Genomic DNA, 72,089 nt, shown 5'->3' with positions numbered 1-72,089 from the left:
ATATAATTTTAACATTTCATTACATTTGTCACACTTTTAATTTACTTTGTCTGTATATAAAGTTATGTTACATTGTACATATTTATCCCGTTTATTGTATATTCAACAAATTCCCTCTTGTATATATTCATTTTACTTTCCGCAATTTTTCATTCTTAGCTTCTTATTTATGTTCGTAGCTTCTTATTTTGAAAGTTTCCAATAAGCATTTGGTTTTCTTAATGCCACGGTTCTTTCTAAAGGTGGAGTTTTTTGTGAACCGGGTGGCTCTTCCCAATGATGGATGGCGTGACAACCTTCTTAAGGGTTTGAGTCCGTTTTTCTTTTTGTTTTTAGTAGTTAGTAGTTAAGGGTGCCTCAAGCAAAGCTTCACTTGGGCCTAGCACATTTTCCTTTGATCTTATGGTCAAAAACAAATTGTTGTGTGTAGGATGGTGAAAGTCATGACGTTGAGACTCTTGTGTTGACCGATAATCATCAAGTGATTTTTCGGGACCATTGTGTGCTCAAATCTTATCTAAGGTCGTTGTGGGCCCCCGACTCTATGTCTTTAGCGATCCCATAGCTTGTGTGGTGAGTAATTGCATTGCAAGTCCAAGTCCTGAGCCATTGGTCTAGAACTTGCCCTGAATGTTTGTTGAGGCGAAATTCTAAGTGAATTTTTACTTGAGACATGATTATGGGCTCTCCTTGGTCCAAATGATAGCTTGAACACTTCCATAGCCTACCAATGATAAGATACCTAGTCAACCCTTTTGAGCCTTAAACCTTTTTCCTTCAAGACCCATAATACAAGCCTATACCCACTCTAAAAGATACCCTCTCTTAGCACCCGATCTTTCCTTTAGCACATGGTAAAAGTATAAGTTTGGGGGGAGAGACGAGGATTGTAACAAAGTGGTAAAAAAGGGCACAAAAAATGAAGAAAAGGAAAGGTAATGAAAAAGAAAGAAAAGCAAAAGGACAAAAAGAATGTTCAATGTGAAAAAGAATAAAAAGGGATTCAAGAAAAGCAATGAATGAAAGGTGTGAAAAGTTGAAAAAGGAGAAAAGGCTTGAAATGTATAAGAAAGAGTGACAGTGTGTGTCCTAACCACTTAGAAAGAAGTAAAATGACTCAAAGAGTCAAGTGAATGTGTGCCAAATGAAGCAAAAGAAGTGCTTAAGGGAAGATGGAACCTACTTAGACCAAACATTTCCTACCCTGAACCAAAAGCCTTCACAATGTCTCCACAAAAGCCTTATATGATCTTGAGTTGAATGAAGCTTACATTAGTGGTGACTTATATAAGGGGCAAGCATATGGTACTTAGAGCCGGACTTGTGACTTTTTCTTGAGAGAGATGAGTAAACTTCCAATGACCTCAATTTTAGTGCCACTATTCTAAAGGTGAGGTTTGCTTAGGGAGAGTTGAGGATGTGTGAGTTTGGGTTCCACAATGACCAAAGTAATAGAAAGAGTTCTTTGATGTGTTGAGTCAACTCTTGATGCTCTTGTGTTGCACTTAATCCATGGTGTTTCAAAGAGTAAATGTTGTTAATGATTCATTTGCATTGAGGGCAATTGTTAGTCCCAATTGATGCTAGATGAGGTCACTTTAGGACAGATGAAATTTTCTTAGATGTTCTCTTAAGGGGCGGGTATTATCTTGTTTGCTTGAGGACAAACAAAAGCTCAAGTTTGGGGGAGTTGATAACTAGGGATTTTGATACATTTTATACTCCTTCTTGCTTAAGTTTTGATTAGAAATGTGTACAAAATAGTCCCAAAGGCTCACAAGTTGTGCTTGATTGCAGGTTTGATCAACAAAGTGACACGATGTCAAATATCAGCTCAAAAGGAGTGAAACTTGCACAAGTATCAAGACAAGACAAAGCTCAGGCAAAACAAGGCCAGTGCGGCCGCACACCATTCTATGCGGTCCACACAAGTGAGGTTCAGAGAGCATGTTATTCAGGCAAAAAGGCAATGCGGCCGCACTAGGTTTTGTGCGGTCCGCACTGAGATCAATGCAGCCGCACTCAATTTAGTGCGGTCCGCAGAAAGAAGAATCAGAGAAGTGCCAGTTGGGAGTTTCAAGCCAATGCGGTCCGCGCTACATTTCATGCGGACCACACTAGAGGCCACCGCGGCCGCACTCCATTCTATGCGGTCCGCATTGCCCGAGTTCAGAGAGTTGGATTCTCAAAGTCAGAGCCCTAGTGCGGCTGCACTCCATTTTGTGAGGTCCGTACTAACCCCGCAGGGGTATTTTTGTCCAAATTTTTTAGCTTAGTATAAATAGCTTTTTTTCCCATTTTTAGGGTATTAGATAGTTTTAGAAAAGAGCTGCGCTCGTGGGTTCGATACTTTTAGCTAATTTGGGCAATTTTATCTACATTTCAACATTGAATCTTATTGTTTATCTTAGTAATTAGTTAATATGAGTTGTTCTTCATCTATTTCTTGCTTTTCTTCTTTAATTATGAGTAACTAGACCCATAAGCTAGGGTTGTGGCTCAACCCTAGTGTGAGTAATTGATGGGTCTTGTATTTTAAGGTTAGATTGACCATGGGTGTTTGATATTTGGGCCAATTTCATATTTAATAGCTAAATTAGTGGTTGCAAACACTAGTTTGTGTTTAGTTGACTTGAGCTCTTCTTGAGAAAGAGAGCCCAAGTCTCCGAAATTGGTTCAACAAGGAATTAGGGCGTACTCAATAGATTGAAAGACCCAATTAAAGGGTTAAACCTCGAGAGAATAATACCCGACTTGAACCTTGATTTCTTGTGCAAATTTGCATACCCAATTGGTATTGAGAAAGTCAATTCGGGAAAAATCACTCGAACCACCGAGAGGTGTAAAGTGGGTAAAATCGTGCAACAGTTATATCATACTCCCCAAACATGTCAATAATGCCTTAGACTCCAGTATGCATCAATTGACCACCTAGGCGAAAGTCACTACCCTAGTGCCTTTTAAACCATTTGAACAACCCATTTTAGTTTAACTCTTAGTTTAATATAGTTTTATTTACCTGTGTAGTTTGATAAAAGTAGAAGTAAAACAAAAACCCCAAAAATGTATAGAAGTGTAATTTGGAACACATACGCAACTAGATACCCGACTCCAAATTCTAGCTCTTTGTGAAAATCCATCCCGACCTGGCAAACTTCAGAGAGTACCACTTTTACCATCGCTAGTGCGGACCGCACAAAAGCAACCACGGTCGCACTGGCAATCTTCAGAGACTGTTCAACTCTTTTTTCAAACTATTTTGCACTGCAGCAACTCAATCCCTGCAACATCTCACAATCAGTTAGCTCAAAAATCAAACCTACACTACCAAGAAAACACAGAAAATGACAAAAAGAAAAAGACATGGGTTGCCTCCCAAGCAGCGCCTGATTTAATGTCGCGGCACGATGCATGTTACCAGTACATCATTTTAGATGGAGAAGTGCCACCACGTGGCTATCATCAAATTTCCCAAGATAATTCTTGACCCGATGTCCATTGACTCTGAATACTTCACCATTCTTGTTCCTTAGATCAAGAGCACCAAATAGGGTCACGAACACAACTTCAAACGGCCCACTCTACTTTGACTTGAGCTTACCCGGAAACAGATGTAACCGGGAATTGAACTAGAGAACCATATCTCCAACCTTGAACTCCTTGCCCCGATCATATTTGTCGTGAAGGTACTTCATTTTGTCCTTGTACAAGGACGACCTGGAGTAGGCATGGAATCTAAACTCATCAAACTCATTAAGTTGTTCAACCCGCAGATTTGCTGCAACATCCCATTCTAAGTTCAACTTCCTCAAAGCCCACATAGCATTGTGCTCTAATTCCACCAGAAGATGACAAGCTTTCCCAAACACTAACTGGTACAGTGACATACCAATCAGAGTTTTGTAAGCCGTCCGATAAGTCCAAAGAGCATCATCCAACTTTTTCGACCAATCGGTCCTATTAGCATTGACAGTTTTAGATAAGATACTCTTAATTGATCTGTTGGAGACTTTGACTTGGCCAATAGCTTGAGGATTATAGGGGGTCGAAACCTTATGATTGACACTGTACTTAGAAAGCAACGTGTCGAAAGCCTTGTTGCAAAAGTGAGACCCCCCATCACTAATAATAGCACGAGGAGTGCCAAACCTTGTGAAGATACTCTTTCTCAAAAATGCCACAACACTCCGGGCTTCATTATTGGGCAAAGCCACGGCTTCAACCCATTTTGAGACATAGTCCACTGCCACGAGAATGTAAGTGTTCCCACAAGAGCTCACAAAAGGACCCATGAAATCGATGCCCCAAACATCAAAGATATCCACTTCAAGAATTGTATTGAGGGGCATCTCATCCCTTTTAGAAATTCCGCCGGCTCTTTGGCACTCATCACATCTCTTCACCAAATCACTCGCATCTTTAAACAAGGTAGGCCAGTAAAATCCGCAACTAAGCACTTTAGAAGTCGTTCTCACCCCGCCATGTTGGCCACCATAGGGAGAGGAATAGCAAGCCTCCAAAATACCCAATTGTTCCTCCTCCAGGACACATCGCCGAATCACACCATCCATGTAAATCTTGAACAAGTATGGCTCATCCCAATAGAAATCCAAACTATCCCACTTGAGCTTCTTCCTTTGGTTAGAAGAGAGCTCACACGGGATTATTCCGGTCACAAGGTAATTGGCAACATCGGCAAACCATGGCATATTCTTCATTGACACCGCAAGGAGTTGTTCGTCGGAAAATGAATCATTGATCTCAAGGCCGTCACAAGGCCTCCCATCCTCCTCCAAATGGGACAAGTGGTCCGCCACTTGATTCTCACTACCCTTCCGGTCAATAATTTCTAGATCAAACTCTTGAAGAAGTAACACCCATCTCATCAATCTCGCCTTGGAGTCTTTCTTGGTCATCAAATACCTAAGGGCGGCGTGATCGGTGTGCACTATAACTTTGGCCCCCATAAGGTAAGGTCAAAACTTTTCCATAGCAAACACAATAGCTAACAATTCTTTCTCGGTGACTGTATAGTTTCTTTGAGCCTCATTCATGATCTTGCTTGCGTAGTACACCGGAAGAAACATCTTGTTGATTCTTTGGCCCAAAACAGCCCCAACCGCAACGTCACTAGCATCACACATGAGCTCAAAGGGAAAGCTCCAATTTGGTGTTGTAATGTTGGGGGTAGAAGTCAACTTGAGAATAAGAAGCTCGAATGCGTGCATACAACTCTCATCGAACAAGAACTTCGCATCTTTCTCTAGCAACTTGCACAACGGATGTACCACTTTAGAAAAATGTTTTATGAACCTCTGGTAGAAACCCGCGTGCCCAAGGAAACTCCTCACCCCTTTGACAGAAATGGGGGGAGGGAGCCTCAAAATAACCTCAATCTTGGCCTTGTCAACTTCAATTCCTTGCTTCGAGATTTTGTAACCCAATACTATACCTTCTTCTACCATAAAATGGCACTTTTCCCAATTGAGAACAAGGTTGGTGTCTTCACATCGGGCCAACACTCTATCCAAGTTTACCAAGAACTCCTCAAAAGAATCCCCAACCACACTGAAATCATCCATGAAGACCTCCAAGATATCCTCCACCATGTTGGTGAAAATAGCCATCATGCAACGTTGGAAGGTCACCGGAGCATTACACAATCCAAATGGCATTCTAGAGAAAGCGAATGTGCCATAAGGACATGTAAATGTGGTCTTCTCTTGGTCCTCCGGAGCAATTAGAATTTGATTGTACCCCGAGTAACCATCCAGGAAACAATAGAAAGCCCAGCCCGCAAGACGATCAAGCATTTGGTCAAGGAATGGCAATGGGAAATGATCTTTTTCTAGTCACCTTTTTCAGCTTCCGGTAATCCATACAAACTCTCCACCAGTTGACCGTTCTAGTGGGGATGAGCTCATTGTTGTCATTGGTCACCACGGTCATACCACCCTTTTTTGGCAGACATTGCATCGGAGAAGTCCATGAACTGTCAAAAATAGGATAAACTACCCCAACATCTAACCACTTGATAACCTCTTTCTTTACCACCTCTTGCATCGCCTTATTTAGTCTTCTTTGATGCTCCAAGGAAGGCTTTGCATCCTCCTCCAAGATGATTTTGTGCATGCAAAATATAGGGCTTATTCCCCGAATATCAGCTAGAGTCCATCCGATTTCCCTTTTCCGCTTTTGAAGAACCGCCAATGTGGCCTCAACCTACATGTTAGTAAGGCAAGAAGAAAGAATAACAGGTAAAGTAGAATTTGAACCCAATAATTCATACATGAGGTGTGGAGGAAGTGGCATCAATTCCAACACCGGTGGCTCCTCAATCAATGGCTTTGTTGGTGGAGTTTTGCGGTTTTCAAGATCCAAAGATAGCCTCCTAGGCTCATATGAATATGAACCCATACCATGCAATGCATTCACGCACTCCACTCTACTAGCATCATCATTGACATCCATATTAAGAAGCACGGGCTCAAGGGGATCTTCAACATGGATCATGGAACTTGTGTCATCCACTATCACAGCTGTGACAATGTCTACAAATGAACACACTTCTGTGCTATTAGGTTGTCTCATTGATTTTCAAACATGGAATACCACCTTCTCATCCCCCACTCGGAAAGTCAACTCACCCGCTTCAACATCAACCAATGCCTTCCCCGTAGCTAGGAATGGTCTACCAAGAATAATTGTCACTTCAAAGTCCACCTCACAATCTAATATGACAACGTCGGCTGGCAATATAAACTTATCGACCTAGACAAGTACATCATCGATTATGCCCAAAGGTCGCTTCATCGAATGATCCTCCATTTGAAGTCTCATTGAGTTAGGTTGAGGTTGTCCAATTTCCAAAGTCTTAAAGACCGAGTACGACATCAAATTTATGCTAGCCCCCAAGTCACAAAGGGCCTTGGAAAAATCCGCACTTCCGATAGTACAAGGTATAGTAAAAGCTCCGGGGTCCTCAAGCTTGGGTGCCATTGAATTCACTATGGCACTAACTTGATGAGTCATTTTAATTGTTTCACACTCTATGGACCTCTTCTTTGTTACCAAATCTTTCATAAACTTAGCGTACCCCGGCATTTGCTCAAGCGCCTCTACTAAAGGCACATTGATTGTGAGGCTCTTCATCATGTCAATGAACTTTTGAACTGATTGTCACTCTTTTCCTTTGCTAACCGTTGAGGATAAGGTGTAGGTGGCAGGATAGATATTACCAGTGCGTTGTTGTGAGGTTGTTTGATCCCCTCTACATCCTCGTCATTGAAAGACAAGGTTTCCTCTGGTAAATTGTCTCGGGTACGCTTCTCCCTTGTGGCTGTCACTTTGGTGCATTTAAATATCGGGCCTTGGGGAATATCGACCCCACCAACAATCATATGACTCACGTGTTGCGGTTCCTCCTATTCGTTTTTCCTGTTTGCATCCCTGTCTCTGAAGTGATTTTTAGCTCGATCACTCAGGAACTCTCGAAGGTGACCCTCGTTGAATAAATGAGCTACCTCCTCCCTTAACTATCTGCAGTCTTCAGTTTTGTGACCATGGGTTCCATGATGAAACAACCCGACCGGTCGTTTTGAGCTTTTGTACTTTGATCGCCAGTTCTCGGGTATGACTTGCCCCGTATGATGTATTATGACTGATGTAAATCGTTGATTTTGGTTTTCACGGAAATCGGTATGAATTCGAAAGAACAGTCTTAGTTGAAACCTTTGAATTTGAAAGGTTTGACCAAGAGTTGACTTATTTGTATATGAGCTCGGATCGGAATTTTTATGATTTGGTTAGCTTTGTTGGGTGATTTATGACTTAGGAGTGTGATCGAAATTGGTTTTGGAGGTCCGGAGTAGAAATAGGGTAAAGGTAGTTTTATCTTGATCCTCCGGAGCAATAAGAATTTTGGTTGTAGCCAGAATACACATCAAGGAAACAATAGAAAGCACGACCGGAAAATCTATCAAGCATTTGATCTAGGAAAGGAAGTGGAAAAATATCCTTCCTTGTGACTTTGTTTAGCTTACGATAGTCCATACACACTCTCCACCTGGTCACCGTTCTTGTAGAAATCAACTTATTCTTGTCATTGGTGACCACCGTCATTTCCCCTTGGGGACACATTGAACCAGAGAAGTCCACGAACTATCGGAAATAGGGTAGACCACCCCGGCATCCAACCATTGATGATCTCCTTTTTGACAACCTCTTTCATGGCTTCATTGAGTCTTCTTTGATATTCAATAGATGGTTTGACACCTTCCTCCAAATTAATCTTGTGCATGCAAAATACGGGGGTTATCCCTCGAATATCTGCCAATGTCCATCCAATAGCCTTCTTTCTCTTTTAGAGCACCGCCAATGTAGAGTCTACATGCACGTTAGTCAAACAAGAGGAAAGAATAAACGGTAAAATAGAAGAAGGTCTAAGAAATTCATACCGAAGATGTGGAGGCAATGGCTTCAGGTCCAAGATAGGAGGCTCTTCAATTGAAGGCTTTGTAGGCGGAGTTGTCATATTTTCAAGATCCAAGGATAATTTGCGGGATTCATAAGTGTACGACCCTATTCCTTGCAAAGAGTTCAGACATTCCATGAAGCCATCCATCTCGTCATCATCAAAGTTGAGCAAGATGGCCTCCAACGTATCATCAATATTTATCACAACACTTGTTTCATCCACAATCACATCGGTCACCAAGTCCACGAAAGAGCACACCTCATTTCTATTGGGTTGCCTCATGGACTTACACACATGGAAAACTACTTTTTCATCACCAACCCGGAAGATAAGTTCTCCGACTTTCACATCAACAAGAGCATTCCCCGTAGCAAGGAAAGGTCTACCAAGAATAATCGGCACCTCATAGTCAACCTCACAATCAAGACTGACAAAATCCGTCGAGAGAATGAATGTATCAACATGAACCAAAACATCCTCAATCACTCCCAAGGGTCTCTTTATAGTTCGATCGGCCATTTGTAATCTCATAGATGTGGTTCTTGGTTGCCCAATTCCAAAGTTTTGAAAACCGAATAGGGCATCAAATTGATACTTGCCCTAAGATCACAAAGGGCCTTTGCAAACTCGACACATCCAATTGTACAAGGAATCGCGAAAGCACCGGGATCTTCCAACTTGGGAGCAAGCCAACTTTAGGTTTTCAATCTCTGAGTTTAGATTTTTAGACATTGGGCCTCTATTCCCTAGTCACCATTTTGCCAACGTTATGGCTCCAATCTCTGAGTTGAGATTTTAGACATAGGACCTCCATTCCCTAGTCACCTTATTGCCATCTTTAGGGCTCTAATCCCTGAGTTGAGATTTTTAGACATATATCCTTCATTCCCCTAGTCGCCTTTTTGCCAACATTAGGGCTCAGATCCCTAAGTTGAGATTTTTAGACTAGGGACTTCATTCCCTAGTCGCCATTTTGCAAACATAATGGCACCAATCCCTAAGTTTAGATTTTAGACATAGGCCATCCATTCCCTAGTCTCCTTTTTGCCAACTTTAGGGCTCCAATCCCTGAGTTAGGATTATTAGACATAGAGCCTCCATTCCCTAGTTGCCTTTTAACCAACATTAGGGCTCAGATCCCTAAGTTGAGATTTTTAGACATAGGGCCTCCATACCCTAGTCGCCCTTTGCCAATATTAGGGCTCCAATGCTAGAGTTGAGATTTTGGACATAGGGCCTCCATTCCCTAGTCTCCTTTTTACCAACATTAGGGCTCTAATCCTTGAGTTGATATTTATAGACATAGAGCCTCCATTCCCTAGTCACCTTTTTGCCAACATTAGGGCTCAGATCCCTAAGTTGAGATTTTTAGACATAGGGCCTCCATTCCCTAGTCGCCTTTTTGCCAACATTATGACTCCAATCCCTGAGTTGAGATTTTAGACATAGGGCATCCATTCCATAGTCGCCTTTTTGCCAGCTTTAGGGCTTCAATCCATGAGTTGAGATTTTTAGACATAGAGTCTCCATTCCCTAGTCCCCTTTTTGCCAACATTAGCGCTCAAATCCCTAAGTTTATCTTTTTAGACATAGGGCCTCCATTCCCTAGCCGCCTTTTGCCCACATTAGGGCTCCAATGCCAGCGTTGAGATTTTGGACATAGGGCCTCCATTCCCAAGTCGCCTTTTGCCAACATTAGGGCTTCAATCCCAGAGTTGAGATTTTCGACATAGGGCCTCCATTCCCTAGTCGCTTTTTTGCCAACATTAGGGATTCAATCCTTGAGTTGAGATTTTTAGACATAGAGCCTCCATTCCCTAGTCGCCTTTTTGCCAACATTACGGCTCAAATCCCTAAGTTGAGATTTTAGACATAGGGCCTTCATTCCCTAGTCGCCTTTTGCCAACATTAGGGCTCCAATCCGTGAGTTGAGATTTCGGACATAGGGCCTACATTCCCTAGTCGCCTTTTGCCAATATTAGGGCTCCAATCCCTAAGTTGATATTTAAAACATAGGGCCTCCATTCCCTGGTCGCCTCTTTGCCAATATTACGGCTCCAATCCCTAAGTTGAGATTTTAGACATAGGGCCTCCATTCCCTAGTCACCTTTTGCCAACATTAAGGCTCCAATCCCTGAGTTGAGATTTTAGACATAGGGCCTCCATTCCCTAGTCGCATTTTGTCAACATTAGGGCTCCAATCCCTCAGTTGAGATTTTAGACATAGGGCCTCCATTTCCCAGTCGCCGTTTTGCTAATATTACGGCTCCAATCCCGGAGTTGAGATTTTAGACATAGGGCCTCCATTCCCTAGTCGCCATTTTGCCAACATTACGGCTCCAATCCCTAAGTTGAGATTTTAGATATAGGGCCTCCATTCCCTAGTTGCCCTTTTGCCAACATTAGGGATCCAATCCTTGAGTTGATATTTTTAGACATAGAGCCTCCATTCCCTAGTCGCCTTTTTGCCAACATTAGGGCTCAGATCCCTAAGTTGAGATTTTTAGACATAGGGCCTCCATTTCCTAGTCGCCGTTTTGCCAAGATTATGACTCCAATCCCTGAGTTGAGATTTTAGACATAGGGCATCCATTCCCTAGTCGCCTTTTTGCCAACTTTAGGGCTTCAATCCCTGAGTTGAGATTTTTAGACATAGAGCCTCCATTCCCTAGTCCCCTTTTTTCCAACATTAGGGCTCAGATCCCTAAGTTTATCGTTTTAGACATAAGGCCTCCATTCCCTAGTCACCTTTTTGCGAACATTATGGTTGCAATCCCTGAGTTGAGATTTTAGATATAGGGCCTCCATTCCCTAGTCGCCTTTTTGCCAACTTTAGGGCTTCAATCCCTGAGTTGAGATTTTTAAACATAGAGCCTCCATTCCCTAGTCGCCTTTTGCCAACATCATGGCTCCAATCCCTGAGCTTAGAGACATAGGGCCACCTTTCCATAGTCGCCTTTTGCCAATATTAGGGCTCCAATCCCTGAGTTGAGTTTATAGACATAGGTCCTCCATTCCCAAGTCACCGTTTTGCCAACATTATGGCTCCAATCCCTGAGATGAGATTTTAGACATAAGGTCTCCATTCCATAGTTGCCTTTTTGCCAACTTTAGGGCTCCAATCACTGAGTTGAGATTTTTAGACATAGATCCTCCATTCTGTTGTCGCCTTTTTGCCAACATTAGGGGTCATATCCCTAAGTTGAGATTTTTATACAAAGGGCCTCCATTCCCTAGTCGCCTTTTTGCCAACATTATGGCTCCGATCCCTGAGTTGAGATTTTAGACATAGGGCCTCCATTCCCTAGTCGCCTTTTTGCCAACCATAGGGCTCCAATCCCTGAGTTTAGATTTTTAGACATAGGGCCTCCATTCCCTAGTCACCTTTTGCCAACATTAGGACTCCAATAACTGAGTTGAGATTTTGGACATAGGGCTTCCATTCCCTAGTCGCCTTTTGCCAACATTAGGGCTCCAATCCCTGAGTTGAGATTTTAGACATAGGGCCTCCATTCCCTAGTCGCCTTTTTCCCAATATTACGGCTCCAATCCCTGAGTTTAGATTTTAGACATAGGGCCTCCATTCCCTAGCCGCCTTTTGCCAACATTAGGGCTCCAATCCATCAGTTGAGATTTTAGACATAGGGCCTCTATTCCCTATTCTCCTTTTGCCAACATTACGACTCCAATCCCTGAGTTTAGATTTAAGACATAGGGCCTCCATTCTCTAGTTGCCCTTTTGCCAACTTTAGGGCTTGAATCCCTGAGTTGAGATTTTTAGACATAGGGCCTCCATTCCCTAGTCGCCTTTTGCCAACATTGGGGCTCCAATCTCTGAGTTGAGAATTTAAACATAAGGCCTCCATTCCCTAGTCGCCTTTTGCCAACTTTAGGTTTCCAATCTTTGAGTTTAGATTCTTAGACATTGGGCCTCTATTCCCTAGTCGCCATTTTGCCAACGTTATGGCTCCAATCCCTGAGTTTAGATTTTAGACATAGGACCTCCATTCCCTAGTCACCTTATTGCCATCTTTAGGGCTCCAATCCCTGAGTTGAGACTTTTAGACATAGAGCATTCATTCCCTAGTCGCCTTTTTGCCAACATTCGGTCTCAAATCCCTAAGTTGAGATTTTTAGACTAGGGCCACCATTCCCTAGTCGCCATTTTGCAAACATAATGGAACCAATCCCTAAGTTTAGATTTTAGACATAGGTCATCCATTCCCTAGTCTCCTTTTTGCCAACTTTAGGGATCCAATCCCTGAGTTAGGATTATTAGACATAGAGCCTCCATTCCCTAGTCGCCTTTTTACCAACATTAGGGCTCAGATCCCTAAGTTGAGATTTTTAGACATAGGGCCTCCATACCCTAGTCGCCCTTTGCCAACATTAGGGCTCCAATGCTAGAGTTGTGATTTTGGACATAGGGCCTCCATTCCCTAGTCACCTTTTGCCAACATTAGGGCTACAATCCCTGAGTTGAGATTTCAGACATAGGGCCTCCATTCCCTAGTCGTCTTTTTGCCAACATTACGGCTCCAATCCCTAAGTTGAGATTTTAGACATAGGGCCTCCATTCCCTAGTCGCCTTTTGACAACATTAAGGCTCCAATCCCTGAGTTGAGATTTTAGACATAAGGCCTCCATTCTATAACACCCCGTAATTTGAATCGGTTATGGATGCATTAAATGAGTATTAGCGTGATGGTAATTGAGTGGTTATTATAATAAGTGTACGAGGCATATTATAGGTGATTTGGGGTCTAAGTAGAGGCTTAAGTCCAAGCCAAGTTGAAAATTTTCATTATAGCTGAAAATTTGCAAATGAGTATGCACAAGACCTCACTTTGGGCGATCATATCTACCTGGATTTTATGATTTGTGTGATTAATAACCTATCAAGTTAAAGACATTTGAGTCTAGTTTCCAACTCAATAAATCGTTCGTCATTTGGAGGTGTATTCAGAAAGTTATGACCATTTTACTGCGCAGGTGTCACTAGCGCGAACAAGAGCGCGAAGTCGCGCGTTTTTGCTGAGCATTCTGCCTCCAGCGCGCGAACAGGCGCGCGAGCTCGCACGTCTGGAAGGTTTTAAATATCTTAAAGACCGGAAATAAGAGAAATTGAGTCATTTATCAAGCTTAGGGCTTCCTCTACACCCCAAATCGACCAAGGCATTCAATTGCACACCTAAGGTGAGTTTTTAAGTGTGTTGTCATGGTGATTTAACTTCTTAATCACTAGTTACAACATAATTTTGATTGGGTTTCATAGGATTTCTTCAAAATCTCAAGAACACCCCAAAAGTTGTCTTTCAAGATTTGGTCTACAAGAGGTAATCCTACACCCTTAGACTTACATATATGGTGTTATTATGGAATTATGAGTATGAATCAAGTATTACAACTTATGGTATGGTGATTGGAAGTCATAAATTCCCAATTTAAATGCATGACCATGGTAGGGATTTAAAGGTGATTATTTGATAGGATTTGTTGGTTGGGTGTGAATGGATGGTCATACATATGTTGTTGGAAGTTATAAATTTGTTAGGAATGATGGTGGAATGAATTGTTGGTTAATGGTGATAGTTGGATGAACCAACACTATAGTTATGAGGTGTAAATATCTATGCCTACAAGGTGTTTGATAATATGCCTAAATGGCATAAGTTATAAAATTTATTACTAAATTGGGTTCCATTGGATGTTGTTGTTGTAGATTGAAGGTTCTTAGTAGTGTGGATCATTGTAGTATCAATAAGGAGCAAATTAAGGAATGTAAGGCTAACTCTTTACGTTTGGGAATATCTATGATTCTCCCTACGTCCCATTCATCGTGAACATTACTAGTTTCCTCATAAAGTAATTATGCCTTGGTTCCATGAATAGAAGTATAACTTATATTCTCTAGATGACATAGTTTCATAATCATTCGATATTCTATGAGTTTCAGTTATGACAAATCAACTTATTATGAATACTCATCTCAGTTTAATCCTATTCACTATACCAGTATCATGTAAGTCGGTATGGCTCATTATTTCAGTATCACATATTACAGTATAATTCTCAGTTCCTGATTTAAATTCCTGAATGTTGAACACCTGCATTTGGGCCTGAGGCTGCAGTTTATGCTTTATGCATTTTGGACCTGAGGTCGTAGTTATGTATACGTATACTTGGGCCCGAGGCCGCAGTTGTGCACATATATATATATACATATTGGGCCTAAGGCCGCAGTTTTAATATTCAGTTAAATAGGTCGTTCATCATTTAGAAGAGGGAGTATTCCCATCCTTACTTCCTTGTTCAGTTATCAGTTTATCAACTAGCAGTTCAGTTTCAGTTTCAGTGTTGACAGTTCTTTTGTTCAGCTATTTTACATACCAGTACAATTCAAATGTACTGACGCCCTTTTTTTCTCGGGGCATGCATCTCGCGATGCAGGTAATGATTTTCAGGTTGATGATACTGCTTGCTAGGACATCTCGTATCAGCTATTGGTGAGCCCCAGTCTTTCGGGGCCTTGTCTCTCTTTTGTTTTAGCCATTATAGTATTTTAGTTAATAAGGTATACCAGGGACCTTGTTCCGGTAAACAGTTAGCATTTTCAGTATTCTTAGAGCCTTCGCAGACTATAACCCAGTCAGTGAGATATTAGAAGGTTTTCATGTGTTAGCCTTGTCGGCTACTTGTTTATGCTTGCAGACCTTTCAGTATTTTCCGCATCTATGATATTTCTGTCACGACCCAAACTGGAGGGCCATGACTAGCACCCGACCATACTTATCGAGCACCAACGAACATTTCATTTACCCTTCATTATTATCTTTTAGGGCTGACGAGATCAATATAAATGGTAGACCTGGATCTTGGACAACCAGCAATAAAATATGACGGCATGAACATACATAGCAGGGGATGACCAGACAATCAAGAAACTACATATAAGGTATGAGCTACCACGCTACTATGAAAGACTATACAACAAAAACTAGCCGATAAGGCATACCAAACTATACATGAGTGGACACCTGTCTATGAGCCTCTAAAGGAACATAAGTGCTGCAACATAGCCGGAACAGGGCCCCGACATACCCATAATGTCTATAACAAAAATGCATACCAAGACCAAGGCAAGTCCGGAGAAGGGATCTCGCCAATCACCGCTGAACTGGACAGCCTACTGTGGTGGGGGAGCTGCACCTGCCTGTCTATCAGGACCTGCAGCATGACATGCAGCGTCCACAAATAAAAGGACGTCAGTACGAATAAAGTACTGAGTATGTAAGGCAGGGAACCATAAATACGATCAGTAATGTAAGCAAGGATAGAGAATATACAACCTGTAACATTTTAGTACCTCTGAGGGCTACTTACATGAAATGCATGATACATATGTATAAATACATAAACCCTTAAAACATTCGCCTCTGTGGGCATCATCATCATCATATCGTACCCGGCCATAATAGGCTCGGTAAAAAAACGTACCCGGCCATCATAAGGCTCGGTAGAATCGTACCCGGCCACGTGGAGCTCAGTAAAACCCAACTGATCAGTGGTTGCACAATAGGTGCCGTACCCGGCCAACTATAGCGTGGCTCGGTAGAGTAAAATAGATACATATATATAATGCATGCTCGACTCATGGAATCACATTCTAAACCTTTCGGAGTGACATAAGGTCGGTATCCTCAGTACACATTATTAGGACTAACTCTTCACTATGAACCTTATAAGAATCAAGAAGCACCAACAACATTGATAACATAAGAATAAGAGAAGCAACATTAACATCAATCGTTCCATAAGAGGGAAAACAATGTAAGTACTGCTAGCTTCTAAGAGTAGAGTATCTTGGAAGCTCGTTCATTACATTATGTACAATCGGAGTCGTGCAAAAGAAGGAAAGGGATAGCCTCACATACCTTGTATATACTTCCCCAATCTCAAGCTATGCAATTGTCAAAACTCCTTAGTCTACAATAAGAGAAACAATACTATCGTTATCATTTAAGCGTCATAACTATTATGTATCGACCACAGCCTATTTTACGATGAAACGGATAGCACCTCCCCTATATATATGACCTCACACCATTCAAAACAGTCACCAAACAGCCCAAACAACATCAATAATAAACATATTGAGCCTCCCAAAATAGTCCACACACAGCCTAATCACTCCATACATACGACGACCACCGTAGTCGTGTCAAATAACCTGGAAATGTTACGAATAACTATCAGCCCATAACACTACATATATATGGTGTTTCTACACACCCTTCCTCCTCCAAAACTCCACAAAACAGTAGTAAAATACGCAGCCCAACAGCAACGCAAAACAGTCCACAAAACAATAACATTACTTCCAAGCCTTTCGGTATATATTTCACAAGTTCTAGCTTCAATGACTTAGCCGCAACTTGGATAATCTTAAATACATATAGAGTAAGAGGTTCCTTACCTTTATACAGAAATAACAACTCCAATTTGACCTTAAATTTCCATGAAATATCCCTCCAATGCTGCCACAACAACAAAAAACGAAACTAGCGATCAATTAGTGTTTTTCGGCACTAGAATCACTTTAGAAGGCTTGAAATCACCTAGGATTGATATTAAGAACATGAGGGAGTATTTACAGAACATAAAACCTTTAAAACAACCTCCCACACGAGCTGGAACGACACAAAAATGAGCAACAACAAGAAGAACAAGAGACTTACTAGCGCCACGGAATTCCCGACACTTGATTTGTGTTGTTTGCCCCTTTTTGGGTCTTGAATCTTGAGAGAACCTTGAGAGGATGTTCCTAGGGTTCTAAGGTCTGAAAATAGTGAGAAGAAATGACTTAAAACAGGTTGGAGGCATCCTATATAGGTCCAAATATCTTAAACCGCCTTAGTGGGCCCAATAGAGAGGTGCTTGGCGCAGTCTCGCGAAAACACGAGTATATCTCTACTCCGAGATCGTATCGATGAACAGTTTAATGTGTTGGAAACTAGACTAATAGATATTTAATTTTGTTGGTAGATCACCCCGTAATTCCTTGTAAATTAGGAGAAAAAGTTAGAAACATTTGACCTAATGTTTAAATAAAATTATGAACCTAAGTTGCGACAACTTTTGTCGACTTTTGTTTCATAACTCGTTTGACTTCAAGACTTATGATCCGGATATTATATGATTAAAATACCTTAATAAATGAACTCTTGAGTATATTAAGCACCGCTAGATTACTTGAAAATACAAGTTACAACATCCTTGATTCATTTAACTTCTAATACTTGTTAATCACCCTTATACACTCTTGTATCACTTAAGACCAATAGGATTGACTTCTTATCATCTCAAAGATAATTCCTTCTTGGATTGAACTAACACATGTGGATATGGGTTGTAACAATTTCAGTCAGACTCTTTAGTAGATTATCATGTTTTACATTTACCTCTAGCTCATAGTTATACCACATGTTGATCCAGCCATGCAGTTGGTTCGCTCAGTCACATGCAGTTAGGCACCGAATGCCATGTTACGCCCAGACCATGGTTCGGGGCGTGACAAAGCTTGGTATCAGAGCCCCATGTTCAAGAGTCCTAGGAAGCCTACGAAGTCGTGTCTAGTGGGGTCTCTTTTATGTGTGTGTGCGCGCCACACATGTAAGTAGTTGACCACCAAGACATCTAGGATTGTTACAATTCTTTCATACTCTAGATTGTGCAGTTAGAGCTTTGCTTTCAGGAATCTTTCTAACCCGTGCGAATTGCATATTTCAGAAAAAATGCCTGCAAAAAGAAAGTACACCAGGAGGGCCTCAGCTACTAGCCAGGGGACCACAACTAATACTACTCAGGAGGAGGACACTCCAGCCCAGGGGGTTGCATCGGGCTCAGTGCCCAGTTCTTCAGAAATGGATATTAGGGGAGCTATCCAGTTGCTCACCCAGGTTGTTGCTAATCAGGCTCAAAGGCAGGGAACAAGTGAGGTTCATGAGACGGGTAGTTCCAGGTCTAGGGAATTCCTCAACATGAAACCTCATGTCTTTACAGGGTCTAAAAAGGATGAGGATCTGCAAAACTTCATTGATGAGGTTCAGAAGATATTTCGAGTGATGCATGCTACAGACACTGAGGCAACAGAGCTGGCTGCGTACCAGCTAAAGGATGTTGCCAACATGTGGTATGAAATATGGGAAGAGTCCCGGGGGGAGGATGCAGATCCTGCGACTTGGAAAGATTTTGCAGATGCGTTCCTCAAGCACTTTCTACCCATTGAGGTCTTGGAAGCTAAGGCTTGGAGTTTGAGAGACTTAGACAAAATGATATGAGTGTGAATGAGTACTACCTCAAGTTCGTCTCTCTGGCCAAGTATGCTCCGGAAATGGTACATGATATGAGGGCCAGAGTTAGGCGGTTTGTGTTGGGGCTTTAAGATTATTTGTTTGCTGATGCTAATATAGCTGCTCAGAATAATGACATGACCATCACTAAGATAGTTTCCTTTGTTCAAGGGAACGAATACAGGTTGAAGGAAGAAGAGCGGCTACTGAGAGAGAAGGAGAGGGAATTCAGTAAGAGAGCTAAGTCTGCAGGAAATTTCAACCATGGGGGATCTCAAGCAAGAGGCAATCTCCAGTTTTTCAAGAAATCAAAATCAGGACCTGCTCCATCTTCAGCTAGTGCACCGGTTCCGAGGATGAAGTTTAACAAGAAAGATCAGAATTTTAGAACAGCAGACTCGCAGTCACAGGCTATTGTAGGCTACAGAGTCCCTGGTTACCCTATTTGCAACACATGTGGTAAGAGGCACCCGGGGTTGTGTCGTTTGGGCAAAAATGGTTGCTTTGGGTGCGGTCAGCAGGGCCACTTCTTGAGGGATTGTCCATCAGAAAAACAGAACAATGGAGGCAACGCAGCTTAGTCCACTAATTCAGCAGCCCATCATAACTCTCAGGCCCAACAAGGGTGCGGTGCAACAAAGTCTAATAATGCAGGCGGTGGTCAAAACTGCTTGTATGCACTGGCAGACCATCGGGATACAGAGGCTCGTGGAGATGTTGTCACAGGTATGCTAACAATATTCACTTTTGATGCCTATGCTCTTATAGATCCGGGAACCACCCTATCTCATGTAACCCCATATATTGCAAAGAAATTTGGGATAGAACCAGAAAAGTTGTGTGAACCCTTTGAAGTGTCCACTATAGTTGGAGAATCAGTTATAGCAAGGTATATCTATAAGGGATGTCCAGTTAAAGTGCATCATCGTCTTACTGTAGTAGACTTAGTAGAATTGGAGACGTTAGACTTTGATGTGATCATGGGCATGGATTGGTTAGAGTCATGTTATGCCAAAGTGGGTTGTAGAACCAAAATAGTAAGTTTTGAATTTCCCGGTGAACCAGTCTTAGAATGGAAGGGTGATGCAGTAGCACCTAGGGGTAGGTTTATTTCCTATCTTAAAGCTAGAAAGATGATCTCCAAGGGATATATCTATCACCTGGTTCGAGTTAAGGATGCAGATGCTCAGATCCCCACTCTCCAGTCGGTACCAATTGTAAATGAGTTTCCAGAAGTGTTTCCCGAAGATCTCCCTGGAATTCCTCCCGATAGAGAGATTGACTTTGGAATTGATCTACTTCCAGGCACTAAGCCAATATCTATTCCGCCTTACAGAATGGCTCCAGCAGAGTTGAAAGAGTTAAAAGTCCAGTTGAAAGACCTTCTAGATAAGGGATTTATAAGGCCAAGTGTCTCACCTTGGGGCACACCGGTCTTGTTTGTCCGAAAGAAGGATGGGTCATTGCGCATGTGCATTGACTATTGTCAAATGAATAAAGTCACCATCAAGATCAAGTACCCTCTTCCCAGAATAGATGATTTATTTGATCAACTTCAGGGTGCCCAGTGTTATTCCAAGATTGACCTCAGATCGGGATACCATCAGTTGAAGGTTAAGGAAGTTGATATTCCCAAAATAGCTTTTAGGACTCGATATGGGCATTTTGAATTTTTGGTAATGTCATTCGGTTTAACGAATGCACCAGCAACTTTCATGGACCTTATGAATAAGGTCTTCAAGCCTTATCTTGATTTGTTTGTTATCGTGTTTATTGATGACATCTTGATTTATTCCCCGTAGCGAGACTGACCATGCCAGACATCTCAGATTGTGTTGCAGACACTGCAGGATCACAAGCTATATGCCAAATTTTCTAAGTGTGAATTCTGGTTAAAATCAGTAGCGTTTTTGGGCCATATCATCTCAGGGGAAGGCGTGAGGGTGGACTCTCAGAAAATAGAGGCAGTGAAGAATTGGCCTAGACCCACCTCAGTATCCGATAAAAGAAGTTTCTTGGGCCTAAGCAGAATATTATAGACGTTTCGTAGAGGGATTTTCTTCTATCTCGTCCCCTTTGACTAGATTAACTCAGAAGAAAGTCATGTTTCAATGGTCGGAAATGTGCGAGAAAAGTTTTGAGGAGTTAAAGAAGAGATTGACTTCAGCTCCAGTGCTGACACTACCAGAAGGAACCAAAGGGTTCGTTGTCTATTGTGATGCTTCAGGGGTTGGTCTTGGGTGTGTATTAATGTAGCACGGTAAAGTCATAGCCTACGCGTCGAGATAGCTCAAGGCTCACGAGAAGAATTATCCGACTCATGACCTTGAATTAGCAGCTGTGGTGTTCGCGTTTAAGATCCGGCGCCATTATTTGTATGGGGTAAATGTTGACTTTTTTACAGATCACAAGAGTCTCCAATATATCTTCAAGGAAAGAGAGTTAAATCTACGTTAGAGAAGGTGGCTCGAATTACTTAAGGATTACGATGTTGATATCCTCTATCATCCGGGGAAAACATAGACATAGGGTCTGCATTCCCTAGTCGCCTTTTGCCCACATTAGGGCTCCAATGCCAGCGTTGAGATTTTGGACATAGGGCCTCCATTCCCAAGTCGCCTTTTGCCAACATTAGAGCTTCAATCCTTGAGTTGAGATTTTTGACATAGGGCCTCCATTCCCTAGTCGCCTTTTTGCCAACATTATGGCTGCAATCCCTGAGTTGAGATTTTAGTCATAGGGCCTCCATTCCCTAGTCACCTTTTTGCTAACATTATGGCTCCAATCCTTGAGTTGAGATTTTTAGACATAGAGACTCCATTCCCTAGTTGCGATTTTGCCAACATTAGGGCTCAGAACCCTAAGTTGATATTTTTAGACATAGGGCCTCCATTTCCTAGACGCCGTTTTGCTAACAATAGGGCTCCAATCCCTAAGTTGAGATTTTAGACATAAGGCCTCCATTCCCTTGTCACCTTTTGCTAACTTTAGGGCTCCAATCCCTGAGTTGAGATTTTTATACATAGGGCCTCCATTCCCATGTCACCGTTTGCCAACATTAGGGCTCCAATACTTGAGTTGAAATTTTAGACATAGGGCCTCCATTCCATAGTCACCGTTTTTCCAACATAATGGCTCCAATCCCTGAGTTGAGATTTTTAGACATAGAGCCTCCATTCCCTAGTCTCCTTTTTGCCAACATTAGGGCTCAGATCCCTAAGTTGAGATTTTTAGAAATAGGGCCTCCATTCCCTAGACGCCGTTTTGCCAACATTATGGCTCAAATGCCAGAGTTAAGATTTCGGACATAGGGTCTCCATTCCCTAGTCGCCTTTTTGCCAACTTTAGGGATTCAATCCTTGAGTTGAGATTTTTGACATAGAGCCTCCATTCCCTAGTCACCTTTTTGCCAACATTACGGCTCAGATCCATAAGTTGAGATTTTTGACATAGGACCTCCATTCTCTAGTCACCTTTTGCCAACATTTGTGCTCCAATCCCTGAGTTGAGATTTCGGACATAGGGCCTACATTCCCTAGTCGCCTTTTGCCAATATTAGGGCTCCAATCCCTGAGTTGAGATTTTAGACATAGGGCCTCCATTCCCTAGTCGCCTTTTTGCCAACATTACGACTCCAATCCCTAAGTTTAGATTTTAGACATAGGGCCTCCATTCCCTAGTCGCCTTTTGCCTACATTAAGGCTCTAATCCCTGAGTTGAGATTTTAGACATAGGGTATCCATTCCCTAGTCGCATTTTGTCAACATTAGGGCTCCAATCCCTGAGTTGAGATTTTAGACATAGGGCCTCCAATTCCTAGTTGCCGTTTTGCTAATATTACGGCTCCAATCCTTGATTTGAGATTTTAGACATAAGGCCTCAATTCCCTATTTGTCGTTTTGCCAACATTACGGCTGCAATCCCTGAGTTGAGATTTTAGATATAGGGCCTCTATTCCCTAGTCGCCTTTTTGCCAACATTAGGGCTCCAATCCTTGATTGAGATTTTTAGACATAGAGCTTCCATTCTCTAGTTGCCTTTTTGTCAACATTAGGGCTTAGATCCCTAAGTTGAGATTTTTAGACATAGGGCCTCCATTCCCTAGTCGCCGTTTTGCCAACATTATGACTCCAATCCCTGAGTTGAGATTTTAGACATAGGGCATTCATTCCCTAGTCGCCTTTTTGCCAATTTTTGGGCTTCAATCCCTGAGTTGAGATTTTTAGACATAGAGCCTCCATTCCCTAGTCGCCTTTTTGCCAATATTAGGGCTCAGATCCCAAAGTTGATCTTTTTAGACATAGGTTCTCCATTCCCTAGTCTTCTTTTCCCCACATTAGGGCTCCAATGCCAACGTTGATATTTTGGACATAGGGCCTCCATTCCCAAGTCGCCTTTTTGCCAACATTATGGCGGCAATCCCTAAGTTGAGATTTTAGACATAGGGCCTCCATTCCCTAGTCGCCTTTTTGCCAATTTTAGGGCTTCAATCCCTGAGTTGAAATTTTTAACCATAAAGCCTCCATTCCCTAGTCGCCTTTTGCCAACATTAGGGCTCCAATCCCTGTGTTGAGATTTTAGACATAGGGCCTCCATTTCCAAGTCGCCTTTTTGCAAACATTACTGCTCCAATCCCTGAGTTGAGATTTTAGACATCTTCATTCCCTTGTCGCCTTTTGCCAACTTTAGGGCTCCAATCCCTGAGTTGAGATTTTAAGACATAGGGCCTCCATTCCCTAGTCGCCTTTTGCCAACATTAGGGCTCCAATGCTTGAGTTGAAATTTTAGACATAGGGCCTCCATTCCCTAGTCACCGTTTTGCCAACATAATGGCTCCAATCCCCGAGTTAAGATTTTAGACATAAGGTCTCCATTCCCTAGTCGGCTTTTTGCTAACATTATTGCTCCAATCCCTGAGTTGAGAATTTTATACATTGAGCCTCCATTCTCTAGTCTCCTTTTTGCCAACATTAGGGCTCAGATCCTAAAGTTGAGATTTTTAGAAATAGGGCCTCCATTCCCTAGTCGCCTTTTGCCAACATTAGGGCTCCAATGCCAGATAGGAGATTTTGGACATAGGGCCTCCATTTCCTAGTCGCCTTTTGCCATTATTAGGGCGCCAATCCCTGAGTTGAGATTTTAGATATAGGACCTCCAGTCCCTAGTCGCCTTTTTGCCAACATTACGGCTCCAATCCCTATGTTGAGATTTTAGACATAGGGCCTCCATTCCCTAGTTGCCTTTTGCCAACAATAAGGCTCCAATCCCTGAGTTGAGATTTTAGACATAGGGCCTGCATTCCCTAGTCGCATTTTGTTAACATTAGGGCTCCAATCCCTGAGTTGAGATTTTAGACATTGGGCCTCCATTTCCTAGTCGCCTTTTTGCTAACATTACGGCTCCAATCCCTGAGTTGAAATTTTAGACATAGGACCTCCATTCCCTAGTCGCCGTTTTGCCAACATTACGGCTCCAATCCTTGAGTTGATATATTAGATATAGGGCCTCGATTCCCTAGTCGGCTTTTTGCCAACATTAGGGATCTAATCCTTGAGTTGAGATTTTTAGACATAGAGCCTCCATTCCCTAGTCGCCTCTTTGCCAACATTATTGCTCAGATCCCTAAGTTGAGATTTTTAGACATAGGGCCTCCATTCCCTAGTCACCGTTTTGCCAACATTATGACTTCAATCCCTGAATTGAGATTTTAGACATAGGGCCTCCATTACCTAGTCGTCTTTTTTCCAACCTTAGGGCTTCAATCTCTGAGTTGAGATTTTTAGACATAGAGTCTCCATTCCCTAGTCGTCTTTTTGCCAACATTAGGGCTCAGATCCCTAAGTTGATCTTTTTAGACATTGGGCCACCTTTCCCTAGTCGCCTTTTGCCCACATTAGGGCTCCAATGCCAGCGTTGAGATTTTGGACATAGGGCCCCCATTCACAAGTCGCCTTTTGCCAACATTAGGGTTTCAAACCCTGAGTTGAGATTTTTGACATAGGGCCTCCATTCCCTAGTCTCCTTTTTCCCAACATTACGGCTGCAATCCCTGAGTTGAGATTTTAGACATAGGGCATCCATTCCCTAGTCGCCTTTTTGCCAACTTTAGGGCTTCAATCCTTGAGCTGAGATTTTTAGACATTGAGCCTCCCTTCCCTAGTCGCCTTTTGCAGACATTATGGATGCAATCCCTGAGTTGAGATTTTAGACATAGGGCCTCCATTCCCTAGTCGCCTTTTTGCCAACTTTAGGGATTCAATCCCTGAGTTGAGATTTTTAGACATAGGGCCTCCATTCCCTAGTCGCCTTTTGCTAACATTAGGGCTCCAATGCTTGAGTTGAAATTTTAGACATAGGGTCTCCATTCCCTAGTCGCCTTTTTGCTAACATTATTGCTCCAATCCCTGAGTTGAGATTTTTATACATAGAGCCTCCATTCTCTAGTCTCCTTTTTGCCAACATTAGGGCTCAGATCCCAAAGTTGAGATTTTTAGAAATAGGGCCTCCATTCCCTAGTCGCCTTTTGCCAACATTAGGGCTCCAATGCCAGAGTTGAGATTTTGGACATAGGGCCTCCATTTCCTAGTCGCCTTTTGCCATTATTAGGGCGCCAATCCCTGAGTTGAGATTTTAGATATAGGACCGCCATTCCCTAGTCGCCTTTTTGCCAACATTACGGCTCCAATCCCTATGTTGAGATTTTAGACATAGGGCCTCCATTCCCTAGTTGCCTTTTGCCAACATTAAGGCTCCAATCCCTGAGTTGAGATTTTAGACATAGGGCCTCCATTTCCTAGTCGCCTTTTTGCTAACATTACGGCTCCAATCCCTGAGTTGCGATTTTAGACATAGGACCTCCATTCCCTAGTCGCCGTTTTGCCAACATTACGGCTCCAATCCCTGAGTTGAGATTTTAGATATAGGGCCTCGATTCCCTAGTCGCCTTTTTGCCAACATTATGACTCTAATCCTTGAGTTGAGATTTTTAGACATAGAGCCTCCATTCCATAGTCGCCTCTTTGCCAACATTTGTGCTCAGATCCCTAAGTTGAGATTTTTAGACATAGGGCCTCCATTCCCTAGTCACTGTTTTGCCAACATTATGACTCCAATCCCTGAGTTGAGATTTTAGACATAGGGCCTCCATTACCTAGTCGTCCTTTTTCCAACTTTAGGGCTTCAATCCCTGAGTTGAGATTTTTAGACATAGAGCCTCCATTCCCTAGTCGCTTTTTGCCAACATTACGGCACAAATCCCTAAGTTGATCTTTTAAACATTGGGCCACCATTCCCTAGTCGCCTTTTGCCCACATTAGGGCTCCAATGTCAGCGTTGAGATTTTGGACATAGGGCCTCCATTTCCAAGTCGCCTTTTGCCAACATTAGGGCTTCAATCCCTGAGTTCAGATTTTTGACATAGGGCCTCCATTCCCTAGTCGCCTTTTTCCCAACTTTACGGCTGCAATCCCTGAGTTGAGATTTTAGACATAGGGCCTCCATTACCTAGTCTCCTTTTTGCCAACTTTAGGGTTTCAATATCTGAGTTGAGATTTTTAAACATAGGGCATCCATTCCCTATTCGCCTTTTTCCCAACATTACGGTTGCAATCCCTGAGTTGAGATTTTAGATATAGGGCCTCTATTCCCTAGTCGCCTTTTTGCCAACATTATGGCTCCAATCCTTGATTGAGATTTTTAGACATAGAGCCTCCATTCTCTACTTGCCTTTTTGCCAACATTAGGGCTTAGATCCCTAAGTTGAGATTTTTAGACATAGGGCCTCCATTCCCTAGCCGTCGTTTTGCCAACATTATGACTACTATCCCTGAGTTGAGATTTTAGACATAGGGCATCCATTCCCTAGTCGCCTTTTTGCCAACTTTAGGGCTCCAATCCCTGAGTTGAGATTTTAGACATAGGGCCTCCATTCCCTAGTCGCCTTTTGCCAACATTAGGGCTCCAATGCCAGAGTTGAGATTTTGGACATAGGGCCTCCATTTCCTAGTCGCCTTTTGCCATTATTAGGGCGCCAATCCCTGAGTTGAGATTTTAGATATAGGACCGCCATTCCCTAGTCGCCTTTTTGCCAACATTACGGCTCCAATCCCTATGTTGAGATTTTAGACATAGGGCCTCCATTCCCTAGTTGCCTTTTGCCAACATTAAGGCTCCAATCCCTGAGTTGAGATTTTAGACATAGGGCCTCCATTTCCTAGTCGCCTTTTTGCTAACATTACGGCTCCAATCCCTGAGTTGCGATTTTAGACATAGGACCTCCATTCCCTAGTCGCCGTTTTGCCAACATTACGGCTCCAATCCCTGAGTTGAGATTTTAGATATAGGGCCTCGATTCCCTAGTCGCCTTTTTGCCAACATTATGACTCTAATCCTTGAGTTGAGATTTTTAGACATAGAGCCTCCATTCCATAGTCGCCTCTTTGCCAACATTTGTGCTCAGATCCCTAAGTTGAGATTTTTAGACATAGGGCCTCCATTCCCTAGTCACTGTTTTGCCAACATTATGACTCCAATCCCTGAGTTGAGATTTTAGACATAGGGCCTCCATTACCTAGTCGTCCTTTTTCCAACTTTAGGGCTTCAATCCCTGAGTTGAGATTTTTAGACATAGAGCCTCCATTCCCTAGTCGCTTTTTGCCAACATTACGGCACAAATCCCTAAGTTGATCTTTTAAACATTGGGCCACCATTCCCTAGTCGCCTTTTGCCCACATTAGGGCTCCAATGTCAGCGTTGAGATTTTGGACATAGGGCCTCCATTTCCAAGTCGCCTTTTGCCAACATTAGGGCTTCAATCCCTGAGTTCAGATTTTTGACATAGGGCCTCCATTCCCTAGTCGCCTTTTTCCCAACTTTACGGCTGCAATCCCTGAGTTGAGATTTTAGACATAGGGCCTCCATTACCTAGTCTCCTTTTTGCCAACTTTAGGGTTTCAATATCTGAGTTGAGATTTTTAAACATAGGGCATCCATTCCCTATTCGCCTTTTTCCCAACATTACGGTTGCAATCCCTGAGTTGAGATTTTAGATATAGGGCCTCTATTCCCTAGTCGCCTTTTTGCCAACATTATGGCTCCAATCCTTGATTGAGATTTTTAGACATAGAGCCTCCATTCTCTACTTGCCTTTTTGCCAACATTAGGGCTTAAATCCCTAAGTTGAGATTTTTAGACATAGGGCCTCCATTCCCTAGCCGTCGTTTTGCCAACATTATGACTACTATCCCTGAGTTGAGATTTTAGACATAGGGCATCCATTCCCTAGTCGCCTTTTTGCCAACTTTAGGGCTCCAATCCCTGAGTTGAGATTTTTAGACATAGAGCCTCCATTCCCTAGTCTCCTTTTTGCCAACATTAGGGCTCAGATCCCTAAGTTGAAATTTTTAGAAATAGGGCCTCCATTCCCAAGACGCTGTTTTGCCAACATAATGGCTCAAATGCCAGAGTTGAGAGTTCAGACATAGGGCCTCCATTCCCTAGTCGCCTTTTTGCCAACTTTAGGGATTCAAACCTTGATTTGAGATTTTTAGACATAGAGCCTCCATTCCCTAGTCACCATTTTGCCAACATTACGGCTAAGATCCCTAAGTTGAGATTTTTGACTTAGGGCCACCATTCCCTAGTCACCTTTTGCCAACATTAGGGCTCCAATCCCTGAGTTGAGATTTCGGACATATGGCCTCCATTCCCTAGTCGCCTTTTGCCAATATTAGAGCTCCAATCCCTGAGTTGAGATTTTAGACATATGGCCTCCATTCCCTAGTCGCCTTTTTGCCAACATTACGGCTCCAATCCCTGAGTTGAGATTTTAGATATAGGGCCTCCATTCCCTAGTCACCTTTTTGCCAATATTAGGGCTCCAATCCTTGATTGAGATTTTTAGACATAGAGCCTCCATTCTGTAGTCGCCTTTTTGCCAACATTAGGGCTCTGATCCCTAAGTTGAGATTTTTAAGCATAGGGCCTCCATTCCCTAGTCGCCGTTTTGCCAACATTATGACTCCAATCCCTGAGTTGAGATTTTTGACATAGGGCATCCATTCCCTAGTCGCCTTTTTGCCAACTTTAGGGCTTCAATCTCTGAGTTGAGATTTTAAGACATAGAGACTCCATTACCTTGTCGCCTTTTTGCCAACATTAGGGCTCAGATCCCTAAGTTAATCTTTTTAGTCATAAGGTCTCCATTCCCTAGTCGCCTTTTGCCCACATTAGGGCTCCAATGCCAGCGTTGAGATTTTGGACATAGGGCCTCCATTCCCAAGTCGCCTTTTGCCAACATTAGGGCTTCAATCCTTGAGTTGAGATTTTTAACATAGGGCCTCCATTCCCTAGTCGCCTTTTTGCCAATATTATGGCTGCAATCCCTGAGTTGAGATTTTAGACATAGGGCCTCCATTCCCTAGTCGCCTGTTTGCCAACTTTACGGCTTCAATCCCTGAGTTGAGATTTTTAAACATAGAGCCTCCATTCCCTAGTCACCGTCTTGCCAACATAATGGCTCCAATCCCTAAGTTGAGATTTTAGACTTAGGGTCTCTATTCCCTAGTCGCCTTTTGCTAACATTATATCTCCAATCCCTGAGTTGAGATTTTTAGATATAGAGCCTCCATTCCCTAGTCTCCTTTTTGCCAACATTAGGGCTCAGATCCCAAAGTTGAGATTTTTAGAAATAGGGCCTCCATTTCCTAGTCGCATTTTGCCAACATTAGGCTCCAATGCTAGAGTTGAGATTTTGGATATAGGGCCTCCATTTCCTAGTCGCCTTTTGCCATTATTAGGGCGCCAATCCCTGAGTTGAGATTTTAGATATAGGACCTCCATTCCCTAGTCGCCTTTTTTCCAACATTACGGCTCCAATCCCTATGTTGAGATTTTAGACATAGGGCCTCCATTCCCTAGTCGCCTTTTGCCAACATTAAGGCTCCAATCCTTGAGTTGAGATTTTAGACATAGGGCCTCCATTTCCTAGTCGTCTTTTTGCTAACATTACGGCTCCAATCCCTGAGTTGAGATTTTAGACATAGGATCTCCATTCCCTAGTCGCCGTTTTGCCAATATTACCGCTCCAATCCCTGAGTTGAGATTTTAGATATAGGGCCTCGATTCCCTAGTCGCCTTTTTGCCAACATTAGGTCTCCAATCCTTGAGTTGAGATTTTTAGACATAGAGCCTCCATTCCCTAGTCGCCTCTTTGCCAACATTAGTACTCAGATCCCTAAGTTGAGATTTTTAGACATAGGGCCTCCATTCCCTAGTCGCCGTTTTGCCAACATTATGTCTCCAATCCCTGAGTTGATATTTTAGACATAGGGCCTCCATTACCTAGTCGTCTTTTTTCCAACTTTAGGGCTTCAATCCCTGAGTTGAGATTTTTAGACATAGAGACTCCATTCCCTAGTCCCCTTTTTGCCAACATTAGGGCTCAGATCCCTAAGTTGATCTTTTTAGACATTGGGCCACCATTCCCTAGTCGCCTTTTGCCCACATTAGGGCTCCAATGTCAGCGTTGAGATTTTGGACATAGGGCCTCCATTCCCAAGTCGCCTTTTGCCAACATTAGGAATCTAATACCTGAGCTGAGATTTTAGACATATGGCCTCCATTCCCTAGTCGCCTTTTGCCAACGTTAGGGCTCCATTCCCTGAGCTGAGATTTTAGACATAAGGCCTCCATTCCCTAGTCGCCTTTTGCCAACTTTAGGGATCCAATCCCTGAGTTGAGATTTTTAGACATAGGGCCACCATTCTCTAGTCGCCTTTTTGCCTACATTAGGGCTCCAATCCCTAAGCTGAGATTTTTAGAAATATGGCCTCCATTCCCTAGTCGCCTTTTGCCAACATTAGGGCTCTAATGCTTGAGTTGAAATTTTAGACATCGGGCCTTCATTCCCTAGTCACCGTTTTGCCAACATAATGGCTCCAATCCCTGAATAGAGATTTTAGACATAGGGTCTCCATTCCCTAGTCGCCTTTTTGCCAACATTAGGGATCCAATCCTTGAGTTGAGATTTTTAGACATAGAGCCTCTATTCTATAATCGCCTTTTTGCCAACATTTGGGCTCCAATCCCTAAGTTGAGATTTTTAGACATAGAGCCTCTATTCTATAATCGCCTTTTTGCCAACATTAGGGCTCCAATCCCTGAGTTGAGATTTTAGACATAGGTCCTCCATTCCCTAGTCGCCTTTTGCCAATATTAGGGCTCCAATCCCTGAGTTGTGATTTTAGACATAAGGCCTCCATTCCCTAGTCACCGTTTTGCCAACATAATGGCTCCAATCCCTGAGTTGAGATTTTAGACATAGGGCCTCAATTCCCAAGTCACCTTTTTGCCAACTTTACGGCTTCAATCCTTGAGTTGAGATTTTTAGACATAAAGACTCCATTCCCTAGTCGCCTTTTTTCCAACAGTAGGGCTCAGATCCCTATGTTTAGCTTTTTATACATTGGGCCTCCATTCCCTAGTCGCCTTTTGCCCACATTAGGGCTCCAATGCCAGCGTTGAGATTTTGGACATAGGGCCTCCATTCCCTAGTCGCCTTTTGCCAACTTTAGGACTCTAATCCCTGAGCTGAGATTTTAGACATATGCCCTCCATTCCCTAGTCGCCTTTAGACATAAGGCCTCGATTCCGTAGTGTCCTTTTGCCAATTTTAGGGCTCCAATCCCTGAGTTGAGATTTTTAGACGTAGGGCCACCATTCTCTAGTCGCCTTTTTGCCTACATTAGGGCTCCAATCCCTAAGCTGAGATTTTTAGAAATATGGCCTCCATTCCCTAGTCGCCTTTTGCCAACATTAGGGCTCTAATGCTTGAGTTGAAATTTTAGACATCGGGCCTTCATTCCCTAGTCACCGTTTTGCCAACATAATGGCTCCAATCCGTGAATAGAGATTTTAGACATAATGTCTCCATTCCCTAGTCGCCTTTTTGCCAACATTAGGGATCCAATCCTTGAGTTGAGATTTTTAGACATAGAGCCTCTATTCTATAATCGCCTTTTTGCCAACATTTAGGCTCCAATCCCTAAGTTGAGATTTTTAGACATAGGGCCTCCATTCCCTAGTCGCCTTTTGCCAACATTAGGGCTCCAATCCCTAAGTTGAGATTTTAGACATAGGGCCTCCATTCCCTAGTCGCCTTTTGCCAATATTAGGGCTCCAATCCCTGAGTTGTGATTTTAGACATCGGGCCTCCATTCCCTAGTCACCGTTTTGCCAACATAATGGCTCCAATCCCTGAGTTGAGATTTTAGACATAGGGCCTCTATTCCCTAGTCGCCTTTTTGCTAACATTATGGCTCCAATCCTTGAGTTGAGCTTTTTAGACATAGAGACTCCATTCCCTAGTTGCGATTTTGCCAACATTAGGGCTCAGAACCCTAAGTTGATATTTTTAGACATAGGGCCTCCATTTCCTAGACGCCGTTTTGCAAACATTATGGCTCCAATGCTAGAGTTTAGATTTTGGACATAGGGCCTCCATTCCCTAGTCGCCTTTTGGCCAACTTTAGAGATTCAATGCTTGAGTTGAGATTTGTAGACATAGAGCCCCCATTCCCTATTCGCCTTTTTTCCAACATTACGGCTCAGATCCCTAAGTTGAGATTTTAGACATAGGGCCTCCATTCCCTAATCACCTTTTTCCAACATTATGGCTCCAATCCCTGAGTTGAGATTTTTAGACATAGAGACACAATTCCCTAGTCGCCTTTTTGCCAACATTAGGGCTCAGAACCCTAAGTTGATATTTTTAGACATAGGGCCTCCATTTCCTAGACGCCGTTTTGCCAACATTATGGCTCCAATGCCAGAGTTGAGATTTCGGACATAGGGCCTCTATTCCCTAGTAGCCTTTTTGCCAACTTTAGGGATTCAATCCTTGAGTTGAGATTTTTAGACATAGAGCCTCCATTCCCTAGTCGCCTTTTTGCCAACATTACGGCTCAGATCCCTAAGTTGAGATTTTAGACATAGGGCCTCCATTCCCTAGTCGCCTTTTTGCCATCATTACGGCTCCAATCCCTAAGTTGAGATTTTAGACATAGGGCCTCCATTCCCTAGTCGCATTTAGTCAACATTATGGCTCCAATCCCTAAGTTGAGATTTTAGACATATGGCCTCTATTTCCTAGTCGCCGTTTTGCTAATATTACGGCTCCAATCCCTTAGTTGAGATTTTAGACATAGGGCCTCCATTCCCTAGTCGTCGTTTTGCCAACATTACGGTTCCAATCCTTGAGTTGAGATTTTAGATATAGGGCCTCCATTCCCTAGTCGCCTTTTTGCCAACATTAGGGCTCCAATCCTTGAGTTGAGATTTTTAGACATATAGCCTCCATTCCCTAGTCGCCTTTTTGCCAACATTAGGGCTTAGATCCCTAAGTTGAGATTTTTAGACATAGGGACTCCATTTCCTAGTCGCCGTTTTTCCAACATTATGACTCCAATCCCCTAGTTGAGATTTTAAACATAGGGCATCCATTCCCTAGTCACCTTTTTGCCAACTTTAGGGTTTCAATCCCTGAGTTGAGATTTTTAGACATAAAGCCTCCATTCCCTAGTCTCCTATTTGCCAACATTAAGGATCAGATCCCTAAGTTGATCTTTTTAGACATAGGGCCTCCATTCCCTAGTTGCCTTTTGCCCATATTAAGGCTCCAATGCCAGCGTTGAGATTTTGGACATAGGGCCTTCATTCCCAAGTCGCCTTTTGCCAACATTAGTGCTTCAATCCCTGAGTTGAGATTTTTGACATAGGACGTCCATTCCCTAGTCGCCTTTTTGCCAACTTTAGGGCTTCCATCATTGAGTTGATATTTTTAAACATAGAGCCTCCATTCCCTAGTCGCCTTTTGCCAACATTAGGGCTCCAATCCCTGTGTTGAGATTTTAGACATAGGGCCTCCATTTCCTAGTCGCCTTTTTGCTAACATTACGGCTCTAATCCCTGAGTTGAGATTTTAGACATAGGGCCTTCATTCCCTAGTCGACGTTTTGCCAACATTACGGCTCCAATCCCTTAGTTAAGATTTTAGATATAGGACCTCCATTCCCTAGTTGCCTTTTTGCCAACATTAGGGATCCAATCCTTGAGTTGAGATTTTTATACATAGAGCCTCCATTCCCTAGTCGCCTTTTGCCAACATTAGGTGTCAGATCCCTAAGTTGAGATGTTTATACATAGGGCATCCATTCCATATTCGTCATTTTTCCAACATTATGGCTCCAATCCCTGAGTTGAGATTTTAGACATAGGGCCTCCATTCCCTAGTCGCCTTTTTGCCAACCTTAGTGCTCCAATCCCTGAGTTGAGATATTTAGACATAGGGCCTCCATTTCCTAGTCGTCTTTTGCCAACATTGGGGCTCAGATCCCTAAGTTGATCTTTTTAGACATAGGGCCTCCATTCACTAGTCGCCTTTTTCCCACATTAGGGCTCCAATGCCAGCTTTGAGATTTTGGACATAGGGCCTCCGTTCCTAAGTCGCCTTTTGCCAACATTAGGGCTTCAATCCCTGAGTTGAGATTTTTGACATAGGGCCTCCATTCCCTAGTCACCTTTTTCCCAACATTACGGCTGCAATCCCTGAGTTGAGATTTTAGACATAGGGCCTACATTCCCTAGTCGCCCTTTTGCCAACTTTAGGGCTTCAATCCCTCAGTTGAGAGTTTTAAACATAGGGCCTCCATTCCCAAGTCGCCTTTAGCCAACATTAGGGCTTTAATCCCTGAGTTGAGATTTTTGACATAGGGCCTCCATTCCCAAGTTGCCGTTTTGCCAACATTACGGCTGTAATTGTTGAGTTGAGATATTAGACATAGGGCCTTCATTCCCTAGGTGCCTTTTGGCCAACTTTAGGGCTCAGATCCCTAAGTTGATCTTTTAAGACATTGGGCCACCATTCCCTAGTCGCCTTTTGCCCACATTAGGTCTCCAATGTCAGCGTTGAGATTTTGGACATAGGGCCTCCATTCCCAAGTCGCCTTTTGCCAACATTGGGGCTTCAATCCCTGAGTTGAGATTTTTGACATAGAGCTTCCATTCCATAATCGCCTTTTTGCCAACTTTAGGGCTCAGATCCCTAAGTTGAGCTTTTTAGACATAGGGCCTCTATTCCCTAATCGCCTTTTTCCAACTTTAGGGCTTCAATCTCTGAGTTGAGATTTTTAAACATAGGGCATCCATTCCCAAGTCACCTTTTGCCAACATTAGGGCTTCAATCCCTGAGTTGAGATTTTTGACATAGGGCCTCCATTCCCAAGTCGTCATTTTGCCAACATTACGGCTGCAACCCCTGAGTTGAGATATTAGACATAGGGCCTCCATTCCCTAGTCGCCTTTGGCCAACTTTAGGGCTTCAATCCTTGAGTTGAGATTTTTCTACATACAGCCTCCAATTACTAGTCGCCTTTTTGCCAACATTAGGGCTCAGATCCCTAAATGGAGATTTTTAGGCATAGGGCCTCCATTCCCTAGTCGCCGTTTTGCCAACATTATGGCTCCAATCCTTGAGTTATGATATTAGACATAGGGCCTCCATTCCCTAGTCGCCTTTTTGCCAACGTAACGGCTCCAATCCCTGAGTTGAGATTTTAGACATAGGGCCTCCATTCCCTAGTCACCTTTTGCCAACATTAAGGCTCCAATCCCTGAGTTGAGATTTTAGACATAGGGCCTCCATTCCCTAGTCGCATTTTCCCAATATTAGGGCTCCAATCCCTCAGTTGAGATTTTAGACATAGGGCCTCCATTTCCTAGTGGCCTTTTTGCCAACATTACGGCTCCAATCCCTGATTTGATATTTTAGACATAGGGCCTCCATTCCCTAGTCGCCTTTTGCCAACATTAAGGCTCCAATCCCTGAGTTGAGATTTTAGACATAGGGTCTCCATTCGCTAGTCGCATTTTGCAAACATTAGGGCTCCAATCCCTGAGTTGAGATTTTAGACATAGGGCCTTCATTTCCTAGTCGCCTTTTTGCTAAAATTACGGCTCCAATCCCTGAGTTGAATTTTAGACATGTGGCCTACATTCCCTAGTCGCCGTTTTGCCAACATTACGGCTCCAATCCCTGAGTTGATATTTTATACATAGGGCCTCCATTCCCTAGCCGCCTTTTTGCCAACATTAGGGCTCCAATCCTTGAGTTGAAATTTTTAGACATAGAGCCTCCATTCCCTGATCGCCTTTTTTCCAACATTAGGGCTCAGATCCCTAAGTTGAGATTTTTAGACATAAGGCCTCCATTCCCTAGTCACCGTTTTGCCAACATTATGACTCCAATCCCTGATTTGAGATTTTAGATATAGAGCCTCTATTCCCAAGTCGCCTTTTTGCCAACTTTACGGTTTCAATCCTTGAGTTGAGATTTTTAGACATAAAGACTTCATTCCCTAGTCGGCTTTTTTCCAACAGTAGGGCTCAGATCCCTAAGTTGAGCTTTTTATACATTGGGCCTCCATTCCCTAGTCGCCTTTTGCCCACATTAAGGTTCCAATGCCAGCGTTGAGATTTTGGAAAGAGGGTTTCCATTCCCTAGTCGCCTTTTGCCAACTTTAGGACTCTAATCCCTGAGCTGAGATTTTAGACATATGGCCTCCATTCCCTAGTCACCTTTTTCCAACGTTAGGGCTCCAATCCCTGAGCTGAGATTTTAGACATAAGGCCTCCATTCCCTAGTCACGTTTTGCCAACTTTAGGGCTCCAATCCCTGAGTTGATATTTTTAGACATAGGGCCACCATTCTCTAGTCGCCTTTTTTCCTACATTAGGGCTTCAATCCCTAAGCTGAGATTTTTAGAAATATGGCCTCCATTCCCTAGTCGCTAATTGCCAACATTAGGGCTCTAATGCTTGAGTTGAAATTTTAGACATCGGGCCTTCATTCCCTAGTCACCGTTTTGCCAACATAATGGCTCCAATCCCTGAATAGAGATTTTAGACATAGGGTCTCCATTCCCTAGTCGCCTTTTTGCCAACATTAGGGATCCAATCCTTGAGTTGAGATTTTTAGACATAGAGCCTCTATTCTATAATCGCCTTTTTGCCAACTTTAGGGCTCAGATCCCTAAGTTGAGCTTTTTAGACATATGACCTCTATTCCCTAATCGCCTTTTTCCAACATTAGGGCTCCAATGCCAGCGTTGATATTTTGGAAAGAGGGCCTCCATTCCCTAGTCGCCTTTTGCCAACATTAGGGCTCCAATCCCTGGGATCAGATTTTGGACATAAGGCCTCCATTCCCTAGTCGCCTTTTCCCAAAATTAGGGCTCCAATCCCTGAGTTGTGATTTTAGACCTAAGGCCTCCATTCCCTAGTCGCCTTTTGCCAACTTTAGGGCTCCAATCCCTGAGTTGAGATTTTTAGACATATGACCTCCATTCCCTAGTCGCCTTTTTGCCAACATTAGGATTCCAATCCCTGAGTTGAGATTTTAGACATAGGGCCTCCATTCCCTAGTCGCCTTTTGCCAATATTAGGGCTCCAATCCCTGAGTTGTGATTTTAGACCTAAGGCCTCCATTCCCTAGTCGCCTTTTGCCAACTTTAGGGCTCCAATCCCTGAGTTGAGATTTTTAGACATATGACCTCCATTCCCTAGTCGCCTTTTTGCCAACATTAGGATTCCAATCCCTGAGTTGAGATTTTAGACATAGGGCCTCCATTCCCTAGTCGCCTTTTGCCAATATTAGGGCTCCAATCCCTGAGTTGTGATCCTGAGTTGTGATTTTAGACATAGGGCCTCCATTCCCTAGTCACCGTTTTGCCAACATAATAGCTCCAATCCCTGAGTTGAGATTTTAGACATAGGGCCTCTATTCCCTAGTCGCCTTTTTGCTAACATTATGGCTCCAATCCCTGAGTTGAGATTTTTAGAAATAGAGACTCCATTCCCTAGTTACCTTTTTGCCAACATTAGGGCTCAGAACCCTAAGTTGATATTTTTAGACATAGGGCCTCCATTTCCTAGACGCCGTTTTGCCAACATTATGGATCCAATGCTATAGTTTAGATTTCGGACATAGGGTCTCCATTCCCTAGTCGCCTTTTGGCCAACTTTAGGGATTCAATCCTTGAGTTGAGATTTTTAGACATAGAGCCCCCATTCCCTAGTCTCCTTTTTCCAACATTACGGCTCAGATACTTAAGTTGAGATTTTAGACATAGGGCCTCCATTCCCTAGTCACCTTTTGCCAACATAAGGGCTACAATCCCAGAGTTGAGATTTCAGACATATGGCCTCCATTCCCTAGTCGCCTTTTGCCAATATTAGGGCTCCAATCCCTGAGTTGAGATTTTAGACATAGGGCCTCCATTCCCTAGTCGCTTTTTTGCCATAAATACGGCTCCAATCCCTAAGTTGAGATTTTAGACATAGGGCGTCCATTCCCTAGTCGCATTTTGTCAACATTAGGGCTCCAATCCCTGAGTTGAGATTTTAGACATAGGGCCTCTATTTCCTAGTCGCCGTTTTGCTAATATTACGGCTCCAATCCCTGAGTTGTGATTTTAGACATAGGGCCTCCATTCCCTAGTCGTCGTTTTGCCAACATTACGGTTCCAATCCTTGAGTTGAGATTTTAGATATAGGGCCTCCATTCCCTAGTCGCCTTTTTGCCAACATTAGGGCTCCAATCCTTGAGTTGAGATTTTTAGACATATAGCCTCCATTCCCTAGTCGCCTTTTTGCCAACATTAGGGCTTAGTTCCCTAAGTTGAGATTTTTAGACATAGGGCCTCCATTTCCTAGTCGCCGTTTTTCAACATTATGACTCCAATCCCTGAGTTGAGATTTTAAACATAGGGCATCCATTCCCTAGTCACCTTTTTGCCAACTTTAGGGTTTCAATCCCTGAGTTGAGATTTTTAGACATAAAGCCTCCATTCCCTAGTCGCCTATTTGCCAACATTAAGGATCAGATCCCTAAGTTGATCTTTTTAAACATAGGGCCTCCATTCCCTAGTTGCCTTTTGCCCACATTAAGGCTCCAATGCCAGCGTTGAGATTTGTGACATAGGGCCTTCATTCCCAAGTCGCCTTTTGCCAACATTAGTGCTTCAATCCCTGAGTTGAGATTTTTGACATAGGACGTCCATTCCCTAGTCGCCTTTTTGCCAACTTTAGGGCTTCAATCCTTGAGTTGAGATTTTTAAACATAGAGCCTCCATTCCCTAGTCGCCTTTTGCCAACATTAGGGCTCCAATCCCTGTGTTGAGATTTTAGACATTGGGCATCCATTTCCTAGTCGCCTTTTTACTAACATTACGGCTCCAATCCCTGAGTTGAGATTTTAGACATAGGGCCTTCATTCCCTAGTCGACGTTTTGCCAACATTACGGCTCCAATCCCTTAGTTGAGATTTTAGATATAGGACCTCCATTCTCTAGTTGCCTTTTTGCCAACATTAGGGATCCAATCCTTGAGTTGAGATTTTTAGACATAGAGACTCCATTCCCTAGTCACCTTTTGCCAACATTAGGGGTCAGATCCCTAAGTTGAGATTTTTATACATAGGGCATCCACTCCATATTCGTCATTTTTCCAACATTATGGCTCCAATCCCTGAGTTGAGATTTTAGACATAGGGCCTCCATTCCCTAGTCGCCTTTTTGCCAACCTTAGTGCTACAATCCCTGAGTTGAGATTTTTAGACATAGGGCCTCCATTTCCTAGTCGTCTTTTGCCAACATTGGGGCTCAGATCCCTAAGTTGATCTTTTTAGACATAGGGCCTCCATTCACTAGTCGCCTTTTGCTCACATTAGGGCTGCAATGCCAGCTTTGAGATTTTGGACATAGGGCCTCCATTCCTAAGTCGCCTTTTGCCAACATTAGGGCTTCAATCCCTGAGTTGAGATTTTTGACATAGGGCCTCCATTCCCTAGTCACCTATTTCCCAACATTACGGCTGCTGTGAGCACGTGATTTTTGTTTTCGCGACAATCACTCCAAAAAGAAACGAAAATAATAGCAATTGATCTTGTTGTACAACTTCTGGATTTTTACGTGGCATTTTGTTAATTATCTATGATTTTTGCCTATTTTTATTGAAACAAAACATAAAAAATGTGTGTCATGTTAGTTTGAACCGTAATCCGGTCATTAAACGGAAAATCATAAAATATGCATTTTGTTGTCCTGATTGTTGCTTTGGTTGATTTTACTTACTTTAAATATTTTAATATGCGTGTAATAATTACATTAAGTGTTCATTAATGGTGTTTAATTTTATTTAATGAGGCTTTGTGTTTAAGAAAAATTAGAAATAAAAAAGAAAGGGTGCAATTTGTTTTAAACAAATTTGGGCTGATTCCCCATTTCAAAATCTGAGGCCCAAACGAGCAGCCCAAGCCACCAGTCCAAACAGCCCATCTCCAGGCCACAAAAACGACGTAGTTTGACACCAAAACTACGTCGTTTCAATGCCAACCCATCTCGACCATCAAACCAAACTGATCCAACGGTCCAGATCTCTCACCCATAATCCCATTACCCGACCCGTTACCTGAACCAACCCTGACCCTTGCTAAGCCAAACGACATTGTTTCGTTTAAGCCTTCAGATCCAAGCCGTTGATCCTGATTGTTCCAACGGCTGAGATCAATCCACCAATTCCATATATAAACTTTCCTATCATACCGTGCCCCCCTATCCAAGACCCCCTCCTTCGTCCTCATCCCCTTTCCCCACGAAACCCTAGCCGCCCCCTTTCCCTTCACCATTAATCCCGGCGGCATGGACGCCGGTGACTCCCACCTTAACACCATAGGACCGCCTCACCACCCTGAACATGGATCTGTTAACCGCTTAGTTCGAATCATCCCCCAGGTTCTCGAATCTTCATTTGAAGATTCGAGCAAAACTCGAGCCACACCGATCTACCCCAGCTTCACACCAGACAGTCCCCGAACCTCCCTCGTGACCAAACCATGCTTGGTTTGGTCCGAATCTAACCATGGAAACCCAAATCCCAAATCTACCATCTATGAACCCCAGAAACCCCAGGCCTGGTCTGTGTCCGTTTGAGCTAAAGTGATTAGGGTCAAATGGACCTTAATCGAAGTGTTCTCAGCTGAGAACACTTCGATTAAAGTCCGTTCAACCCTAAGAAGGGTCTGTTCAAACACGAGCTGATTTTTCTGATTTTTCTTTCAAAGATTTTAAGGTAAGTTTGTTTTCTCTTCTTTAGTTCAGTTCGTGTGTTTGTTAAAGGTCTGTTCGTATGGCCAAACGTCTTGTTTAATTTGTGTTTTGAATTTTACCAACTGTTTTTGCACACCTTGCCTGGACCTCTGTATTTGGTCAAATGTTTCCTCATTCACCGATAATGTGTGTGTATGTAAACTGCATAAACAACTGAATTGAAATTGTTTGAGTAATCAATCCCCAAGTTAATCTCTGTTTTGACAGTGCAATCTGAACCCTTGGTGCAATACTGTTTGATTCCAATCCTTGGCTTTGATTGTATATGTTGTAATTAGTATAGTCGATTCGATACATATCGTCGAATAGTTTCAGCTGTTTGAATAATAACATTTGATCTATTTCTGTTAAGCATTGTCTGAATCAATTAGGAATTGAGTTTAGCTACTTATAATTGATGTATTTGAATCAGAAATTTGAGGATTTGTTTTGTTTAGTTGCAGTCTGAATTGGTGGCATGTGCATTTGAGCACAACATGTGCATTAAGGCCTGTTTAAAGTTTAAAATAGTTTGACAACATATGCTGTCAGGTTATATTCCTGCTGCCCATGTCTACTTTTAGTTTAATAAAATGATAAAGGGGGACTGTCAGGGAATATCATGGGGGGTTCCTAATTTTAAATGCTTGAGTGAGAAAAACAGCTGAAAAGAATAGGTTCTGAGTTGTTTAAACAGGCTGTGAAAGCTGATGTTAGGCTATAAAAAAAGGAGAAGAACTTTCATTTGAGGGAGGGGACTGGATTTTAAATGGGGATCAGACTGGATTTTGAGGGATTTTAGAAAGCACAGATAGACAGAGAAGTAAAAGAAGGAAGGTATACACATTGAGGGACCTTTCTGGATTTTTAAATACACATACAGAGAGAGATAGATAGAGATAGAAAGCGAGCAAGAAATAAAAACAGACAGGAAATCAGAAACTTTGTTTTTGTTTGTTTGAAGTTCATCTGTTGTCAATCTGTTAGGTAGTATTGTTTCTTCTAAGTTTCAATCGAGATTACTGGTAGTGTTTGTTGCATTGGTTTATCTCGGAATTGGATTGTCTGGAGTTCTGTTTCTACTACACTGTGTGCTGCTATCATTTGTCTACTTTCCCGTCAGCTATAGTTCCATTTCTTGCACTAGAACCTGTTCTGCTGTGTTGCTTTGATTGCTGCTGTTACTCTGACTCCTGCTGCTGCTGATCTTCCCTGCTATTCTCCTCTTCTTCTTTGCATTTCAGCATTCCAGGTACACATTTCGAGTCCCATATTGGTGTAACTGAAACAGTTTGAAAGCATGAAATGAAAAGGTTGAAGAAGTTTAAGTATTTGTTGTAATATTCATGGTATATTAATGGGTCTGTATAATTGATTAGTTTATAATTCAATAGTATGAAAGGATATGTTAACTGATACTCGATTGAGTTTTAGTCCTTTGTGTTTTAGTTTATAGTTGTTTGTTAGTACGGGGTATGTATACTCCAACCTTATACAATGCTGTTTCCGTTTTGTTTTAGTCCTTTTGTCGTGTCCCGTTAGGCAGTACATAGGATCACATTCAAATCCCATTAGTAACAAAGTCTAGTAGCTAATTCCTTTAATCCAGCCTAAATAAGTTTAGTTAAATTCAACTCAAGAAATGTTTGGAGTAGTTGTAGCGCTTCATCAGCTTGTATGGAATTTTCATTAAATTAAAAAACAGGTTCCACGAGATATGGCATTCTTCATCTTGCAAACAATTAACCAAATGAATCAAATGATTGACAGGAAATCCGTATTTGGTTAAAAGCATGCAAGTAAATTAGCACGTACCTTTTCCCTTTCTATTTTAGAGACAAATATAATAGAAATGTAGCCACTTTAGGATATGTCTTTTAAAATAATGAGATGAGACCCGTTCAAAGAAAGATACACATGGCGGGGCCTTCAATAATTAATCATAATAAACAGTTAGAATTTGGAGATGGGCAGTCTAGTGAATTTCCCTGCCTTCTCCAAAGACAATAACACGTTAGACTCTTTAGGCGCGGCTTAATTAAATTACATTCTTAAATTCGGGTGCACATTGATGTGACCCAAATCCAAATCTCAACGGAGTCAAAAAATGTGTCGACGATCACGGGTGCATTGATTGTGACGTGGTTTGAGATGCATTTTCACAACGTTGCAATTCTATAAAATAAATGATAATAATAAAAGCGGTCTTAAACTTAATAAAAGCACGTGAGTCACAACATGTATTTAAATCAGATATTTAGCCATTATAACAATTTAAGCAACCGTGCTAGAACCATGGGATTCGAGGGTGCCTAACACCTTCCCTCGGGTCAACAGAATTCCTTACTTAGAATTCTGGTTCGCAGACTTCATTTGGAAAAGTCGAAAATTTCCTCGATTTGGGATTCAAGATAAATCGGTGACTTGGGACACCAAAAGCCAAACCTTTCCCAAGTGGCAACTCTGAATTAAATAAATAATCCCATTTCGAATATTGTCACTTAAATTGGAAAAACTCCCTCGTGCATTTAACCCTTCGGGGCGGGGCGCGCAAAAAGGAGGTGTGACAGCTCTGGCGACTCTGCCGGGGATAATTTTTTTTAACCCAGAACCATTGGCTCAGGGTTCAAGAATTCGAGCTTAGAATAATTGTTATATTTGGCTTTATTATCTGATCTTTATTACATGTTTTTGCATAACGTGCTAAATGTTGTTTTTTACCGCTTTGATATTATCTGAACTGTATATAAACTGTGCCAAAACCCTTCTCTTCTTACCTCCGGGGAGAAGCTCGCTGGTCGAGACTCCCTATTCTGTTAGTGTCGATACCTGAAATAAGAAAGAGGTCGGACAAGTTACAAAGCCGGACGATCTCGCGGGTCCCCGGTACGTAGCCCCCTCCTCGACTCGAGTTGTCCGCTCGGGTACACAGTCTAGAACAAATACCTAGGTTATAAACCTAGTATAACGAAACTTCATGCCGGATCCCTAGTAGGAACGCTTATTTGCATCATGTTGCATTTGACTTAGGGGACTCAACACAGGGGTTGGGTCTGTCTAGGACAGGCAACCTGAAATGAAAAGACCATCCTACTGCATCCTATTTGTTTTGCGCATTTATTTGCTTCAGTTCCGCATGCTGACCGGTTTCTAAAAAGGGGAAAAATAGCAGCGTAGGGAGATAATTACTTATTTTGAAAAATAAAACCAATGTCCGAGTAGTGTCAAAACCTCGCCGGAATTTTTCTAAAAAAAAAGGGAAAAAAAAAACAAAATTTGTCTTCTAGTTTGATTTATTAAAAAAAAAATATAAATTTTCTTTTAATCACTTTCAAAATCAAAGGGTATTTATTTAAAGGTAAAAAAAAAATGGAAAATACATAATTCAAAAAAAAGCTAGTGGAACTCATCTCGGCATGACTTTCCTCAGCCACTAATTTGGTTAGCTAGACAACAGCCCCGGGGAGTAGGTCATCTTCTACTACAGATGATCCCAGGTTTACAAAGCCATCGACTCTCGGGGTGTGTGGACCAGGTACATTCTTTGAAACGGCCTAGTGTGACTTGGATTTTGTCCAAGTACCTTTGCATTCTGTCTTCTCGGACCTCGAAGCTCCCATTTACCAGATTTACTACCAGGAGTGAATCGCATTTTTCTTCGACAATCTCAGCTCCCAGGCTTTTGGCCAATTCCAGACCTACAATTGTAGCCTCATACTCGGCTTCATTGTTAGTCAATCTTGCAGTTTTTATAGATTGCCTAACTATGCCTCACGTAGGTAGCTTCCAGACTATACCGAGTCCGGATCCTCACACACTTGTGGCACCATTAGTGAACAGGGTCCATACCCCAGAAGATGTGCCTGTTTTTAGTAAAAGTTCCCTTATTACCTTGGGAACGAGGGAGGGCGAGAAGTCGGCCACGAAGTCTGTCAAAATTTGGGAGTTGATAGTCGTTCGGGGTTGATACTCGATATCATACCCCCCGAGTTCAATAGCCCATTTGGCCAATCGGCCCGATAGTTTGGGCCGATGCAATATGCTTCAGAGAGGGTACATTGTTAAAAGCAAATACGGTGGCATTGAAAATAATGTTTCAATTTTTGCGATGCGCTTATTAACGCAAGAGCTAATTTTTCTAGGTGTAGACACCTATTTTCGGCATCCCCCAGGGCCCGACATACATATTAAACAAGGAAATGCGTACCTTGCTCTTCTCAAACTAGCACGCCGCTCACCGCTATCTCGGATAAGGCCAGGTATAAATGCAGCATTTAATCCTCTTTTGGTGTGTGGAGCAAAGGCGGACTTGTGAGATATCTCTTCAACTCCTCCAAGGAGTGTTGGCATTCTGGAGTCCATTCGAAGTTGCTTTTCTTTTCTAATAAAGAGAAGAAATGATGACTCATGTCTGATGCCTTGATATGAATCTTGCGGGCCGTTATCCGCCCTGTTAGTCATTGCACGACCTTTACATTATTTATCACCGTGATTTCTCCATTGGCCTTGATTTTGTTAGGGTTGATATCGATCCCCCTACTCGACACCATGATGCCTAAGAATTTGCCCGAACACACTTCGAAGGCACATTTCTCGGAATTAAGCTTCATGTTGTAACTTCTGAGGATGTCTCCTGAAATGAGTCAAATAGTCCTCTGCGCGCAGGGACTTAACTATCATGTAATTGATATAAACTTCCATAGATTTTCCTACTTGATGCTCGAACATTTTATAAACTAGACATTGGTATGTAGCCACCACATTATTCAACCGGAAGGGCATTACATTGTAACAGTAAGTACCATACTTTGTGATGAACGAAGTCTTTTCCCTTTCCTAGGGGTTCATCTAAATATGGTTATACCCCGAGTAGGCGTCGAATAAAGTGAGGGTCTCGTGGCCGGCCGTGGCATCGATCAGACGGTCGATGTAAGGTAATGGGAACGAATCCTTGGGGCACGCCTTATTTAAGTCTTTATAATCTATGCACATTCTTAACTTACTTCCCTTTTTAGCACTACCAATACATTGGCCAGCCATTTAGGGTACTTTACCTCTCTAATGGACCCTATTTTAAGGAGTTTTGTTACCTCGTCCTTGATGAATGCGTGTTTTATGTCAGATTGGGGCCTTCTTTTTTGCTTCACCAGTTTGAATCTGGGTTGACACTTAGTCGATGGGTGGTTATTTCTGACAGGATTCCTTTCATATCTAAGTGGGACCAAGCGAAAGAGTCTATGTTGTAAATAAGGAATTGAATGAATTTTTTTCCTGAATTCGGGGGAAAATCCCATTCTTAGGTATACCTTCCGATCTAGGAGATGTTCGATCAAAATAACTTGCTCCAGCTCTTCAACTGTGGATTTCGTTGCATCCGACTCTTTGAGGGCAACGAAAGTTCGAGGGGCGAGGAAATCTTCTTCATCACCCTCGAGTGTATGTACGCTTACCGACTTATCCGAGGTAAAATATATAGGATTCGACGCTTCCCACTGAATTGCGAACATTTCTTTCGCTGCATGCTGTTCTCCATATACGGTTGTTATACCGTCCTTTGTTGGAAACTTCATCATCTGGTGTAGAGTTGACGGTACCGCCCTCATGCCGTGTATCCAAGGCCTGCCAAATAATGCGTTGTATCTCATGTCACATCCAATAACATGGAACTTGGTGTTTTGGACTATACCAGACATGTCAACCGGGAGGGCGATCTCTCCTTTCATTACTTCGCCGACTATGTTGAAGCCATGGAGAAGCCATGAGGTAGGTATGATCTGATTGAGCAACCCAAGTTATACTATTACCTTTGACCTGAGTACATTGGCCGAGCTACCTGGATCCATGAGCACACGTTTAATTCGAATGTTACTTAAAAGAAATAAAATTACTAGTGCGTCATTATGTGGTTGCGTCAAGGTCACAAAATCCTCCTCACTGAATGCAAGGGTGTCTTCAGTCATGCGGCCTCGGATCAGCGCTTCTATTGCAGTGGATAGGTTTGTCTATTTGGTCACGGGTTCTTGGGAATGTCGGTCCCCCCGATGATTATATGAACGACATGATGCAGAGTCTCTCTTTTTTCCCAGGTCATATTTTTCCGAGATTCCTGCTTAATCCCCCAGCGTGCGCTCCTGTTAATATGAGGATCATCATTAACAGATAGGGCGTTGCATGAGGTCGTACCCTCGGGAATCAGTTCAGGTACACTCTTAGGGTTTTGTGGTGGACCACTCATACCTGGAGTAACCATACCGCTCTTTCCATAGTCTTTGAGGATGTTATCTTCAGGTACACTTACTGGTTTAGGCATCTTGATCTGAAATCCATGAACTTGGACAAGAAACAGTGTGAAAGATACTTTACTTTGTGCAACAAACAGCAAGAAAATAATCACTATTATTTTTAACCCCACGGTGGGCGCCAAACTATTTACCGTAAAAATGGTAATAATAATTAAATTTGATTTTGTGGTTCTAAAAATACGTGATCTATTTTTATGCTAGTTGTTATGCGAGGATGCTAAGTAAAATATTAGAAGGCGAGATTAGAGTTTTAAAATGATGCAATAGTCAAACCAAACGGCTGGAGATTGGGGCCTCGAGCTATCGTATATGTGGCCTCGAGGTCGAGTTGGGTGGCTGGCTTAGAGCGCCCGAGGGAGGATTAACAATTATGAGAGCTATGGTAGTGTCTCTTTATGATCAATGATAAACAATAAATTATGAACAATAAATGATGAACAATAAATAGGACACAATGAATATAAGTAATAAATGGAAGTAATGAGATAAAGAGAATGTGTTAGAGAGCAAAGAGAATGTTCTTGTGTATTTAATATTGAGTATCCGGTGATTAAAAAATGACAATTATCCCCTTTATATATGAGGGAGAACCCAAACATAGTATAAATGCATTTATTACAAAGCAAGATAGATGTCACCACTTATTCTTCCAGGCGACGCCAGTTCCGACCACACGCTTAGGGAACTTCCCGCTTACCCTTAATAATTACAGACTCATGCTGCGTCCCCGGATCTTCGGGGACTTTTTGAGGCTAAGGCAGAGATGCAATGTCCTGAAGTCGGGGCTCCCGATCTCACCCGTGTAGATACTAGTTGCCCTAGGACTTGTGACACTAGTTCCTGGCACACACATTGTAGACTATTATTTTGGGAATGTATTTCTATTATTATAAACTTGTTAATTATCGACTATTTAAAAGTTTAAGATTTTAAAATTTTAGGATTGTTTTGGTAAAATAAATGAGCACTCAGTAGTTGACTAGGGTTGTATTGCCTAACAATGGTGTTGGGCGCCATTAGGACCTATAATAGAATTTGGATCGTGACACCAAGCCCTAACCCTAATTCCCCATTCCCTCTAACCCACTGCTCTTAAACTCTCTTTTCTTCTCATCTCTAAACCCTAGCCGCCTTTATTAATCCCTCTCCTAATTCCCCTCATTATGGGATTCGACTACTATTTTCTCACCATATTCTAATCTTTCTAGTGCTGGCTGTCCATTTGTGGTGTTACCAAAGAGCTTGCCTAAACATGGCAAGCAATAATCTCTGAAATCAAACAAAAAGGGGTTCGAATCTTTGATTTTGAGCACTGATTTGTCTACATACATTGAACGTTGTATTGTGTGAGTCTGATTTCGTTTGGATTCCTGTGATTTACACTACCCTAAAACCACGTGTTTACCGGATTTTTCTCCTAAATTGATTTCGAAGTGATTTTGCAAGTTTTCTTTCCTTATTTGTTGTTTGATTTATTTTGTTTCCTTACATGTTTGTTCAATTTTTTACTGCTATGTCAACCACCTCATTGCCCTTCTTGGGATAGTTTTAAATCGACATTTTTCTTCACTAAACTTGGGGTTTCTGCTATTCTCTTATTCTTTATTCTGTTTGGGCCGGCTGAAAGCCAAAGAAACTAAAACTTTGTTATTTAACAAGTTCTTGATGCGACCATTGCATGGAGTTCATCGAATCTCCTGGGAACATTGATGCATTGAGATTCTGGGCTTTTGTAGAAGTTTATTCTTTACTATTCTTTGCTTAACTAGTGAGTAACTAGACTTCGTAGTTTCATTCCTATGTATCTGTAATTTGCATATGTTTTCATGCCTTAAGATTGTTAGCTTAATGTGTTTTTTTGGGTTGTTTGTGTGCAATTTTGTTTTCTTTACTTCAATTTTTAGGTCTCTTTAACTTTTAGCTTCATAATGTTGATAGTTTGAAGCATGACTAAACTTGATTCTATTAAACCATATGTTTTTCAAGCCTGACTAGCCAATATGTTACGAGTTACTACTGTTTAGGATATTTAAACTTGTAGCATCTTTTGGGCTTAATTTTGCCTTAGGCTCTCAATACTATTATTTGAACATGCTTTACTTGCAAAATTTGTGCTCTCTCTTTTGTTAGCTCGTCAATTGTATTCAAAACATGACCGTTTACACTCACTGTATGGCACAAGTCTATTTTCCTATCCTATTCTGCATTTATGTGGTGATAGCTTGCTTCTATAGCATGTTTTGATCATGTTCTATATAAGTATGCCCTTTAGCATGTTTTGACTCCCCGATTCACTAGTATTTGTAATATGCTTTTTATTATGTCTAAATGTTGTTTTGTTACCAAATTAGTATGACTGTTTCATAACATTAGGACCTATACTGAGCATAACTGGACCTTCCCCTTTATTATGAATCAATATATTTTCATCAATCCCGCAAACCTTTATATTTTCATCAATCCCGCAAACCTTTCTCCCTTTAACTCTGCTAATGAATTACTACGTATTTGCTAGGTGTTGGACTTGTTTTTTGAATCTTTACTAAGTTTGTTCTTAAAACCTAAAGTCTGTTAGACTATCTGCTATATGTGCTCAACTTGAATATGTTTGTATCCCTCAATTTTTTCCTCAACCTTAGTTTACTCTCCTTCACTTGTTACCAGGGTTTTTTGAGTTCTCATTCTTAGCCGGCTGAAAGCTAAGGCTTCCTAGGTTCTACAATTGACCTCCCTAGTGTGAGCACTGCTCGGGGTCAAGTTGAGACCCTTGTGAACTCTGACACACTAGGACTTGGTCCTTAGTCATTCCCTGAATCTCAAACTACTCCCATTGATCCCATTCTATCATGTTATCTACTATATACCTGAATTTGCTATTTTATATGGTGCAATACTTGGCATTGTGGTTAAATAAATCGAATTTGGGCTCCTTTATCGATTTTGGGGTCGTGTGTTGAATAAGGATCCTTATTAGAGGCATGGGTATGCTTACTGAAGGCCCAATATGTGTTGAGTATTTTATTTGGGCATGTTGAAGGCTTATTGTCATCGTTTTGTAAAATACTTTGATTTTATTCATTATTGGGCCAGTAATAACGTTTGTATAAACGATTGGAGTGCTGGTAAAAGGGGAAATAGGTAGAATTTAATATTTGCATTCAAAAATTGGGTAGATAATATGCCTATAGGACTTGATAATTTATTTTCTATACGTGTTGTTAAATTATTATGTGCACTATAGAAACCATGGCTTTAGAGGAAGCACACACACACACATACTGTCTGCTAGCAAACACAAGTAGAAAATGCTGCAATTATGTTTATTGCTATGTGTTATTAAAAAACCTGCCTATAGGACCCTAATTATTCTATTTTTTTCTTGAAAATCACAACATTTTTTCGAAATCCTTCTTATAGGACTCCAATTATTCTATTTGGCGCTATTCACCTAGAAAATATTCCTATAGAATTAATATATGATAATAAAATAAGTTATAAGTACTATTCGTTCGAGATCTTGCCTGTAGGGAATGATTATAAATTGTTAATATTAAATTTGCTCAAACACAGTTTCATGTACACTATTGCGAATAATTCTAGAGCCTCTCCCAGCAGATTTTTTTATAATCAACTGCGTAGATCACCTAGGCATAACACATATTGGGTTAATAAATTAATCTTTTCGATAACCAGCTTGTAATGTCTGAATAATTCTGTCCATGAGCAATATCCTACATCTGAAACTATCCACGTACTTTGATTCAAATCCACCTAGAAATCATGTCTATAGGTTTAAGGTTTTGAATTCTGAAAATCTCCTAATTTTCATTTGTGTTTGCGTAGCTGTGGGGGTCAATATGAGCCCTTAGTTTCTTTTATGTGAAGTCTTTATGTTGTGCGCGGGGAAATCAGGAGACCGATTTTTCCTTGACATAATGCTTCGAAGAATAAATCCTAAAGGCACGGGATCTCGGTTCGGTTGCTTCCCTCGAGATTTACCGGCGCCTTGCCCAGATCAGGCATTGGCCAAGACCCTGATAGGAGAAGATACCCCCCTCCTCTAAGAGATGTGCCCGAGGCCCACGAGACATGTCCAAAACAGCTCAACACCAATTCTCCTACGACATAAGAAAGACGGGATGTTACATCACATTCTTTAGCTATATTACGTAATCCGTACTATGTTTGGACGCCCTCTTTTCTATAAAAGAAGGGTTGCCAATGCCTTGTAAATATCTCCAACTGACTTACTGAAAAGAGCAATAATGTCTCTCTCTCTCTCTCTCTTTATTCTAAGATATTTGTCTCCAGTGACCTCGAGGTTGCCTTATCGCTTTATTATTTCTTTTACCTGTTCTTCCTTATTTAGTTCAGGATTGGTAATATAGAGCTTTATTCATTCATACCTTTACTTGTTATCCACTTCCCAAAAGCCCCGACGAGCTCGAGATAGGCTCGAGGCCTAGTTCCGAGGTACCTACTGGCCTACTTTGCGCCCGGGGAACGTCCCCTTACTGGTTCAATTACTGCTCTGACTAGGTCGATCTCTACCACTTTACTTTGCATTTTACCACTAACAACCCTTTCAAACTATCTTGTAAATAGATCAAGGACTTTTAGAATCCCATTTACAAATCTAATTGTTGTTACCATTTTTACGGTAAGCAGTTTGGCGCCCACCGTGGGGCAAAAAATAATGGTGATTATTCTCTTATTAGTTTTGTCACTCGAACGCACGATATCTTTCACACTTTTTCTTGCACAAAGAAATCTTTGATTGCAGGTCAAAATGTCCGGCTCGATAAACAAAGTTGAGAACAACAACCTCGAAGACCATGGGCAAAATGAAGTGGTTATCCCGGCCTCCGGAGCACCTCCCCAAAATCCTGACGGCATTCTCGAGCCAATCTTGGTAGACGTAGATTCGTAGGATGGTCAGCAAGTAGATGAAACTTCTCACACCGACAGGGGCATACAACACAACGACCAACAAAAAGCACAAAAAACCCCAGCCTAGGAAGAACAGGAAGTTAGTCTTCATGTTATCTTTGAAATGTTGCAGGCACAACAACTAGCCATCGCTCAGCTGCAAAGCCATCCAAGAGCCCCTAGTACAGTGGCACCAGATATAGCTCCCCCCGCTGAATGAGTATTCGAAAGATCAAGCAACAACGGGTCAGTGGCTGACCCCACCATCGTAAAAATGCTCAAGGACCTCACCAAAAGGATCAATTCGGGAGAAAAAATGATCGCAGCCAATGATAAAAGGGTCGATACCTATAACTCTTAGGTTGATCAAATCCTGGGCGCTCCTTCAGTCCTTAAGGGCTTAGATTCAAAGAAATTCATTCAAAGGCCATTCCCCGAAGAAGCAGCCCCAAAACCTATCCCGAAGAAATTCAGAATGTCGGAGCTCCCTAAGTACAACAGCACCTCCGACCCCAACGAACACGTCACTGCGTACACCTGTGCGGTAAAAGGTAACGACATAAAGAGCGATGAGATCGAGTCCGTACTGCTGAAAAATTTGGAGAAATACTGTCAAAAGGGGCCATGATGTGGTACCATAACCTGGCTCCAGACTTCATAGATTCGTTCGCCATGTTAGCGAACTTGTTCATAAAAGCACACGCCGGAGCCATTAAAGTAGCGACAAGGAAGTCTGACGTTTTCAAAATCAAGCAGAGAGAGAACGAGATGTTGCAGGAATTCGTGTCCAGATTCCAGATGGAGCAAATGGAGGTACCACCAGTCTGCGATGATTGGGGAGTGCAGGCCTTCACCCAGGGCCTAAACGAACGAAGCTCCATGGATTCGAAGCAGCTAAAACAAAATCTGATTGAATACCCGGCTGTGATTTGCTCAGACATCCACAACCGGTACCAATCTAAGATCAGGGCAGAGGATGACTAGCTGGGGGCCCCGTCGGGCTCAGTATACCCAAACAAACTCCTGGAAAAGGAGGCAAAGCCAAGCAAAGAGAGGTATCAACCGTACTTCGCGGATAAGAGAAATGCCCCGAAGTGCAACCTCCCCCGCAACGATCGGAGGAAGGATGAAGGATAGGATCCTCGAGGAATTATCAATAGGACCAGATTTCACCGAAACATGTCACCGTTCAATGCACCCCACTTGTCAGAATACAACTTTAGCGTCGACGTATCAGACATCGTGTTCGCTATCAGTAAAATCCGGGATGCAAAATGGCCCAAACAAGTGCAGTCGGACCCTTCGCAGAGAAACTACAACTTGATGTGTAAGTTCCATACCACACACTACCACCAGACCAAGGATTTCCATCAACTACGAGAAGAAGTAGCCCGGCTACTCAGCAAAGGGCACCTCCGGGAATTCGTCAGTGATCGGGCCAAAAATCATTTTCGGGACTGGGAGGCAGTCAAGAAGAACGAAGTAAACGAACCACAACACGTCATTCACATGATCATGGGAGGCACCGATACCCTGCAGGAACCCATGATGAGAAAAACAAAAATATCCATCAACGGGGAGAAACAGACTCGAGGATATGTCCCCGAGGATGCCCTCACCTTCAGTGACGAAAACATAGATGCCCTATCTCAACCCCACAATGATGCCCTAGTAATTTCCTTTGTAAATTCTTTTCAGATAAAGCGTGTACTCGTGGATCCAGGTAGCTCGACCAATATTATTAGGTTGAAGGTGGTAGAACAGCTCGGTCTAACCGAACAGATCGTGCCTGCCACTCGAGTCCTCAATGCGATCAACATAGCGAGCGAAACGATGAAAGGAGAGATCGTCATCCCTATGAGAGCATGGGGTATAACGCCTTGTTCGGACGACCGTTGATAAATTGCATGAGAGCAGTACTATCCACCCTCCACCAAATGGTAAAATTCCCAACAAAGGACGAAATTAAAACCATCTACGAAGAGCAACATGCGGCATGGGAAATATTCTCAATACACGACACACTACCGGCCCCCGTTCCCCTGCCTCCGAGTAAGCCGACGGGTGAATTAGGTCCCAACACCACTCAGATTTGATAAAACGTAGGACAGAAATCCACATCACTTATCTAACCTCGGGCGATCGTAACGAGTCAGCTCCAGGGCACCACTTACATATCCTGTCCCAAGGTACTGCCGTTTCCTTCATATTATTTTCAATATAGAAATTAACCCTTGTGCAGACACTAGACCGAAGATATAGGGACACTACTATTGTTAGATGACCTCAAGACCTCCCCAAAAAGGCGCGACTGTTGCACTCTTTTCGTTAGATAGAGTTTTTTATCCAAAAAATATGAAGGGTTTTTACCGGCAAGGGTTTTAACGAGGCAATGCCCGCGAAGCTACCAGGAGAGGAATTTCACGAAATCATTCGGAGCCGTCCTTATGGCCAACTTTCAAAGCAGCTAGGAGCATTCCCCCGAAGTCCACAGGATTCATAGGAGCACCGAACAAAGGTCCCTACAGGGAAATGATGTACCAGGCCAAAATGATCAATATAGCCAAACCTCACTAGAGGCGAGGGCATGTATTGTTATATCTGGCAATCAAAAATACCCCCCTCCTTTTTAAAGAGAAAGGCCTTTAATCAAGAATAAGGTAGCGCGAAAATCAGCAAAGCAACCCGACCTGGCCTGAGAAGCCGGTCGAGCCACCACGATATCACTTATATCGCACCGGTGGATCAGAATATATCTCCAAACACTTTGCTCTCCAAAAAAGAAACAAATCGCAACACACTCCCGATAAAGGCCTCTCCATCAAGCATGTCCTGAAACACTCGGAGGCTTTAATTTGGTATCCGGATGACCTCAATATCAGAGAGCTGGGCTCATCAGGCTCTAACGACGCAACTCCGAGCTCACGAGAAGCGATCTTCAGGGTTAAACAACTCGGTGACTCGGAGACTGCCACCAATCTCCATAGAATATGTCCTGAAACACTTGGAGACTTAAAACGGTTCATCATCCACCCTACCTCAGGGTCGATGTTCCGGGCTCATAAAGCCCTCACAATACAACACCAAGTTCGCAAAAAACTATCTTCAAGCTTGAGCAGAACTCGTCGACTCGAAAAATCATCGCCAATCGCCACATACTTGAAAATCCGAAATTGTAAGTCCCTAACGGGGAGCCTCGGCAAAACCAGATCCATTCTCCATATACTATAAGACCTCAACAGGCATGGCAAACTGTAAGACCTCCACAGGCATGAAAAATCCCGCAGTTTAGGCTATACATCGCATTTTTAAGAATCCCTAAAGGGCATACCCTAGGCGTAGACACCTAAAACTACTTCTTGAGATCAAAAATGGCCCTGGCCAAATGCACACGACTCCAGTCAAAACGGCTACTTCAGCCCAAAAAATGCGACTCTAGGACGCTCGACTATTACTAAAAAATCCTCCGAATCTACTTTGGAAAGAACCGGTTAAACACAAGCTTCCCTCAACATGTAAAAAATGAGTCCCGACCACGTCGGCTCCAAAATCGCAAAAAACATCGAACTACTCGACCTACGAGCTATGAACTTTCCGAGGTACTTGAAAAATCGCCGACTAGGACTTGAAATCGTAGTTCGTTTAGAACAGACGGCGGGTCAGGAAAAATATTCAATAAGACCTTAACGAGAGGAAACAAAGCCTACAAAAAGCCTCCGGGCCACACATTAAAAAATGTAAGTGCCATTGTCACCGGCTTAAAAACTAACAACTTGAGGATTAAAGTGAGCTCGAGTCGTAACCCGATTCGGAGACAGGATCCAAAATAGTTAACCAAAACAAAGACTACAGGCCTCATGACCAAACTGCGTAAGTGCCATTGTCGCCGATGAAACAAAGTCTCCGGGCCTCATATCAAAAGGTCCCCGCGACCGAACAGCATAAGTGCCATTGCCGCCGGCCAAGCAAAGCCTCCAAGCCTCGTGTTAGAAAGTCCTAGCGACTAAACAACAGAAAAGTCAGCATCGCTTGCCGAAAACTCAAAAGAGATTTAAGGGTCAGTTACAGCTGAGTCACACAACGACTCGGAGACTGGTCCCAAAGATCGCAACACCCCAAAAGCATGACATCAATGTCGTTGTCTCCAAGCAGGCCCTCCGGGAGGATTAAAGGGTCAATTACAGCTCGAATCGCAGCGCGACTTGAAGACTGGACTCGGAAAATCGCCAAACGCCCAAGAGCAAAAAATAAAAACCTTTATCGCCAGCCCAAACGGGCTTAAGGGAAAGTTAAGCTCGAGTCCGATCCCGATTCAGGGACTGAACCCAAAGACAACTGAAAAATGCAAGCTGAAAAGCTATTCCGGGGGTGAATTAATCCAGTGGAAAAAACTCCAGCAAGCAGAAGTGCAGAAATTACAAGTTACAGGGTCTCTCCCTCCTTGTTGTTACATGGAAATAACAGAGCTTAATCTCAGCCTACGTCGTACGGTGAGACCTATATATATATATGCACAACAAAGAAGGCAGGGAATATCTATCCTCTCTTTTTCCTTTTTGGCAGATACGGCCCATCAGCTACCTCCTCATCGTCAAATATCTGAAGCTCGGCATCAAACCCCACTCCCCAGGCGTGTCCGATCTCCTTCGAGAGATCGAAGCCTCTGATACTACGTTGATCCACTTTGATCCCATCACTTGATACTACATGACCCAAGAATGCCACTGAATATAGCAAAACCTCACACTTAGAAAATGTTGCATACAACTTATTCTCTCTCAAAGTTTGAAGCACGGTCCTTAGGTGCTTCTCATGATCCTCCCAAGTCTGGGAGTACACCAGAATGTCATCAATGAACACAATGATGATAGAGTCAAGATAAGGCCAGAACACACTATGCATCAAATTCATAAAGGTTGTTGGGGCATTGGTCAGCTCGAAAGACATGACAAGAAACTCATAGTGACCATATCAGGTCTTGAAAGTAGTATTAGGGATATCTGGCTCCCAAATCTTCAACTGATGATAGCCTAAACATAAGTCAATTTTGGAAAACGCCCTAGAACCCTGTAACTGATCAAATAAGTCATTAATGTGAAGCAATGGATACATGTTCTTCACTGTAACCTTGTACAACTGGCAATAATGAATACACAATTTTATAAAACCATCATTTTTCTTCACAAACAAGACTAGAGCACCCCAAGGTGACCCACTAGGCCGAATGAATCTCTTATCAAGCAACTCTTGTAACTGCTCTTTCAACTCATGGGGAGCCATACGGTATGGAGGAATAGCGATGGGCTATGTTCCCGACAACAAATCAAAGCAAAAATCAATATCTCTATCGGGCGGCATGCTCAAACGATAAACTGGAAACACATCTAGGAAATCTTTCACTATTGGAACTAACTCAACTATAAGGGTATCAATACTGACATCTCTCACATATGCTAAATACACGTCACCCTTCTCGACCATTTGTTGAGCCTTAAGAAGCAAAATAGCCCTGTGGGGAGTATACTCTAAGGTGCCCCTCTACCCTAATCGCGGTCAGCCCAAGATAACATCAAAATCTATGATGCTAAAAAAAATAAATTGGCTCTAGTCTAAAAACCACCAAGAGCAATCAAACACAACCGATATACACGGTCCACAACAAGAGAATCTCCCACAGGAGTGTTAACACCCCATATTTTTGTACGTAGGAGTATGTCTTAAGTCAATTTATTTAAGCTCATAAATGAGATAATCTTTAAAATTACATAAAGTAAGTTATTAATGTTACCATGGAGGTTAAAAATATTTAATAATCGTTAATACCAAGTACCAATAGGGTTGGAAGGCTTCGAAGCTAAATGAATTGAAGAAAATAAGTTTCGTCGAAAGTCGACAAGTTGAAAATGTTATAATTGTTTACAATGAAAATGGTAACAACAATTAAATCTGTAAATGGAATTCTAAAAATACGTGATCTATTTTTATGCTAGTTGTAAGAACAGATGATGCTAGGATGATGAAGTTCAATGATGAAATGCAAGATAAACCGAAGTAGTGATCAAACCGATAGGTCTGCTGCCCAGGTCTAGGATTGCTCGATGGAGGACCTCGGGGTCAACGTCTAGGTCGCGCTCAAGCTATCGGAGGCAGTCGAGCATGGATAATATTTAAGATATGATTAAACAAGGCTCTTTATGTCCAATACCAAGCGATATAATGACGAACAAGTAAGAAAGCGATAAATATTAAAGTGACCTCGAGGCTCCTCGTCCCCGGGGTCTCGAGGCATTCTCCCGAAATGACTTGATTGTGAGAAATTGATTTCTCCGCGTATAGATAGTCTCTGCGTTTCTTAGAACGAAGCAATGGGAAATAATTCTGACACTTGACTCCTCGAGCTTCATACGACGACATCATACCAATGATACAACCTGTGGCGCGAGCTTTTGTGGCGATCGGGGTGTCCCATGGACTTGTACGTATTGACTTCATTCAATGCACTGCCGATTATCGTTCTCCAAGGTGAATGTACCGCCGTTGGTTTGGTTTTTTGAGAATGAAGTAACTGTGTCCGTCGATCAATCTTCCAAAGCCTCGATGACTATGTCATTACCCCCTTTAAATGGGGGCGCCTTGGCGTTGTTTTTCCTGTCCCAGTGTTTTCGTTGGCTCATTTGCCCATTTCTTCTTATCATCTTCTTTTATCTTTGAACATCATGCTTAGGGCTCATGGCCTCATAGCCATTTGGCGGAGTTCCCTTAGATTGTGTTGTGGCCTTTTGCCTGGGCTTCCGTTTGTCGAGCATAACGATGACGTCCTGCCATTGCTATGGTTGCTGCTATTTGCTCGAGATGATGACATACGAGGGTCGACTTTCCTTGCTCTAAAAAAGTTCTTGGGATTACATACCATTGCTCAAAAGGGGGATCGGATTATACACCGATGCTCGCCTTTATACCCCAGCTCGAAGTGGTGCTCTGCCCCGAGCTGAGGGCTAGCACGACTAGATGTTCCAAGAAGTGGACTCTATATAGCCGTGCGAGCAGGGACGAAGCTTGTTCAGTCTGCTATCTCTTTGAGGTTCTCTTGGCTAGCGAGGGTCCTCGAGCTTCGGAGAGCTATGGCGTTTTTTCATCCCTCCCTGTTTCTCTCCCTATCCCTTGGGGATATCTGTGTGGAAGGCTGGGATGAGGCTTCCAAGGTTGTGCGTTCGGAGGCGCCCGTTGTAGGAGGCAGACCTTCGACGGTAGACCGGTCTCTAGGCTTTTACTTGTTGTGTGCATCCTTTTTTTCTTCCTTTATGCGTAGAGATCCTCTGTAGGCTTTTATAATTGTATGTAAGGACCCTCGAGGGCAGTTGTACATGGATTTTTAAGAATATGAAAATACTTCCTTGACTTCTATTTTCGATTATTACCTTATTATTGTATGCTCTCGTGCCTTTCGAGGCCTTTGAATGTTTTCCTTTGTTGTTGACCGCTTATATATAACTCGAATATGAGCGTTCATTCCCATCCCCTGCCAATTGACACGGCTCGTTTCCGAGCCTAATGTCGTACCTCGACCCAAGCCTGAATTAATATGATAGGCACGGGCTGTCAGGGCCTCCAAGATGCACGGAGATAGCATGCTGAGTTTTTGGAACTTTTGAGAGTGGTATCCTGAGCGAGGGTCATCTTCGGGTATCTAGGGGCCTACTTTGAACTTGATGTAGATATCTTTTCAAAGCGTAGTGGATAGATTTCTGTAGAGGGGTTGCCTTACGTTCAGGTTATTCCTCAAGCTCTCCTAGAATTTTCACGATCGGAGCTTCGCGCACTTATTTTTCATTTGAGAAAGGGAAACCATGATATCGGGTACAACCTCGAGTTAAATGATGGCGTTGAAGGCTTCTCGGAGCCTAACTTCTCTTTTTTGCGGAGATCTTTTAAGTCGGGAACTACCTCGAGACTGGAGACAATACATTTGTCTCTTTGAGGCCTAACTTCTTGTCGATGGATACCTCTGGGGCCAGGTACTGCTCCCGGATATGTATCGAGGCCGTTGGCCTCCTGGGCTTACTTTGGACAGGCAAATTGTCGTTGTTTCCTTCATATATGTGTGGTGGCCTTTATTTCTTTGGGAGATCTCATCATTCTATATAACTATACCTCCGCCTTGGCGTTGGGTCCTTCATCTCTTCAGGCGCAAAAATCGTTGGAGCACGTTTTTGCCTTATGTGCACGGGGAAATCAGGAGACCGAATTTACCTCGACATAATGCTTCGAAGAATAAATCCCGAAGGCACGGGATCTCGGTTCGGTCGCTTCGCTCGAGATCTACCAACAGCTTGCCCGAATTAGGCATCGGCCAATACCTTGATGGGCGAAAATATTCCCCGAGGGATGTATCCGGGGTCCATGAGACTTGTCCAAACGGCTCGACGCCAGTACTACTACGACATAAGAAAAATGAGCTGTCACATATCATTCCTTTTGTACTACGTATTCCTTACTAAGTTTGGACATCCCTTTTTTCTATAAAAGAATTGTCACTAACACCTTGTAGAGCATCTCCAATTGTCTTACTAAAAAGAGCAATAGTATTCTCCCTCCCTCTTTCTCTAATCTCTCTCTGGTTCTAAGTCATATCGATTGTTGGCTATTCTCTTGGTTTGTCAAATAAGCATATTTTGAGATCCCCTTAAGCACTTTATTGTTTCTTTGTTCGTTCTTCATTATTTTTCTCAAAATTGATAGTATAGAGCCTTACCTATTTATATATTTATCTGTTATCCCTTTCTCAACTACCCTCGACTGGCCTGCTTTGCGTCCGGTACTGGTCCGATTACTGCTTTGGTTAACTCGATCTTTATCACTTTACTTCACGTTTTAGCACTAACCACCCTTATAAACTAGCTCGGGAATAGATCACGTATTTTTAGAATCCCATTTACAAATTTAATTGTTGTTACAATTTTCACGGTAAACAGTTTGGCGCCAACCGTGGGGCTAAAAATAATAGTGATTATTCTCTCGTTAGCATCATCACTCGAACACACGATATCTTTCACACTTTTTCTTACCCAAGAACTCTTTGATTAAAGGTCAAAATGTCCGGCTCGACAAACAGAGTTGAGAACAATAACCTCGAAGACCATGGGGAAAACAGTGTGGCTGTCCCGGCCGCCGGAGCACCTCCGCAGAATCCTAACGGTGTTCCCAGACCAATCCTAGTTGATGCAGATTCGCAGGATGCTCGACAAGTAGATGAAACTTCTGACACCGACAGGAGCGTAAGACATATTGACCAGCAGGAAGCGCAAAAAACCCCTGCCCGGGAAGAACAGGAAGTTAGTCTGCATGTCATTTTTGAAATGTTGCAGGTACAACAACTAGCCATCACTCAGCTGCAAAGCCATCCAAGAACCCTCGGTATAGTGGCACCGGATACAGCTCCCCCCGCTGAATGAGTACTCGAAAGATCAAGTAACAACGGGTCAGTGGCTGACCCCGCCATCATAAAAATGCTGGAGGACTTCACCAAATGAATCGAATCGGGAGAAAAACTAATCGCAGCCAACGAGAAAAAAATGATCGCTCCTCCAGTACTTAAGGGTTTAGATTCAAAGAAATTCATTCAAAGGCCATTCCCCGAAGAAGCAACACTGAAACCTATCCCAAAGAAGCGGCCCCTAAGTGCAACGGCACCTCCGACCCCAACAAACACATCACTGCGTACATTTATGCGGTAAAAGGTAACGACATAAAGAGCGACGAGATCGAGTCCGTACTGCTGAAAAAATTTGGAGAAATACCGTCAAAAGAGTCCATGATATGGTACCATAACTTGGCTCCCGACTCCATAGATTTGTTCGCCATGTTAGCGGACACTTTTGTAAAAGCACACGCCGGAGCCATTAAAGTAGCGACGAGGAAGTATGAAGTTTTCAAAATCAAGCAAAGAGAGAACGAGATGCTGTGGGAATTCGTGTCCCAATTCTAGATGGAGAAAATGGAGCTACCGCTAGTCTCCAGCGATTGGGCGGTGCAGGCCTTCATCCAAGGCCTGAATGAATGAAGCTCTATGGCTTTGAAACAACTGAAACAAAATCTGATTGAATACCCGACCGTGACCTGGTCGGACGTCCACGACCAGTACCAATCTAAGATCAGGGCAGAGGACGACCAGCTGGGGGGACCGTCGAGCTCACTATACCCAAACAGGCTCCTGGTAAAAGAGGCAAAGCCAAGCAAATAAAGGTATCAACTGTACCTTGAAGACAGGAGGAATGCCCCGAGGCGCAACCTGCCCGCAACGATCGGAGGATAGATTGATGATAGGATCCTCGGGGGATCATCAACAGGACTAGATTTGATCGAAACATGGCACCAATCAACGCGCCCCACTTGTCGGAATACAACTTCAGCGTCAACGTATCAGACATCGTGTTCGCTATCAACAAAATTAGGGATGCAAAATTGCCCAGACCAGTGCAGTCGGACCCTTCGCAGAGAAATTACAAGTTAACGTGTGAGTTCCACAACACACACAGCCATCGGACCGAGGATTGCCATCAAGTACGTGAAGAAGTAGTTCGGCTGCTCATCAAAGGGCACCTCCGAGAATTCCTTAGCGATCGGGCCAAAAATCAGTTTCAGGACAGGGAGGCAGTCAAGAAGAACGAAGTAAACGAACTATAACATGTCATTCACATGATCATGGGGGGGCACCGATACCCCGCAAGAACCCATGATGAGTAAAACAAAAATATCCATCACTAGGGAGAAACGGACCCGGGGATATATCCCCAAGGATGCCCTTACCTTCAGTGAAGAAGACATTGATGCCCTGTCTCAACCCCACAACGACGCCCTGGTAATTTCCTTTCTTGTAAATTCTTTTTAGATAAAACGTGTACTCGTGGATCCAGGTAGCTCGGCCAATATTATCAGGTCAAGGGTGGTAGAACAGCTCTGGTTAACTAAATGGATCGTGCCCGCCATTTGAGTCCTCAACGGGTTCAACATGGCGAGTAAAAAGACGAAAGGAGAGATCATCATACCCATCACCGTGGCCATCACAACCCAAAACACCAAGTTCCATGTCATCGAGGGAGACATGAGGTACAATGCCTTGTTCAGACGACCATGGATACATTGCATGAGAGCGGTACAATCCACCCTCCACCAGATGATAAAATTCCCAACAAAGGACAGAATTAAAACAATATACGGAGAGAAACATGTGGCAAGGGAAATGTTCGCAATACATGACGCACTCTCGGCCCCCGTGCCACCACCTCCGAATAAACCCATGGGCGAATTAGGTCCTAACGCCGGTCAGGTTTGATAAAACGTAGGACAGATATCCACATCGCTTATCTAACCTCCGGCGATCTTAACGAGTCAGCTCCAGGGCACCACCAACATATCCCGTCCCAAGGTACTGTCGTTTCCTTCATATTATTTTCAATATAAAAATTAACCCTCGTGTAGACACTAGACCGAAGATATCGGTACACTACTACTGTTAGATGACCTCGAGACCTCCCCAAAAAAGGCGCGACCGTTGCACTCTTTTCCTTGGACAGAGTTTTTTATCCTAAAAAGAAGAAGGGTTTTTACCAGCAAGGGTTTTAACGAGGCAAAGACCGCGAAGCTACCCGGAGAGGAATTTCACAAAATCGTTCAGAGCCGTCCTTATGGCCAACTTTCAAAGCAGCTAGAAGCGTTCCCCCGAAGTCCGCCTTTCAAAGCAGGTCTCAAAACCGGTCAGGTTTCATAAAATGCAAAAATAGAAATCCGCATCGCATACCCGACCTCGGGAGATCGAAAAAAGTCAGCTCCAGAGCACCGCCTACGTATCCCGTCCCAAGGTACCGCTGTTTCTTTTATTTTATTTTCAAGATAGAAATTAACCCTCGTGCAGGCACTCAACCGAAGATATCTAGACACTAGCACTGTCCAACCACATCGAGACCTCCCAACAAAAAGGCACGCCCGTTACGCTCTTTTCCATGGACCTAGTTTTTTATCCCAAAAGAAGAAGGGTTTCTTACCAACAAGGTTTTTAATGAGGCAACGCCCGTGAAGATACCATGAGAGAAACTCCACAAAATCATTCGGAGCCATCCTTATGGCCAACTTTCAAAGCAGCAAGGAGTATTCCCCCTGAAATCCATGAGACTCGTGGGAGCGCCGAACAAAGGTCCCTACGGGGAAATGATGTATAGGGCCAAAATGATCAATATATCCAAACCTCGCTAAGGCCAGAGCAAGTAGTATTATATCAGGCAATCGAAAGTACCCCCTTCTTTTTATGAGAAAAGAGAAAGCCCTTAGCGGGCAGCCTCGGCAACACCAGATTTATTCTCCATACACTGTAAAACCTCAACAGGCATGGAAAATTGTAAGACCTTAACAGGCATGAAAAATCTCACAGTTTAGGCTATAACGTTGCATTTGTAAGAATACTTAAAGGGCATAACCTCGGTGTAGATGCCTAAAACTACTTCTCGAGAGCAAAAAATAGCCCCGGCCAAACGCACATTACTTCGGTCAAAAAATCCTTTTGAATCTACTTTGGAAAGAACCAAATAAAAATAGGTTTCCCTCAACAGACAAAAAATGAGTCCCCACCACGTCGGCTCCAAAATTGCAAGAGCATCGATCTACTTGACCTATGAGCTATGAACCTTTTAAGGTGCTCAAAACTTATCGACTACGACTTGAAATCGAGGTTCTTTCAGAATCGATGATGGGTCACGCAAAAATATTCAATAAGACCTTAACGAGAATAAACAAAGCCTACAAAAAGCCTCCATGCCTTACATCAAAAGGTCTCTACGACCAAACAGTGTAAATGCTATTGTCGCTGGCTAAGCAAGCCTCTGGGCCTCATATCAAAAGGTCTCTACGACTATACAGCATAAGAGGCATTGCCGCCGGCTTGAAAATTGACAACTTGAGTATTAAAGTGAGCTCGAATCGTAACCCGATTTGGAGAACAGATCCAAAATAGTTAGAAAAACAAAGCCTTCGGTCCTCACACTAAAAGGTCTCAATGACCAAGCAACAGAAAGGCCACCATCGCTGGTCAAGAGCTCAAATGAGATTTAAGGGTCGATTACAGCTCCAGTCGCAACGCGACTCGGAGACTAGACCCAAAAATCATAATACTCACAAACGTGTGACATCGATGCCACTATCGTCGACCGGAACCTGCGAAAATATTAAAGGGTCAATTACAGCCCAAATCGCAACGCGACTCGGATACGGGACCCAAAAAATTGCCAAACACCCAAGGGTAGAAAATAAAAACTATTATCGCCATCCCGAACGGGTTTGAGGCATCGGCCAAGACCCTGATGGGCGAAGATATCCCCCGAGGGATGTATTGGGAAAAATTGCATTTATACATAAAGGTGACGTGTCGAGACACGTGGACTGGTCAAATAGTCAAAGAATTATAATTAGTCAAGAGGCACGAGCAGCAATAGAAACGAGCAAAAGCAAAGGAAGAGGCACGGGTGGCCATTCAAGGGATTCAGTGCCCGTACCTATTTAAGTTATTTATATCCAAGAATCAAAAAGAATGGATCTAACAATAGTAAAGAGTGTAGATACAGAATTTGACAGGCATTAAATGCAGAATATGTTAGATAATTTTTATTGAATATAATGATTATCTAAAGTTGCATTCAATGTCTTTAATTATTCAGAATAACCTCATTATGATTTGGGTAAAATGCATATCTTCAAGATATCTATAAAAGGGAGATATCTGATCAATTGTAAGGACACAAAAAACTTTTGAAATATACTTTGGTTTACTTGTTTTTCTCCTGATTATACTTTGGCTACCTCAAATTACTTTCTTTTACATATTCTTTTGATTATCAGTAACCCATGTTCTTCTAAATTCTAGCTTTGACTGAGGTTCCATTTTTTTGGTTAAACAAATTGGTTCTGTTACCGGGAATCTGATAATCTATTTTCTTTTCGCTTCACTTTCCTTGTTGCATCAACTATGTCAAACAACAATGACAACATTTCATGAAACCAAGGAAATAAAGGAAACCAACAACTTTATGCACAACTTCAGGCAGATCCACATGGTACTCATCTCCCGATCCCTTGTCCACGAGGTTCTCCTCGGCGATCTCGCAAAGGCACTCCTGATGGGTTCTCATACAAATGGAAACGCTCAATTTGAAAATGTTGAAGATATCTATGAAGCCTTGCAAAAACTAATTGTTGCACAAGTCGATAAAGCTCTTGCAGATTTTGCTAGCAAATTACCTGCTGCACCAACCACACCTACTCCAAATAACAACACTTTGGAGAACCCTCGTTCCGGACTTGTTAATTCAGGTAGCGGTAGAACCCCTAGCAAATCACAGAAGGAAGAACTAGGTAACTTAGTCAATTCTGATTTACAAAATTTAGTACTAACATTGCAGAAACAACTTAATGAGCAAAGTGATCGCATTGAGCAAATACCCGGGGTGCCGCCCGTAATCAAAGGGGTAGATATGGATAAATATTCTCAAAAACCTTGGAAGCCAAGCGCTGCTACCCTTCCAATTCCAAATAAATTCAAAATGCCTGATATTCCAAAATACGATGGAACAACAAACCCACGAGATCACGTGACTGCATTCACAATAGGCGTAAAAGGCAACGATTTGACTAAGCAGGAGATTGAATTAGTATTAGTCAAAATTTTTGGTGAAACACTCACCAAGGGTGCATTAACATGGTATTCTCTTTTACCCAAAAATTCTATAAATTCTTTTGCTGAGCTTGCAGATTCTTTCATTAAAGCACACTCGGGAGCTCAAAAAATTGAGAAAAGAATGGAAGATATTTTCAAGATCAAGCAAGGGGACTCTAAATTACTTAGAAATTTGTGGACAGGTTCCAATGTGAAACAATGACTTTACCCCGTGTACCTGACAATTGGGCAGCAATAGCTTTCATAAGCAACTTGAATCAGAAAAGCTCGGAAGCTACGAGAAGACTCAAGGAAAGCCTTCTTGAATTCCCAGCTACAACATGGAATGATGTTTATAACAGGTATAGTACAAAGCTGAGGATCGAAGAAGATACCATTGTGCAATTTCATAAAGAAGAAAAGATAAGTTCAAGACATGCGGAGACCGAAAAAAGATCTGGCAAAAATAGGTACGAGCCGTATATAGGACCAGCGGGAAAAGACTCACGGTCAAAGAATAACAATCAAAGGTATGATCATAGATCAAGAAATAGAGGATCATGTTCTTCATCAAGATTCAGTAATGACAGAAACAACTATGAGTCACGATATGGCGATAGAAATTTAAAAGCAAGATTCGGTGGTTACAACTTCAACGTCAACACCTCCGACCTCGTTGCTGTTTTGAGGAGCACGGGGGATAAGGTTCGATGGCCAAAAGAAATGAGGTCGAATTCAAACAGGCGCAACCCTGATCGTTGGTGTGAGTTTCATAACGACCACAGACATAAAACATCAGATTGCAGATTTTTACAAAGTGAAGTTGATCATTTATTAAAATAAGAATACCTTACCGACTTGTTCAGTGAGAAAGGCAAACAAGCTTACATGAAAAATAGACAGGAGCCTCCAAAACCACCTTCCCCCAAAAGAACTGTCAACGTTATAAATGGGGGTAAAGACATCAATGGTATATCATATACTGCAGCTAACAAAGCATCCAAAGTAAAAATTACCCAAGGGAAACGGGTGCGGCATGTTTTAGATGAAGGAAATATTATATTTAATGATGCAGATGCAGATAGCGTATTAACCCCTCATAACGATGCATTGGTAATATCTTTAATTGTACATGATACTAATGTTAAACGAGTTTTGATTGATCCAGGTAGTTCCGTGAACATTATTTTGCTAAGAGTATTACGTGAGATGCAAGCTGAAGATAGAGTAATACCAAAGGTGCATACTCTATCTGGATTTGATAATTCCAGTGTTGTCACAAACGGAGAGGTAACACTCACCACATTTGAAGAAGAGGACATCAAAGATACAATGTTCTAGGTAGTAGACATGGAGATAGCTTTCAACATGATTCTTGGGAGACCATGGATCCACGAAATGGATGTTGTTCCTTCAACCTTGCATCAAGTTATTAAATTTCCATCTCCATGGGGAATCTGTCAAATTCGTGGAGATCAACACATATCCAGAGCCATCAATTCCGTTGAAGATACAAGCACGAGAAGTGAAGGTAAATAGCAATCACTGAAGGCAGTTGAGGACACCACAACACGAACCTCAATTGAACAAAGGCAAACAGATGTAGACTTAAGGCCTGATACCATTCAAGAACCAGAAGAGAATGAAAATATCAAAACAATGATAGATGAATTAAAGAGTGTCGTGTTATTTGCTCAATGGCCTGATTGAAAAGTCTATGTTAGAGCCAATCTTAACCAAGGTATGAAAGGTAGGTCAATTGAATTTTTAAAAACTAAAGTAGACTGCTTTGGTTGGTCCCACTCTGACATGACAGGAATACCACCGGAGGTGATGGCTCATAAACTAAATGAAGATCCATCATACCCTCCTATCAAGCAAAAGAAAAGAAAGCAAGGAACTTTCAAGAATCAGGTGATTCAAGAAGAAGTACAAAAATTTCTAAAAATTGATTCCATTCGAAAGGTAAAGTATCCAAACTGGTTAGCTAACAGTGTTGTAGTTCCAAAGAAGAACGGTAAGTGGCGGGTCTATGTAGATTACACAGATCTCAATAAAGCTGATCCTAAAGATTCTTTACCACTACCACACATAGATCAATTGATTGATGCAACTGCGGGTCACGAACTATTAAGTTTTTTAGATGCATATTCAGGTTATAATCAGATTAAAATGGATCCGGGAGATGAAGAAAAACTTCATCCATAACAGACAAGGGGACTTACTATTATAAAGTAATGCCCTTTGGTCTAAAGAATGCAGGTGCAACGTATCAGAGATTAAGGCCATTGAGGAAATTCCTAATATACTTTCAAACAAGAAAGAAGTTCAAAGATTAACAGGAAGAATTGCAGCCTTGGGAAGATTCATTTCTAAATCATCAGAGAAGTGTTTTAAATTCTTCTCAGCCCTTAAGAAGCTGGATCATTTTGAATAGAATGAGGAATGTCAACTGGCACTCAGGAATTTGAAAACGTACTTGTCAAATACACCTTTGTTGGCAAAACCAAAGGCTGGGAAAAAACTACTCATTTACCTTGCTGTTTTAGAAGTTGCGGTAAGCGTTGTTTTGGTCCGAGAAGAACAAGGTAAACAATCCCCTATCTATTATGTTAGTAAATCTTTTTTAGATGCGGAAACGAGATATCCTTAGTTAGAAAAACATGCACTAGCGTTACTCATGGCATCTAGAAAGTTAAGACCTTACTTTCAGTGTCATCCTATCGTCGTAGTAACTGCTTACCCCTTACATAATATAATACATAAGCATGAGTTATCGGGTAGGTTGGCTAAGTGGGCTATAAAGTTAAGTGAATACGAAATTATGTACCAACCTAGAACTGCTATAAAAGCACAAGTGTTAGCTGATTTTGTGGCTGATTTTAGCCAGGGGATAAAATTAGAAGCAGCGAAAGAATTACAGGTGCTTAATGGAGATAACCCCAGAACTTGGACTTTATTCACTGACGGTTCTTCTAACGTAAAAGGTGCAGGTTTAGGGATAGTTTTGGTACCACTTACGGGTGAAACCGTTCATCAAGCTATTAAATGTCATTATATAACTAACAATGAGGCGGAATACGAGGCTATGATTGCAGGTTTAGAACTGGCACGTGAACTTCGCATAAATCAAATTATAATCAAGAGTGACTCACAACTCGTGGTTAATCAAATGCTGGGAACTTATTTAGCCAGGGAAGAAAGGATGCAACAGTATTTAGAAAAAGTATGGGAATTAATAAAGCAATTTCAAGCTTGGAAAGTTATACAAATACCTAGGAAAGAAAATGTTAAAGCAGACGCCCTAGCTAATCTCGCATTTGCGACTGATGTGGCAAGTGATACAAACACCTCAGTGATACATTTATATCATTCCGTTCTTGATCCTGTTAAGAATGAGGTAAATTTTAATAATTTAACTTGGGATTGGAGGAATGATATTGTTACTTTTTTGCAGTATGGTACCGCCCCTGATGATAAGAAAAAAGCTCATGCGCTTCGGAAAAAGGCTGCTCGGTACTTCTTGAAGCAAGGCAATCTATATCGTAAAATGTTCGGTGGTCCCTTAGCAAGATGCCTCTGACCTTCGCAAATGGAGTATATAATAGCGGGAATACACGAGGGACATTGCGGGAATCACGCAGGTGGAAGATCACTGATAAGAACCCTAATTAGGGCAGGTTATTACTGGCCTAAAATGGAAGAAGAAACAGAAAGTTTTGTGGCCAACTGTGATAAATGTCAAAGGTGTAGTAACAATATGCGTAGACCTGCAGAGTTATTACATCCGGTCATTACGTCGTGGCCATTTATGAAATGGGGAATGGATATCGTGGGCCCGTTACCACAAGCAAAAGGACAGGTAAAGTTTCTGCTCATTCTCACTGATTATTTTACTAAATGGGTAGAGGCAGGAGCCTTTAAACAGGTACGAGAAAAGGAAGTCAGAGATTTTATTTGGCGGAATATCATATGCCAATTCGGTGTACCAAAGGAGATCATATGTGATAATGGCCCTCAGTTTATAGGAGCTCAAATCACGGAATTCCTTCAAAGTTTGCAAATCAAAGGGATTACATCTACGCCTTATAATCCGGTGGGTAATGGACAAGCAGAATCGACAAATAAAGTCATTATCAACAATTTAAAGAAACGATTAGAAGAGTCAAAAGGGAATTGGCCAGAAGTGCTACCTGTTGTTTTATGGGCATATCGTACAACGGTGAAAACAAGTACGTGAGAAACACCATTTTCATTAGTTTATGGTACTGAAGCTTTAATTCAAGTTGAAATAGTATAACTGAGTACACGATTCACACAAGCGACGCAAGAATTTAATGGTGAGGAGATGCGGGTCAATTTATATTTACTCGAAGCAAGGAGAGAAGCTGCACTAATAAGAATTGCAGCATAGAAAAAGGTCATAGAACGATACTACAAAAGAAAAACATGCCTCAGGTTCTTCAAAATTGGGGACTTCATGCTTAAAAAGGTTTTTCAATCTACAAAGGCAGCTAACGCAGGAAAATTAAGTCCATCATGGGAAGGACCCTACAGAGTTCGTGATGTTGCAGGAAAAGGAGCATATGAACGGGAAACAATGGATGACAAGATACTACCTTCACATTGGAATGTTGTTTATTTGAAGAGATACTATTTCTAAGGAAAACCCACGGTCAGGTATAACCATTTTAAATTTTATTTTTTGAATTGTTAAAATTTTACTAATGATTTTAGATGATAGGCAAAAAGCTAACCCGTACTAAATGAAGAGTCACGACCTGTAAGGCACACGAAGTAACCTGAAATTCCTGGCCTAGGGTTACAATTATTCTAATAGAAAAAAAAATGGGTTATGCAGTCTTCATCTATAATCGTCCCTCCGAGTCCCATATGTTTTTCCTTTTCAGGAAAAGGACCAAATGAGAGGAACTATCAAGTGCTCAAGGCTTCATACTTCAACACTCAAACACTTGGGGGACTACATGATATACATAGAAATGTGTCTAAAGAAGGCAAAGAAGGCTGAGAGAAAATCAAGCCTAAAAGAGTCAAGTGTAGAGTAAAAGTCACGAGATGGAGCCACGAGCTAAGGATAAAGAAGAAAATTAAGGGAAAATCAAGCCTAAAAGA

The 72,089-nt window shown here is 42.3% G+C and overlaps 1 protein-coding gene across 1 annotated transcript; it reads left to right on the top strand.

Annotated features, from left to right (window-relative positions):
- Positions 1-18,270: 18,270 nt before the first annotated feature.
- LOC142176079 (uncharacterized) lies at positions 18,271-52,478 on the top strand. The gene is made up of 5 exons (XM_075243143.1): positions 18,271-18,787; positions 18,949-19,287; positions 19,516-20,561; positions 52,113-52,241; positions 52,392-52,478. The coding sequence occupies exons 1-5, from the start codon at positions 18,271-18,273 to the stop codon at positions 52,476-52,478; spliced, it is 2,118 nt and encodes a 705-aa protein (XP_075099244.1).
- The last annotated feature ends 19,611 nt before the right edge of the window (positions 52,479-72,089 follow it).

This window comes from Nicotiana tabacum, chromosome 22 (assembly GCF_000715075.1).
Source record: "Nicotiana tabacum cultivar K326 chromosome 22, ASM71507v2, whole genome shotgun sequence".
NCBI lineage: Eukaryota > Viridiplantae > Streptophyta > Magnoliopsida > Solanales > Solanaceae > Nicotiana > Nicotiana tabacum.
This window is presented reverse-complemented; position numbering and strand designations above follow the sequence as displayed.

Bases quoted from the DNA above. Each gene is read 5' to 3' on its own strand.
- LOC142176079 (XM_075243143.1), top strand. From the start codon at position 18,271: ATGCCTGCAAAAAGAAAGTACACCAGGAGGGCCTCAGCTACTAGCCAG. The intron at 18,788-18,948 runs GTTTGAGAGACT...ATGCTAATATAG, and splicing joins CTTGGAAGCTAAGGCTTGGA to CTGCTCAGAATAATGACATG. The intron at 52,242-52,391 runs GTAGACGTAGAT...GAAATGTTGCAG, and splicing joins GCATTCTCGAGCCAATCTTG to GCACAACAACTAGCCATCGC.